The sequence below is a fragment of the Carcharodon carcharias genome, chromosome 23 (genome assembly GCF_017639515.1).
Source record: "Carcharodon carcharias isolate sCarCar2 chromosome 23, sCarCar2.pri, whole genome shotgun sequence".
Classification (NCBI taxonomy): domain Eukaryota; kingdom Metazoa; phylum Chordata; class Chondrichthyes; order Lamniformes; family Lamnidae; genus Carcharodon; species Carcharodon carcharias.
In genome coordinates this window covers 51,334,630-51,406,718 of record NC_054489.1, presented here as the reverse complement: position 1 = coordinate 51,406,718, position 72,089 = coordinate 51,334,630, and the positions used below count along the sequence as shown (strand labels likewise).

At 50.3% G+C, this 72,089-nt stretch overlaps 1 protein-coding gene and 1 non-coding gene across 3 annotated transcripts; both read left to right on the top strand.

The window, feature by feature from the left end:
- Window positions 1–12,902: 12,902 nt before the first annotated feature.
- LOC121269170 (1-phosphatidylinositol 4,5-bisphosphate phosphodiesterase delta-3-like) lies at window positions 12,903–69,836 on the top strand. Of its 2 annotated transcripts, none has more exons than XM_041173689.1 (3): window positions 12,903–13,291; window positions 64,822–64,971; window positions 66,960–69,836. In XM_041173689.1, exons 1-3 carry the CDS (start codon window positions 13,204–13,206, stop codon window positions 67,211–67,213), a joined length of 492 nt encoding a protein of 163 aa, XP_041029623.1. In that variant the 5' UTR covers window positions 12,903–13,203; the 3' UTR covers window positions 67,214–69,836. The 2 variants fall into 2 exon arrangements, with proteins under 2 accessions (XP_041029623.1, XP_041029622.1); XM_041173688.1 differs by lacking the exon at window positions 12,903–13,291 and adding an exon at window positions 28,535–28,697.
- LOC121269279 lies at window positions 52,295–52,424 on the top strand. The gene has a single exon (XR_005941333.1). It is a non-coding gene; the product is annotated as a U8 small nucleolar RNA (small nucleolar RNA).
- Window positions 69,837–72,089: the final 2,253 nt, after the last annotated feature.

Here is a 72,089-nt window from a genome sequence, read left to right as displayed (position 1 = left end):
TGGAGTTGACCCTCCCCTCGGAGCTGCTGGGTCCTGGGATAGAGCTGACCCTCCCCTCGGAGCTGCTGGGTCCTGGGATGGAGCTGACCCTCCCCTCGGAGCTGCTGGGTCCTGGGATGGAGCTGACCCTCCCCTCGGAGCTGCTGGCCCTGGGATGGAGCTGACCCTCCCCTCGGAGCTGCTGGGTCCTGGGATGGAGCTGACCCTCCCCTCGGAGCTGCTGGCCCTGGGATGGAGCTGACCCTCCCCTCGGAGCTGCTGGGTCCTGGGATGGAGCTGACCCTCCCCTCGGAGCTGCTGGGTCCTGGGATGGAGCTGACCCTCCCCTCGGAGCTGCTGGCCCTGGGATGGAGCTGACCCTCCCCTCGGAGCTGCTGGATTCTGGGATGGAGCTGGCCCTCCCCTCGGAGCTGCTGGGTCCTGGGATGGAGCTGACCCTCCCCTCGGAGCTGCTGGGTCCTGGGATGGAGTTGACCCTCCCCTCGGAGCTGCTGGGTCCTGGGATGGAGCTGACCCTCCCCTCGGAGCTGCTGGCCCTGGGATGGAGCTGACCCTCTCCTCGGAGCTGCTGGATTCTGGGATGGAGTTGACCCTCCCCTCGGAGCTGCTGGCCCTGGGATGGAGCTGACCCTCTCCTCGGAGCTGCTGGGTCCTGGGATGGAGCTGACCCTCCCCTCGGAGCTGCTGGCCCTGGGATGGAGCTGACCCTCCCCTCGGAGCTGCTGGATTCTGGGATGGAGTTGACCCTCCCCTCGGAGCTGCTGGCCCTGGGATGGAGCTGACCCTCCCCTCGGAGCTGCTGGCCCTGGGATGGAGCTGACCCTCCCCTCGGAGCTGCTGGGTCCTGGGATGGAGCTGACCATCTCCTCGGAGCTGCTGGCCCTGGGATGGAGCTGACCCTCTCCTCGGAGCTGCTGGGTCCTGGGATGGAGTTGACCCTCCCCTCGGAGCTGCTGGGTCCTGGGATGGAGCTGACCCTCCCCTCGGAGCTGCTGGGTCCTGGGATGGAGCTGACCCTCCCCTCGGAGCTGCTGGGCCCTGGGATAGAGCTGACCCTCCCCTCGGAGCTGCTGGCCCTGGGATGGAGCTGACCCTCCCCTCGGAGCTGCTGGATTCTGGGATGGAGCTGGCCCTCCCCTCGGAGCTGCTGGGTCCTGGGATGGAGCTGACCCTCCCCTCGGAGCTGCTGGCCCTGGGATGGAGCTGACCCTCCCCTCGGAGCTGCTGGGTCCTGGGATGGAGCTGACCCTCCCCTCAGAGCTGCTGGCCCTGGGATGGAGCTGACCCTCCCCTCGGAGCTGCTGGGTCCTGGGATGGAGCTGACCCTCCCCTCGGAGCTGCTGGGTCCTGGGATGGAGCTGACCCTCCCCTCGGAGCTGCTGGCCCTGGGATGGAGCTGACCCTCCCCTCGGAGCTGCTGGGTCCTGGGATGGAGCTGACCCTCCCCTCGGAGCTGCTGGCCCTGGGATGGAGCTGACCCTCCCCTCGGAGCTGCTGGGTCCTGGGATGGAGCTGACCCTCCCCTCGGAGCTGCTGGGTCCTGGGATGGAGCTGACCCTCCCCTCGGAGCTGCTGGCCCTGGGATGGAGCTGACCCTCCCCTCGGAGCTGCTGGCCCTGGGATGGAGCTGACCCTCCCCTCGGAGCTGCTGGCCCTGGGATGGAGCTGACCCTCCCCTCGGAGCTGCTGGATTCTGGGATGGAGCTGACCCTCTCCTCGGAGCTGCTGGCCCTGGGATGGAGCTGACCCTCCCCTCGGAGCTGCTGGCCCTGGGATGGAGCTGACCCTCTCCTCGGAGCTGCTGGCCCTGGGATGGAGCTGACCCTCCCCTCGGAGCTGTTGGGTTCTGGGATGGAGCTGACCCTCCCCTCGGAGCTGCTGGCCCTGGGATGGAGCTGACCCTCCCCTCGGAGCTGCTGGCCCTGGGATAGAGCTGACCCTCCCCTCGGAGCTGCTGGGTCCTGGGATGGAGCTGACCCTCCCCTCGGAGCTGCTGGGTCCTGGGATAGAGCTGACCCTCCCCTCGGAGCTGCTGGGTCCTGGGATGGAGCTGACCCTCTCCTCGGAGCTGCTGGCCCTGGGATGGAGCTGACCCTCTCCTCGGAGCTGCTGGCCCTGGGATGGAGCTGACCCTCCCCTCGGAGCTGCTGGCCCTGGGATGGAGCTGACCCTCCCCTCGGAGCTGCTGGCCCTGGGATAGAGCTGACCCTCCCCTCGGAGCTGCTGGGTCCTGGGATGGAGCTGACCCTCCCCTCGGAGCTGCTGGGTCCTGGGATGGAGCTGACCCTCCCCTCGGAGCTGCTGGCCCTGGGATGGAGCTGACCCTCCCCTCGGAGCTGCTGGCCCTGGGATAGAGCTGACCCTCCCCTCGGAGCTGCTGGCCCTGGGATGGAGCTGACCCTCCACTCGGAGCTGCTGGCCCTGGGATGGAGCTGACCCTCCCCTCGGAGCTGCTGGCCCTGGGATGGAGCTGACCCTCCCCTCGGAGCTGCTGGGTCCTGGGATGGAGCTGACCCTCCCCTCGGAACTGCTGGCCCTGGGATAGAGCTGACCCTCCCCTCGGAGCTGCTGGGTCCTGGGATGGAGCTGACCCTCCCCTCGGAGCTGCTGGCCCTGGGATAGAGCTGACCCTCCCCTCGGAGCTGCTGGCCCTGGGATGGAGCTGACCCTCCCCTCGGAGCTGCTGGCCCTGGGATGGAGCTGACCCTCCCCTCGGAGCTGCTGGCCCTGGGATGGAGCTGACCCTCCCCTCGGAGCTGCTGGCCCTGGGATAGAGCTGACCCTCCCCTCGGAGCTGCTGGCCCTGGGATAGAGCTGACCCTCCCCTCGGAGCTGCTGGCCCTGGGATGGAGCTGACCCTCCCCTCGGAGCTGCTGGGTCCTGGGATGGAGCTGACCCTCCCCTCGGAGCTGCTGGCCCTGGGATGGAGCTGACCCTCCCCTCGGAGCTGCTGGGTCCTGGGATGGAGCTGACCATCTCCTCGGAGCTGCTGGCCCTGGGATGGAGCTGACCCTCTCCTCGGAGCTGCTGGGTCCTGGGATGGAGCTGACCCTCCCCTCGGAGCTGCTGGCCCTGGGATAGAGCTGACCCTCTCCTCGGAGCTGCTGGCCCTGGGATGGAGCTGACCATCTCCTCAGAGCTGCTGGGTCCTGGGATGGAGCTGACCCTCCCCTCGGAGCTGCTGGGTCCTGGGATAGAGCTGACCCTCCCCTCGGAGCTGCTGGCCCTGGGATAGAGCTGACCCTCCCCTCGGAGCTGCTGGCCCTGGGATGGAGCTGACCCTCCCCTCGGAGCTGCTGGGTCCTGGGATGGAGCTGACCCTCCCCTCGGAGCTGCTGGCCCTGGGATGGAGCTGACCCTCCCCTCGGAGCTGCTGGGTCCTGGGATGGAGCTGACCCTCTCCTCGGAGCTGCTGGGTCCTGGGATGGAGCTGACCCTCCCCTCGGAGCTGCTGGCCCTGGGATAGAGCTGACCCTCTCCTCGGAGCTGCTGGCCCTGGGATGGAGCTGACCATCTCCTCAGAGCTGCTGGGTCCTGGGATGGAGCTGACCCTCCCCTCGGAGCTGCTGGCCCTGGGATGGAGCTGACCATCTCCTCAGAGCTGCTGGCCCTGGGATGGAGCTGACCCTCCCCTCGGAGCTGCTGGGTCCTGGGATGGAGCTGACCCTCTCCTCGGAGCTGCTGGGTCCTGGGATGGAGCTGACCCTCCCCTCGGAGCTGCTGGGTCCTGGGATGGAGCTGACCCTCCCCTCGGAGCTGCTGGGTCCTGGGATAGAGCTGACCCTCCCCTCGGAGCTGCTGGCCCTGGGATGGAGCTGACCCTCCCCTCGGAGCTGCTGGCCCTGGGATAGAGCTGACCCTCCCCTCGGAGCTGCTGGGTCCTGGGATAGAGCTGACCCTCCCCTCGGAGCTGCTGGCCCTGGGATAGAGCTGACCCTCCCCTCGGGGCTGCTGGGTCCTGGGATAGAGCTGACCCTCCCCTCGGAGCTGCTGGCCCTGGGATAGAGCTGACCCTCCCCTCGGAGCTGCTGGGTCCTGGGATGGAGCTGACCCTCCCCTCGGAGCTGCTGGGTCCTGGGATGGAGCTGGCCCTCTCCTCGGAGCTGCTGGCCCTGGGATGGAGCTGACCCTCCCCTCGGAGCTGCTGGCCCTGGGATGGAGCTGACCCTCCCCTCGGAGCTGCTGGGTCCTGGGATGGAGCTGACCCTCCCCTCGGAGCTGCTGGGTCCTGGGATGGAGCTGACCCTCACCTCGGAGCTGCTGGCCCTGGGATGGAGCTGACCCTCCCCTCGGAGCTGCTGGGTCCTGGGATGGAGCTGACCCTCCCCTCGGAGCTGCTGGGTCCTGGGATAGAGCTGACCCTCCCCTCGGAGCTGCTGGCCCTGGGATGGAGCTGACCCTCCCCTCGGAGCTGCTGGCCCTGGGATGGAGCTGACCCTCCCCTCGGAGCTGCTGGCCCTGGGATAGAGCTGACCCTCCCCTCGGAGCTGCTGGGTCCTGGGATGGAGCTGACCCTCTCCTCGGAGCTGCTGGGTCCTGGGATGGAGCTGACCCTCCCCTCGGAGCTGCTGGCCCTGGGATGGAGCTGACCCTCCCCTCGGAGCTGCTGGGTCCTGGGATGGAGCTGACCCTCCCCTCGGAGCTGCTGGGTCCTGGGATGGAGCTGACCCTCCCCTCGGAGCTGCTGGCCCTGGGATGGAGCTGACCCTCCCCTCGGATCTGCTGGCCCTGGGATGGAGCTGACCCTCCCCTCGGAGCTGCTGGGTCCTGGGATGGAGCTGACCCTCCCCTCGGAGCTGCTGGCCCTGGGATGGAGCTGACCCTCCCCTCGGAGCTGCTGGCCCTGGGATGGAGCTGACCCTCCCCTCGGAGCTGCTGGCCCTGGGATAGAGCTGACCCTCCCCTCGGAGCTGCTGGGTCCTGGGATGGAGCTGACCCTCCCCTCGGAGCTGCTGGCCCTGGGATGGAGCTGACCCTCCCCTCGGAGCTGCTGGCCCTGGGATAGAGCTGACCCTCCCCTCGGAGCTGCTGGATTCTGGGATGGAGCTGACCCTCCCCTCAGAGCTGCTGGCCCTGGGATAGAGCTGACCCTCCCCTCGGAGCTGCTGGCCCTGGGATGGAGCTGACCCTCCCCTCGGAGCTGCTGGGTCCTGGGATGGAGCTGACCCTCCCCTCGGAGCTGCTGGGTCCTGGGATAGAGCTGACCCTCCCCTCGGAGCTGCTGGCCCTGGGATAGAGCTGACCCTCCCCTCGGAGCTGCTGGGTCCTGGGATAGAGCTGACCCTCCCCTCGGAGCTGCTGGGCCCTGGGATGGAGCTGACCCTCCCCTCGGAGCTGCTGGCCCTGGGATGGAGCTGACCCTCCCCTCGGAGCTGCTGGCCCTGGGATGGAGCTGACCCTCCCCTCGGAGCTGCTGGCCCTGGGATGGAGCTGACCCTCCCCTCGGAGCTGCTGGCCCTGGGATGGAGCTGGCCCTCCCCTCGGAGCTGCTGGGTCCTGGGATAGAGCTGACCCTCCCCTCGGAGCTGCTGGGTCCTGGGATAGAGCTGACCCTCCCCTCGGAGCTGCTGGGCCCTGGGATGGAGCTGACCCTCCCCTCGGAGCTGCTGGGCCCTGGGATAGAGCTGACCCTCTCCTCAGAGCTGCTGGCCCTGGGATGGAGCTGACCCTCCCCTCGGAGCTGCTGGGTCCTGGGATGGAGCTGACCCTCCCCTCGGAGCTGCTGGGTCCTGGGATGGAGCTGACCCTCCCCTCGGAGCTGCTGGGTCCTGGGATGGAGCTGACCCTCCCCTCGGAGCTGCTGGGTCCTGGGATGGAGCTGACCCTCCCCTCGGAGCTGCTGGCCCTGGGATGGAGCTGACCCTCCCCTCGGAGCTGCTGGGTCCTGGGATGGAGCTGACCCTCCCCTCGGAGCTGCTGGGTCCTGGGATGGAGCTGACCCTCCCCTCGGAGCTGCTGGGTCCTGGGATGGAGCTGACCCTCCCCTCGGAGCTGCTGGCCCTGGGATGGAGCTGGCCCTCTCCTCGGAGCTGCTGGCCCTGGGATGGAGCTGACCCTCCCCTCGGAGCTGCTGGATTCTGGGATGGAGCTGACCCTCCCCTCGGAGCTGCTGGCCCTGGGATGGAGCTGACCCTCCCCTCGGAGCTGCTGGGCCCTGGGATAGAGCTGACCCTCCCCTCGGAGCTGCTGGCCCTGGGATGGAGCTGGCCCTCTCCTCGGAACTGCTGGCCCTGGGATGGAGCTGGCCCTCTCCTCGGAACTGCTGGGTCCTGGGATGGAGCTGACCCTCCCCTCGGAGCTGCTGGGTCCTGGGATGGAGCTGACCCTCTCCTCGGAACTGCTGGGTCCTGGGATGGAGCTGACCCTCCCCTCGGAGCTGCTGGATTCTGGGATGGAGCTGACCCTCCCCTCGGAGCTGCTGGGTCCTGGGATGGAGCTGACCCTCCCCTCGGAGCTGCTGGATTCTGGGATGGAGCTGACCCTCCCCTCGGAGCTGCTGGATCCTGGGATGGAGTTGACCCTCCCCTCGGAGCTGCTGGATTCTGGGATGCGCTCTGCCCAAAACATTAACTTTCTGCACTATGTGCATTGCTTGAATGAAAGGCTGTTAAGCAACCATGCTCATGCAGTTTGAGCTTTTTTTTAAATGAGGATTTTATTAAATTTCTCAGGAGTGATATCAGGATGATGAGCTGAAGATGACTGAGTTTCTGTGTTCGAGTCTTGATTGAAATGTGAAGCTTAATTCAAACAGCTCCATGCACTGTGCAATGGTGACTTTGTGAAGAGTAAGAGAGCAGAGCACTTGGCCATGATCGGGAGGGATGAGCGTGTGAAAAAAGTTACTGGTTACCTGCCTGAATCTGGAGGTGTTGAAACCTGGCTCCAGGTTAGGGACATGGCAATTTTAACAAAAAACACGGTATGATAGGCTGCTGGGACATGGCATTGAGAAATAAAAAATAGCAATGAGGAATGAGCAGAACGTTGGGGGTAAGGATGGAGACTTTTTATTTGTTGCACACACCTTATAGGTCGACAGCCTCTCACATCTCACTCGCTGGTGTAACTCTCCACTCCTCCGCTCTCTTCTTGCTGGGAAACAATCCAGCTCAATTCTTGCTCTCATTGCAAATTGGATTTCTATTCTAAAATGCCTTTGTTAAGTGCCGTGTATTTACATTTTCCCCAAACCATGCTTATTTTTTTCATAATTACAGCTTTATGAAGATTTTGTCTATAGGAGCCTTAATGCCACAGTGCAGATGGTTCAGAGGTGGCTCCATCACTGTGAAAGACATCACCAATGTCACCCAAAAGCACAGGACAAACAGTCCCAGATCTGATTTGCAGACCCTGTTCTCTTAAGTGACATCAGCCAGAGGCTCCTCACCTTGAAATTAGAGACAGCAAAAATTGCCCAGCATTCGAATTCTTGGTTATTATTCAGTGAACTCGAATGGAAAATGTACATGTAGACAATAGGTGAGAACTAAATTAGGCCAGCTGTGATGCACACCACAGTCAAACAGCTTGCTAATATTCACTTTTAGGTATCACTGAGCTTCTGGTGCCTGAGAAACTGTATTCAGCAAGGGGTCATTGACATCAATTCACCTGTAACACTGAGCGAGTAACACTGAAAGCTGTCAGAGCCAGTGATGTTCTGATCCAATCGCAAGAGACAAACATTGTTCAACCTGTTAATGTCTAACTACAATTGTGTCCAGAAATTAAGATAAACACAGAAAATCACACAAAGATGGATTCTCATTACAATTTGTTTTAAGGATGCAGAGTGAAAATGTGAAAAGTAACTGGACGCAGCATAGATCCTCCCCACGTCACAGTCACAGAGATACATCATGTCCAGTCAGTGAAAATCCGCTGACCATCTTCCTTTAATGATCAGTTCAAAGCTGAAACAGTGAGGCTTTATTTAATCTGTCTGTGTTTTTCTGACTCACTCTAATCTTTCTGCTAAATCCAGTTGCAACATGACAGGGACATTTAATAACTCATTTCTCTGCAGCAAATGCCTTTCTCTTTAATTACATCATCTGATCTGTGCAGTAATGTCCACATGGGCAAAAAGACAAACTAATGATGTGAGCCACACTACACCCCACTGTGTATCACACTGTACCCCACTGTGTATCACACTGTACCCCACTGTGTATCACACTGTACCTCACTGTGTATCACACTGTACCTCACTATGAGTCACACTGTACCTCACTGTGTATCACACTGTACCTCACTATGAGTCACACTGTACCTCACTGTGTATCACACTGTACCTCACTATGAGTCACACTGTACCTCACTGTGTATCACACTGTACCTCACTGTGTATCACACTGTACTCCACTGTGTATCACACTGTACCCCACTGTGTATCACACTGTATCTCACTGTGAGTCACACTGTACCTCACTGTAAGTCACACTGTACCTCACTGTGAGTCACACTGTACCTCACTGATAGTCACACTGTACCTCACTGTGAGTCACACTGTACTTCAGTGAGTCACACTGTACCCTACTGTGTATCACACTGTACCTCACTGTGTATCACACTGTACCTCACTGTAAGTCACACTGTACCTCATTGTGAGTCACACTGTACCTCACTATAAGTCACACTGTACCCCACTGTGAGTTACACAGTACCTCATTGTGAATCATACTGTATCTCACTATCAGTCACACTGCACTCCACTGTGAGTCATACTGTACCTCGCTGTGAGTCACACTGGACCTAACAGTGAGTTTCACTGTACTTCACTGTGAGCCACACTGTACACCAGTGTCCCTAACAGTGAGTTACACTGTATCCCACTGTAAGTTACACTATACCCCACTGTGAGTCATACTGTACCTCACTGAATGTCGCATTGTACCTTGCTGTGAGTCATTCTGTGCCCCATTGTGAGTCACACTGGACCTCACTGTGAGTCATATTCTACCCGACTGTGAGTCACACTGTACTCCCCTGTGGGTCACACTGTACCTCACTATGGGTCACACTGGACCTCACTGTGAGTCACACTGTAACCCTCTGTGGGTCACACTGTACCTCACTGTGGGTCACACTGGACCTCACTGTGGGTCACACTGTACCCCTCTGTGGGTCACACTGTACTCCACTGTGTATCACACTGTATCTCACTGTGTATCACACTGTATCTCACTGTGAGACACACTGGACCTAACAGTGAGTTTCACTGTACTTCACTGTGAGCCACACTGTACACCAGTGTCCCTAACAGTGAGTTACACTGTATCCCACTGTAAGTTACACTATACCCCACTGTGAGTCATACTGTACCTCACTGAATGTCGCATTGTACCTTGCTGTGAGTCATTCTGTGCCCCATTGTGAGTCACACTGGACCTCACTATGACTCATATTCTACCCGACTGTGAGCCACACTGTACTCCCCTGTGGGTCACACTGTACGTCATGGCACTGGATCCAATTTTTGATTAGGATCAGACAGAGGAATCGAAGTGTAATTACATTGAAGGCAGTATTAAAACACCAATCAGCCTGGGTACTCAAAAGTTGAGCACAACAACAATGCCTTGTATTTATATAACCTCTTTCTCATATTGTAAGATGTTTCAAGGTTCTTCAGTAGTAAGGTACAAGTTGACAGAGTTATTAGACCAGGTGACCGAATGTTTAGTGTTAGAAGTTTCAAGGAGCATAATAAAGGGAGAGGCAGAGAGCCAAGGAGGTTTGGGGAGGGAATTCCAGAGCTAAGTGCCCACATTAGACAGCTGGCTGTATCATCATGAATGATGGAGTTGGGCAAAGGCACCGGGGAGTCAAGGAACACAGAATTCTCATGGTAAGGCTGGAGGAGGTTACAGAGAGAGGGTGAGGCAAGGCCATTGATTGATTTAAACATGGCAATGAGAATGTTAAACTTGAAGTGTTGGTGGACTAGGAGTCAGTGTAGATCAGTGCATACAGGAGTGCTGGGTGAATGGGACTTGGTGGGGGTTACGATGGTGGCAATGGGAACTTACATGATCTCAGGTTTATGGAGGCTGGGATGTTGAAGGCTGAGCAGAGGGGTATTGGAATTGTCATTTTACTATCATCACCCAATCTCTAATTTTCTAGTTTTTCTGGTTTGTTACTATTCCTCGTATTTGTATAAACCTTGGGTTTTGCTCTGCAACCAGGTTTCTCCACTTTTAAAAGGCTACATACACACCAGAATTTGGATGTAACCTGTTGTTTGATGACTCCTCCACCCAGCAATCTCAGGCTAATTTTAGTCAACTCAATGTTCTCAGGCTCACGCTCCATTGTGAGATTCTTTCAGGGCCAATCAGAAACTCATGGGAGTGGTCTTAACATTTCTGGAATATGTAACTAAGAATTGAACGATTTGCCATCTAGTGAGATTGTAACAAATTGGGTCAAAGATCCTTTATCGGTTCATTCATTGATTCAATGTGAACTTGGTCAACACTCAATATCAATGTCACACCAAATCAACTCGGTTTCTCCATTTGCTGGTGCATCTAAATGGCTCATGGGCTGGGACCAGGAAAGACTGGACTTGTCCTTTATGGGATTCTCACAGTGACATCTGTTCATTCAGTATCACATTATCACAGAATCTTTAAAGTGCAGAAGGAGGCCATTTGGCCCATCGAGTCTGTACTGGCTCTCTGAAAGAACATTCCACCTAGTCCCACTCCCCTGTCTTTTCCCCTTAACCTTGCACATTCTCTCTTTTCAGGTAGCAATGCGGTTCCCTTTTGAATACCTCGATCAAACCTGCCTCCACCATCCTCTCAGATTTACCACCCTCTGAGTGAAGATATTCCTCCTCATCTCAGTCCTAAATTGCCTTCCCCTTATTCTGAGATTGTATCCCCTGGTTCTAGAACCCCAGAGCCAGGGGAAATATCCTTTCTACATTTACCCTCTATAGCTTACACTGTAGGATTTTCACCATACATTTATATCCAAGAACATAATTAATAGATACTTCTGTACTGTCTAAACTACCAGACAGGTTTATTCACAGATAGTCATTTACAGATCAAACACTAACATGAAAGTTACATTGAATTTACAGTACAGAAACTGACCATTTGCTTCAACAGATCTTTGCCAGTATTTATGTTTCACATGCGCTTCCTACCATTTTGTTTCGTCTCATCCTATCAGCATAACTGTCTGTTTGTTTGTCCCTCATGTTCTCCTCTATAAATTGGAAAGATAAAGGAAGATTGCAACAAATTGGGTCACAGCCCCCTTATTGGTTCACTCATTGATTCAATGTGGACTTGGCAAAAGGAGTAAATGTGATGTGGAGAATTGTCCCACCCAGAGGCTGTTTGGAGTCTGGAACAAACTTCCTGAGAGGGTGGTGGAGGCAGGTTCAATCAAGGTATTCAGAAGGGAATCGGATTGCTACCTGAAAGAGAGAATGTGCAAGGTTACAGGGATAAGGCAGGCTAGTGGGACTAGGTGGAATGCTCTTTCAGGGAGCCAGTGCAGACTCGATGGGCCTCCTTCTGCCTCCTCCTTCCAATATCCTTTCAGGCTCTTCACCTCAACTGAGTACCACATTCTTACCCCTCTCTGAGTAAAGTAATTTTTCCTGAATACACTGCTAAAATTATTAGTAACTTTCTTATATCTTATGTGCCTTGAATTGTTGAAGGAAGCCTGAACAACAGCTTTGAATTAGGTCATGTAAGCGTTAATTAAACAAACTTGTGCATTGATTTCCGTGGTTTGGCCTGGTAGCAAATGCTTTTTGGAAAAGAAGCAGACATTCTATAACTGTCTATTGTCTTCTGGTTGCTCCACAGTTCCACAACAACATACCTTAGCCTCAGCCTCAGACAAGCACTATGGCCCCAATGTAACATTTATCCACCTCTCCCACCTGCTGTCCTCTGACCTCTCCGAGACTGCCAGTTCAGGACAGTGTTGAGCTGAGGGCCGATGTCCACTAGGAACTAATTGAGCCTGGCCAAACTCATTTCACCTCAGATTCTTGCAGATAGAGGAACCTCCCATATCATTAGCCTGGCCCGGTACAGAACCCAGTACAGTTTCTTGGTAGAGGTGTGGGTGACAGTCAACATTACCCCTCATATCTGCATCATTATGGATTGGGGGGAGGTAGGGTTATTGTTCCTGCTCCTGTACAGAAGGGCCAGGGATACTGATAAAGGAGGTGGCTGCTGGGTTAATGTCCTGTCACTGAAAACCATGGAGTGGATCCATCACACCTGCTAGAATATCTTCAAATAGGTGCAGCACAGGTTTTGTTTAACTATAAAATATATCTAATTTGCCTTTGAAAGTGATTATTGAATCTGCTTCCACTGCCCCTTTCAGACAGTGAATTCCTGATCATAACTTTCAGAGTAGAAAAAATTTTCACGTGGCTGGTGATATTTTGCCAATTATATTAATCTTTGTCCTTTGCTCATTGGCCATGCTGCTATTGAAAGCAGTTCCTCACTCAAAACCCACCCTTCCATTAAAAAAATCACCTTCAACTGCTTTGCTGTAAGGGAAATACTTTATGCAAAAAAAAACTTTTTACAAAGTTGAATGTGGTAATTTGTACTGGCCACAGTTAGAGAGCCGTGAGCAGGGCCCACCTGTGGGAGAGGGTCTGGTCTCAACTGATTCTGGGCACTAGGAACTTTACACGAACTGAAAATATTGACATGGCATCAAGCCAATGGTCTGCCCTTTATATTCTGGAGTGAATGAGAGCATTGAGGACTTACAACGGCTACAAAGAAAGCGATTAAATTTTCTTTCCAATTTCACCTCGACTGAGGACGACCCTTTCCTTATATAGAAACTGAAAATCACATGAGCTAAATTCCTGGATTATAAACGAAGGGTTTGTGACAAGGAGCTGCTCAGGAGCAGGAACCCAGCGGCAGCTTGAAGAACATGAGCAGGGGAGGAGACTGTGTGTGAAGGGACGGGGCAGCTGAGAAGAGGTGGATGGTGCGCAGAGTCTCGGGCTGAGGGGGGCAGACCTGCAGCTCCGGGCACCCAGACAAAGGGGGCAGGAAGGAGCAGTGAAGGGAGAGAGGCTGAAGCCAGTGCAGCCCAGCAGGCAAGGCAGAGGCCGGCTCTGTGTCCGAGGCTCGGAGCTCAGCAACCTGAGCAGAAGAGAAGGCAGGGACCAGGCACACCATGATCGGCACCAGGTCCAGGGGTTCGGAGCTCCCAGAGCCGGAGCCAAACCACGAGAAACTCGCTCTGAAAGCCTTCAAGAAAGTTGGTAAGGATCAGTGGGCAGAGTGGGCATTGTTGAAGGAAGGGCAGGAGTTACTGGCAGGAGGGGAAGGGGTTAATGGGCAACACACTGGTTGTGGCTACAAACGCTCGTGTTTCGTTCAAGGAGGATCCAGGAATTTTTCAGCAGCATCAACCATTGCTTTAAAGTTTTTAACTTCCTTGTCAACCGGGCAGCAAACTATCCCCGGCGTCAGCAGATTCCTGAGACTGTTTTGTTTTGTTCTGGCTGTTTTATTTACTGCCCCTTAAAGGCCATTCCCTTGATAATACAACCCCCTGGGGCATCCTGAGGATGTGAGCAGGTGCTACATCATCGCACGGTCTTCACTGTTTCGAGAATATCCAGCCTGAATCCCTCGCTTGTTTGTGGAGTGATATATGTGGAGTAACTTGTGTCAAAACCCTAATTGTCTCTGTTGCAGACAGCTCTGAAACCAACTATAAAGGGAGGTCTTTTCCGGGAGGCTAATCTTTAATGTAGAGAAGAAGGAGGAATGGCCTGTCTCCCCTAACATTGGGAACACGAGCTGAAACCACTTATTGTTCCAACAAGCAGCCTGGGACTGTAGTCATGTTGTATTTAATGTGAGCTCAGACAGCAGTAAAATGCTGAAGGGAGGGGAATGTGCCGTCACTCAGATTGACTACTGTTAGGGTTCAGGTCAACTAATGTCCCTCCTGTTTTAGTCACTGTTGTGTATTCAGATGCACTCTCACCTCTGCAGAGGAGTCAAGGCTGTAGAGATGACAGTGAACCAGCGGGGTGAGGTTGGGGGTTAGGGGGTGGGGTGGGGAGGATTCAGATGGAAATACAAATAAGAGTGAAAATAACCAAAGATAAGATAAAATTGACAAAAATAAAGTCTGTAGCATCAATAAAATTAGTGTAAATGCTTAAGGTTCAGAGAAGAAGAGGAAATAGTGCCAAACTAACTGATTAAAATACAACCGGAGGAATAAAAAGCCCCAATGGGGCAATGAGTTATATTGTGAATCAGCATCAGGGCAAAGGGCAGGTTAGCACCTGTTGCCCAGTTTTGCTGTGAGCAGGTCTGAGCTTCCACAACACAAAAAAGATATAGAGGTGCTGGGAAAGGTGCAAAAGAAAAATTACAGCAGTTATGCTAGAAATGAGAAGTTATAACTACCAGGAAAGATTGAACAAGCTGGGGCTCTTTTCTCCAGAAAAGAGAGAAACTGCAGGGTGACCAAATGGAGGGTGTAGGGAAGGAGTTTCCACCAGAGCACAAACATAAGATATTCACTAATAAATCCAATATGGAATTCTTCAGAAGCTTCATCAGAGAGGGTCCAGAGGAGATTGACGAGGATGTTGCCAGGACTGGAAAGTTGCAGCTATGAGGAAAGATTGGATAGACTGGGGTTGTTCTCCTTGGAACACAGGAGGCTGAAGGGGGATTTAATTGAGATGTGCAAAATTATGAGGGGCCTGGATAGAATGGATGGGAAGGGCTTATTTGCTTTAGCAGAAGGGTCAGTGACTAAGGAGCATAGATTTAAAAGGATTGGTAGAAAGGTTAGAGGGGAGATGAGGAAAGTTTTTTTCACCCAGAGCGTTGTGGGGGTCTGGAACTCACTGTTTGAAAAGGGGAGTAGAGGCAGAAACACTCAACTCAGCGTTATAACCTCAGTCGGTGTTAATTACTGTGCAAACCAAATCCCAGAGGGAAACTTGGCCTTTTTTTTGTATCCTAATAACGAGAAGAAGATCTCAGCAGGATGAGTCCAGTAGCACTTTAGGGATTTTAAAGATTAAAAGTGAAAGTTTTATTAACAAGGATAAAATTACAACTTAAAGCACATAAGATTACACTTATACAATTAAGGTTTGTCTTACAAAACATTCCCCAAAAGAAACTCTCTGCTTGATAAAACCCACAAGCAAACACCTTCCAGGCAACACTCCCTTAGAGATGTTAACTAGAAAAGAAACCCAGTAATATTACACAAGGCAAACTGCTGTAGCTTCAATAAAGGCATACCACATAACCTCCACTCTACCTTGGAAATCACTTCAGAATAAAACTGCTTGTTGCAGCCCGAGACTTAAACAGCATCCTCTCCCAGCCCAGAACTCCAGCATAAACTCAACAGCTCAAACAGCTCCAGCTATCTCTATCATAAGCTATCCACAGTAACTCTAAAATAACTTTTTTCCCCTTTCACCTCCGGTTTCATTGTTCTCACAACTCTTTGAAGCTCAAATCCTTCCAAATATAAAATCTTTTATGTCTCGATTTTGTCTTTGCTTTCGGGTCAATAAAATAGAATACCCCATTACTATTTACCTGTGGAACTCCTGCAAGATGTAAACATGTTTCTTGTTACCTCTGACTCCCCTTTGATATTCAAACAAACTCTCCACTTATTTAAAAATAAAAATGTTAGATCTAACAAATGGGCCAAGTGGCCTCTTTCTGTGCCAAAACTTCCTATGATTCTTTACCCAGAAAGTGGTGAGAATGTGGAGCTTGGCTAACATCTGGAATAGTGTTGATGAATTGCATAGATCATTTAAGGGTAAATTAGATAAATAAATGATGGCGAAAGGAATAGAAGGATAAACTGATAAAAGTTAGATGTATTAGGGTGAGGTGTGGTACATAAACACTGCATGGACCAGTTGGCTGAGTGGCCTGTTTCAGGGCTGTAAATTCTATGTAATATACACTAATGTATTGAGTGTAAGGGATGAAGCAACTGAATTTTAACTGAAAGAGTATGTGAAAGCTGGCTACAACCTGAGCATTATTGGAAGAAAAATATACAAATTTATAGCGTCTTTAGAAAGGAGAGGAGTAATGGAAAAGGAGGAGGACCAATACAGAGAAAGGATGTCATTCGAGCATTAGAAAGATGGGCTATCAGCAAAGGGCAAACAAACAGTAGGAACTCTCCATGGAGGTAGAGTAAAACTAAAAGAAAGATGCAAAGAGCAGCAAGGATCCTGTGGGCTGGGGGATCTATAAAAAAACTACAAAGTGATACTAAAAAAGTAGTTAGAGCTGTAAAAAGGGAGTGAGAGAGAATACGGGAATTCTCAACGACAACAGGAAAGATTTTTGTGAGGATAGAAACATAGAAACTAGGAGCAGGAGTAGGCCATTCAGCCCATCGAGCCTGCTCCACCATTCATTATGATCATGGCTGATCATCCAACTCAATAGCCTGCTCCCGCTTTCTCCCCATATCCTTTGATCCCTTTTGCCCCAAGAGCTATATCTAACTCCTTCTTGAAAACATACAATGTTTTGGCATCAACTACTTTCTGTGGTGGCGAATTCCACAGTCTCACCACTCTCTGGGTGAAGAAATTTCTCCTTATCTCAGTCCTAAATGGCCTACCCCATATCCTCAGATTGTGACCTCTGGTTCTGCACTCCCCACCATCAGGAACATCCTTCCTGCATCTACCCTGTCTAGTGCTGTTAGAACTTTATAGGTTTCTATGAGATCCCCCCTCATTCTTCTGAACTCCAGCAAATACAATCCTAACCAATTCAATCTCTCCTCATATGTCAGTCCCGCCATCCCAGGAATCAGTTGGGTAAACCTTCGCTGCACTCCCTCTATAGCAAGAACATCCTTCCCCAGATAAGGAGACCAAAACTGCACACAATATTCCAGGTGTGGTCTCACCAAGGCCCTGTACAATTGCAGCAAGACATCTCTGCTCCTGTACTCGAATCCTCTGGCTATGAAGGCCAACATACCATTTGCCTTCTCTACCGCCTGCTGCACCTGCATGCTTACCTTCAGCGACTGGTGTCCAAGGACACCCAGGTCTCATTGGACATTCACCTCTCTCAATTTATGGCCATCAGATAATAATCTGCCTTCCTGTTTTTGCTACTAAAGTGGATAACCTCACATTTATCCACATTATACTGCATCTGCCATGCATTTGCCCACTCACTCAGCTTGTCCAAATCACACTGAAGCATCTCTGCATCCTCCTCACAGCTCACCCTCCCACCCAGCTTTGTGTCATCTGCAAATTTGGAGATATTACATTTAATTCCCTCATCTAAATCATTAATATACATTGTGAATAACTGGGTCCCAGCACCGATCCCTGCGGTACCCCACTAGTCACTGCCTGCCATTCGGAAAAAGACCCGTTTATTCCTACTTTTTGTTTCCTGTCTGCCAACCAGTTTTCTGTCCATCTCAATACACTACCCCCAATCTCATGTGCTTTAATTTTACATGCCAATCTCTTATGTGGGACTTTGTCAAAAGCCTTCTGAAAGTCAAATAAACCATATCCACTGGCTCCCCCTCATCAACTCTACTAGTTACATCCTTGAAAAATTCCAGTAGATTTGTTAAGCATGATTTCCCTTTCATAAATCCGTGCTGACTTTGTCCGATTCTGCCACTGTTTTCCAAGTGCTCAGCTATTAAATCTTTTATAATGGACTCTAGAAATTTCCCCACTACCGATGTCAGGCTGACTGGTCTATAATTCCCTGTTTCTCTCTACCTCCCTTTTTAAATAGCGGGGTTACATTAACTACCCTCCAATTTGTAGGAACTGTTCCGGAGTCTATAGAATCTCCGAAGATGACCACCAATGCATCCATTATTTCTAGGGCCACTTCCTTAAGTACTCTGGGATGCAGATTATCAGGCCCCGGGGATTTATCGGCCTTCAATCCCATCAATTTCTCCAACACCATTTCCCTACTAATACTGATTTCTTTCAGTTCCTCCCTCTCACTAAACCCTGTGTTCCCCAACATTTCTGGTATGTTATTTGTGTCCTCATTTGTGAAGACAGGACCAAAGAGGATTTTAAGAGAAAGTAGGTGACCAAGAGTAATGTCGACCTCTTAAAGCCAGGTGAAGGTTATTTGAAAACCAGGAAATTGAAGACCTTGCTAAATATTGACTTTGCATTTTTACTTTGTTGAATACTTACTCTCTTCACAGTACAGGGTGAGAATAAAGTACCAGAGATATGAGGAAAGTGAAAAATAAACCACGGGGGGAAATTTACTAGATTAAATGCAAGTAAACAATGGCGATGGAGAAATTAGGGAGATGAAATGTTGGTAAATCTCTTGGAGATAGAGTAGGGATAATGGTCAATGTACTCAAACTGGCACTGCAGATTTTCATGATATTCATGACTTCAATACAGGATTAGAGGGCTATTTATGTAAGTTTGCTGAAAACACCAATTTAGGTGGCAGAGTAAATAGATGAGGACAGACATTTGCAAAGTGACATTGACTTTCATTTATATAGCTCCTTTCGTGGCCTCACAACATCCAAATACACCCTGCGGCCAAAGAAATGTTTTTGAAGTGTAACCCCTGTTGTAATGTGGGAAAATAGATTGTGAGTGGGCAAAAACTGGCGGCTGAAGGTCAATGTGGAAAACTGGGAGATTATCCATTTTGGACCTCAGACCAAAGTATTTTCTAAATGGTGAAAAGGAGGAACTGTGGAGGAGAGATTTAGGTTTCCATGTCTCAAGATCTACTAAAATTAGTTACAAAACAAATGAAATGTTGACCTTTATCTCAAAGGGGGTTGGAAACACAAAGGGATGGACACTCCGTTCCAGTTCACCAAGCTCTGGTTAGATTCCATTTAGAACATTGCGTTCTGTTCTGGTTGCTGGTCCTCAGGAAGGAGATATTGATCTTCGAGAGGGTGCAGTACACATTTACTAGAGTGATATTAGGGCTAAAATAGTTACATTATGAGGATCGGTTACATAGACTAGGCTTGTGTTCGCTTGAGTATAGAAGATCAAAGACTGATCTAATTGAAGTGTTTCAAGATGATTAAAGGATTTGATAAAAAAAGAAACTATTTGCTCCTAGTCAAGAACAAAGGAGCATAGCCTTAAAATTAGAACCAGGCCATTCAGGAGTGATGTCAGGAAGCACTTATTCACAGAAAGGGTGGTAGAAATCTGGAATTTCCTCCCTAAAAAGCTGTTGAGCCTGGAGTCAATTAAACATTTTCAAAGCTGGGATTGATAGGTTTTAGCTAGGCAAGAATGATAGATAGTTCAGCCATCATCTAATTAAATTGCAGAAAAGGCTAGAGGGGATGATTGGTCACCTCCTCTTCCTATGAAAGGTCTTTTAAGATGCTAAAAGACATGTTATCATCCTTTGACATCATTTCACAGAGCCAAAATGGCCCCCAGACAGCATGACAGGGGTCATAGGTTAAATCCAGACCTCAGTTTCAAAGTCTGAGGAATATAGCAAGTTACTGCTTCCTGTATTAGTTTGGATTTAGGGCACTGTTGAAGATGTTGCTGATGGAGTAATGGGACAGACAACATAGAGATTTTGAGATTGGTTCCCAATGAAAGTTTCCTTGCTTATGATGCTGTGAGGAGCCAAGTGGCTGGGTCCTAAAGCGAAGGCACAGTTAGTGGAGTCTCTGCTCCAGGTCACGGGTCATACTGGAGTAGAACTCCAACATTCTAGCCCTAATTCTCCAACTTTCATTCCCAGCTGATGAGGTGCGGCATGTGCTCAGTCCTTTTGCCCTCCTGTGACTTTTTCTCTTTGGCACAATCAATATTGAAAGTTTAAACTATTTGGAGGGTCAAGGCACTGTATGGTGATGATCCTGCACTGCAGAAATTGAAACAGATATTAAAGTGGCTGTAATCTAATGTCCTGGCTTCCTCCAGGTCAGTTGCAACAGGGCGTACTATACTATAACAGGATGATCTGTACTACAGAAGGACATACCATTCTACAGCAGGACATACTATACGACAATAGGATGTACTATTCCACAGCAGGACATACTATTCTACAACAAACAGGGTGCGCTATACTCCAATGTACTATACTTCAATAGGGCATACGATACTCTAATAGGGAATACTACAGTCCAAGGGCATTCTACACTCCAAAAGGACATACTAAATACAACAGGACATACTAAACTGCAACAGGGTGTTTTATTTTATTCATTCATGGGATGTGGGCTCCACTGGCTAGGCCAGCATTTATTGCCCATCCCTAGTTGCCCTAGGGAAGGTGGTGGTGAGCTGCCTTCTTGAACCGCTGGAGTCCAGGTGGTGTGGGTACACCCACAGCGCTGTTAAGGAGTGAGCTCCAGGATTTTGACTCAGCGACAGTGAAGGAACGGCGATATATTTCCAAGTCAGGATGGTGAGTGACTTGAAGGGGAACTTCCATGTGTTGGTGTTCCCATCTATCTGCTGCCCTTGTCCTTCTAGATGGTAGTGGTCATGGGTTTGGAAGGTGCTGTGTAAGGGGCCTTGGTGAATTCCTGCAGTGCATTTGTAGATGGTACACATTGCTGCTAATGTGCGTCAGTGGTGGAGGGAGCGAATGTTTGTGGATGTGGTGTCAATCAAGCAGGCTGCTTTGTCCTGGATGGTGTTGAGCTTGAGTGTTATTGGAGCTGCACTCATCCAGGCAAGTGGGGAGTATTCAATCACACTCCTGTCTTGTGCTTTGTAAATGGCGGACAGGCTTTGGGGAGCCAGGATGTGAGTTGCTCATCGCACAATTCCTAGCCTCTGACCTGCTCTTGTAGCCACAGTATTTATATGGCAAGTCCAGTTCAGTTTCTGGTCAATGGTAACCCACAGGATGTTGATAGTAGGGGATCTAGTGATGGTAATGCTGTTGAATGTCATGCACGATGGTTAGATTATCTCTTGTTGGAGATGGTCATTGCCTGGCACAAATGTTACTTGCCACTTGTCAGTCAAAGCCTGGATATTGTCCAGATCTTGCTGCATTTGGACATGGACTGCTTCGGTACCTAAGGAGTCACTAATGGTGTTGAACATTGTGCAATTATCAGTGAACATCCCCTTGCCTGACCTTATGATGGAAGGAAGGTCATTGGTGAAGCAGCTAAAGATGGTTGGGCCGAGGACACTACCCTATCATGCACTCCTGTACTCTTCATTGAACCAGGGTTGATCCTCTGGCTTGATGGTAAATGGTAGAGTAGGAGATATGCCAGGCCATGAGGTTACAGATTGTGTTCGAGTATAATTCTGCTGTTGCTGATGGCCCACAGTGCCTCATGGATGCCCAGTCTTGAGCTGCTAGATTTGTTTGAAAACTTTCCCATTTAGCACAGTGGTAGTGCCACACAACACGATGGAAGGTATCCTCAATGTGAAGGTGGGACTTCAACTGTGCGGTGGTCACTCCTACCGATACTGTCATGGACAGATGCAGCAGGCAGTGATATCCTGCAGCTGAGATGACTGACCCCTAACAACCACAACCATCTTCCTTTGTGCTAGGTGTGACTCCAACCAGTGAAGAGTTTTCCCCTGATTCCCATTGACTCCAGTTTTGCTAGGGCTCCTTGATGCCACACTCGGTCAAATGCTGCCTTGATGTCAAGGGCAGTCACTCTCACCTCACCTTGGGAATTCAGCTCTTCCATGTTTGAACCAAGGCTGTAATGAGGTCAGAGCTGAGTGGCCCTGGCAGAACCCAAACTGGGCATCAGTGAGCAGGTTATTGCTAAGCAAGTGCCGCTTGATAGCACTGTCGATGACCCCTTCTGTTACTTTCCTGATGCTCAAGAGTAGACTGATGGGGCTGTAACTGGCTGGGTTGGATTTGTCCTGCTTTTTGTGTACAGGACATACCTGGGCAATTTTCCACATAGCTGGGTAGATGCCAGTGTTGTAGTTGTATTGGAACAGCTTGGCTAGGGGCGCGGCAAGTTCTGGAGCACAAGTATTCAGTACTATTGCTGGAATATTGTCAGTATCCAGTGCCTTCAGCCATTTCTTGATATCACTTGGAGTGAATTGAATTGGTATCTGTGATGCTGGGGACCTCTGGAGGAGGCTGAGATGGGGCATCCACTCAGCACTTCTGGCTGAAAATTGTATAGAATGCTTCAGCCTTATCTTTTGTACTGATGTGCTGGGCTCCCCCATCATTGAGGATATGGATATTTGTGGAGCCTCCTCCTCCAGTGAGTGTTTAATTGTCCACCACCATTCATGACTGGATGTGGCAGGACTGCAGAGCCTAAAGCTGATCCGTTGGTTGTGGAATCAATTAGCTCTGTCTATCACTTGCTGCTTATGCTGTTTGGAATGCAAGGAGTCCTGTATCGTAGCTTCACCAGGATAACACCTCATTTTTAGGTATGCCTGGTGCTGCTCCTGACATGCCCTTCTGCACTCTTCATTGAACCAGGGTTGATCCCCTGGCTTGATGGTAATGGTAGAGTGGGGGATATTCCAGGCCATGAGATTACAGATTGTGATGGAGTACAGTTCTGCTGCTGCTGATGGACCACAGCACCTCATGAATCTTGAGTTGCTAGATCTGTTCAAAATCTATCCCATTTAGCAGGGTGGTAGTGCCATATAACATGAGGGAGGGTATCCTCAATGTGAAGGCGGTACTTCGTCTCCACAGTGACTGTGAGGTGGTCACTCCTACCGATACCGTCATGGACAGATGCATCTGCAGCAGGCAGGCTGGTGAGGATGAGGTCAAATATTTTTTTTCCTCTTGTTGGTTCCCTTATCACCTACTGCAGATCCAGTCTAGCAGGTTTGTCCTTTAGGACTCGGCCAGCTCGGTCAGTAGTGGTGCTACTGAGCCACTCTTGGTGATGGACATTGAAGACCCCCGACCCATAGTACATTCTGCGCCCTTGGCACCCTCAGTGCTTTCTCCAAGTGGTGTTCAACATGGAGGAGCACTGATTCATCAGCTGAGGGAGGACGGTATGTGGTAATCAGCAGGAGGTTTCCTTGCCCATGTCTGAATTGATGCCATGAGTCTTCATGGGGTCCAAAGTCGATGTTGAGGACTCCCAGGGCAATTCCCTCCTGACTGTATAATCACTGTGCTGCCATCTCTACTGGGTCCATCCTGCCAGTGGGACAGGACATACCCAGGGACGGTGATGGTGGTGTCTGGGACATTACCTGTAAGGTATGATTCCGTGAGGATGACAATGTCAGGCTTTTGCTTGACTAGTCTGTGAGACAGCTCTCCCAATTTTGGCACAAGCCCCCAGATGTTAGTAAGGAGAACTTTGCAGGGTTGACAGGGCTGAGTTTGCCATTGTCGTTTCCGGTGCCTAGGTCGATGCTGGGTGGTCTGTCAGATTTCATTCCTTTTTTGAGACTTTGCACTGGTTTCATACAACTGAGTGGCTTGCTAAGCCACTTAAGAGGGCAAGTATGAGTAAACAACATTGCTCTGGGTCTGGAGTCACATGTAAGCCAGACCAGGTAAGGATGGCGGTTTTCCTTTCCTAAAGGACATTAGTACAACAGGGCATACTAAACTATGACAGGGCGTACTATATTACGCCCTATAATAAAACAGGCGTACTATACCACAATAGGGCGTACTATACTACGACAGGGCGTATGATACTACGACAGGGCGTATGATACTACGACAGGGCGTACGATACTATGACAGGGCGTACTATAACTATGACAAGGTGTACTATACCAAAGCAGGGCATAGTATACCACAACAGGGTATACTATACCACAACTGGGCATGCCATACTACAACAGGATGTACATCACTACAACAGGGCACACTATACTACAACAGAGCCTAATATAATACAACAGGGCATACTGTACTCCAACAGGCCATACCAAACTCTAGCAGGGCACACTGTAGTCTAACAGGGCGCACTATACTACAACAGGGCATACCACAACAACATGTGCTATACTAGAACATGATGTGCTATACCATAATGGGCGTACTATACTACAACAGGGTGTGCTATGTTACAACAGGACCTACTATACTACAATAGGACATAATATATTTGTTGGATCCTGTACCCTGCTGTGTTAGGTGTTAAGTATCCGGGTTGCAAGCTTGTTTCGAGATGACCGAGTTGGTACAGAGACAGAGAAGATCAGTAGATCATTCTTAGAAGAAGCACATTCTGTTTATTTACTAAAGGAGCTCAGCAGCTACACTTGCGTGCTTACAAATTAAAACTCTGTCTTTTCACTTCAGACTCTAACTCAAGACTACTGACTACAGAGGTAGCCCACGCTACTCTGCTATTGGATACCAAGATCATGTGATCTTCCATTACAACATTCGTCTTAAAGGTATATTGCACATCAGATTACTACATTCCTCCCCCTTTGCTAAAATACATTTTACAATTTTTCTCAAAATATCAAATTTTTCACATAATTAATTAACAAAGGCAGTCTTACTGGTTTTCCTTATGCATGTAGAACGTTTCAGCTCTACTGCTTCTGATGGTTTATCTGAAACCTCCTTTATTGGAATTGTCTGAGCAGCAGGCTCTTCATTAGGTACCTGCAAATCTAATTCCTCGATTCTTACAGGTACAGTCGGCCCTTCAGACACATCTGTATTTAATTGAGTTCTTTCAACAGGAAACATTGACTCGGTCACAAACACTGGTGGAATCATTTCTGAGTATTTTGTTTCTTCTCTTATATGATCCACATGTCTCCATGTGGCTCAATGTTCCATTTTCACGTGGTAGGGAAGAGGTCTCATTACTGCACTTATTTCACCAAACAACCTTGTTGGCTCTTCTCTAAAACTCTTCACATAAACCTTCTCTCCTACATTAAATGTCCTGCCATAACTCTGCCAGTCGTGTCCAATTTTCTGACTTCCCTGACTCCTTTCCCACCTTTCCCCTCCAAGTGTGGCATAATTAGGCTCAATCTCGTTTGGAGATAGCACTTACTCATCAACAATTCCGCAGGTGTGACACCTGTTGTCGTATGAGGGGTGGCCCTATAATGGAAAAGAAACCGTGTGTCGTAATAGAATCTCCAGACAATTTCTTCATACCAGGCTTGAATGTCTGAACCACTTTCTTGGCAGTCCATTTGAAGAAGGATGGTATGATGAAGTTTTTACATGAGTAAAACCGTTGAGGCTGATAAATCGGTGAAACTCAGCACTTGTGAATACCGTTCCATTATCTGAAACAACCACTTCAGGCAGTCGTTGATTGTGAAACTTTGATGTAGCTTGTCAATTGTAGCAGAAGATGTCGACGACTTCACTTCATATATGTCTATCCATTTTGTGCATCGACGATAAGTAGAAATATTTTTCCCATAAAAGGTCCCACATAGTCGATGTTTACTCACACCCACAGCCTTCCAGGCCACTCCCAGGGGTATAACAGAGCTGTTGCAGATAATTTTTGTACTTGCTGATACTTCATACAACTTCTCACTAAGTTCCCTATTTCTCCATCCATCCCAGGCCACCATAGATAGCTGCATGCCATTGCCTTCATTTTGGAAGTTCCAGGATGTGCACCGTGAAGTTCAGATAATCATGATTTTCACCCTTTTGGAGAAACAGTTGTGCTCCCCACAATAAGATACCTTCTGGGCTGATTATTTCGTATCCTCTCTGAAGATATGGTTTCATTTCGTCTGATTCCTGTTGTTGTGACCAACTGTGAAGAACTTGTTCTTGTACTTTGGATAAGACTGGGTCTCGACTTGTCCAATCTCTAATCTGTTTGGCATGTACCGGTGATGAACCTAGAAAGTTCAATAACAAAATGAAATCTTGAGGAATTGGAACATCCTCATCTTTTACTTGCATGGGCAAACGACTGAGTGCATCTGCATTTGCAATTTGACTTCCGGGTCTATGAACAAAAGTATACTCATCCGCTGCCAAGATCAATGCCCATCTTTGTACTCTTACTGAGGCTATAGATGGTATAGCCTTGTCTTCGCTGAATACCCCCAGCAAGAGCTTGTGGTCTGAAACGATAGTAAAATGATGACTGTGAACACATTGGGGAAATTTCTCAACACCAAAGATGATTGACAGGCCTTTTTCTAACTGTGAGTATCCTTTTTCCGCTGTATTGAGCATTCTTGATACTTATCCAATAGGTCATTCTGATCCACCATCCATTTGATGGGAGAGCACTGCTCCTGCTCCATAGGAAGATATGTCACATGTCAACACCAAATCTTTCTTTGGGTCAAAATGCACTGGTAGGGTAGATCACTACAACAACTGTTTCACTTTTGTGAAAGCTTTTTCCTGTGGTGTTTGCCAAGTCATCGCTGGTTTTTCTTGAGTAAGTAATACAGGAGTGCCAGTTCTGTCGACAAATTAGGTAAGAAATGTCCATAGTAATTGATCATCCCCAAGAATGATTTGAGTTTGGAGATATTCTTTGGTGCTGATGTCTCTCTAATGGCTTTCGCTTTTTCTTCAACTGGATGTAGGCCTTGTGAGTCTACCTTGTGACCCAGGTAGGTTACCTCTTTCACTTGGAATATGCACTTTTTTTTTCAACCTCACTCCAACCTGCGAAAAACATTTTTAAACTTCTTCCAAGTTTACCAACTGTTCCTTTTCAGTGAGGTCTGTCACCAGAATGTCAGCTAAACAAACTATAACCTGGGGCAGTGCCTGTAGTAAACTTTCCATAGTTCTTTGGAATATGGTGCAAGCTGAAGATATGCTAAAAGATAATCAGATGTATTGGTACAACCCTTTGTGTGTATTAATGGTGTCAAACTTCTGGGAGGCCTTCTTTAATTCTAATTGTTGATAAGCATGAGTAATATCAAACTTCAAATAGGCAGTTCCACCTGCCAGTGTAGCATACAAAGTCTTCAATTTTTGCTATGGGATGTCTGTCCAACTTAGCCACTTTATTGACTGTTAATTTGTAGACCCCACAAATTCAAACACTTCGGTGAGGTCTGAGAACAGGTACAATTGGTGTTGTGAAAACTGCTCTGGTTGTATCACTTCCAGTTTTTCTAACCTGTCCAGTTTGGCACATCCCTTTTACCACAGTGCATAAGGTACTGGTCTTGCCTTCATGAATCTGGGTTTTTGCTTGTAGCCCCTCAATCCTTCCAAGTTCATCCTTGAAGTCTGAGGCATGTTTTTGTAGAAGCTCTGATAGCTCATTAGTTCTCAGTTGGAAGATTTCCGCCCATTCCAATTTAATTTCTTTCAGCCAGTTTCGTCCAAGGAGGCTAGGTCCCTCACCTACTACCACCATCAGGGGTAATATCATTGTTTGACTTCTGTAGTGTACTGTGACTTTACTTATGCCCTTGACTTATGTGTCTTCTCCCATGTAAGTTTTCAACTCGGCATCTGTTTCTCCCAAATTCAGTTTATGTTTCCCATGATCCAGGTTTAAAATTATGCTCACCTATCACCATAGTGGCTGTTCCAGTATCCACCTCCATTCTGATAGGCCTCTCATTCACTCTCATGATTACATGGATAGGTTCTGTTCTTCCTACCTTTAAATTATACAACAAATAAACATCTGAATCTACTACTTCAGGTTTTTCAATGCTGTAGACCTCATTGGGGTTTTGCTTTTGTTTGAAAATCTGCCTGATTCTATCTTTACAATGTCTCATAAGGTGTCCATTCCGATGACAAAAAACATTTTTTTTAAACTGTGGTTCATTACAAGGTTGTCTGCTTCCACCTCTGTTACCATGATGCTATGTTTTTGCTGCTAAGTTATCACTTTTTTTATTTGTCTGCTATCGGTGGCTGCTTCCCACTTCTGAGCAAAGCCTTGTATTTTCAAATTCCTTTTGGTTGAGGCTCCCCGCCCAATGTGGAGGACGGTGCCATTTTTCACTCTCTGTATGGCGTTTGAGTCCCGCGCTGCACTTTCCATTGGCAGAGCAGTTTCCAATGCTTCTGAAAATTCACATTTTTTTTGGTGAAAATTCAGATTTGTTTCAGACAGTAATCTCTTCTGAATGGCATCTTCACTTCTACCGCACACCAAACAATCTCTAAGCATATCATTTATAGATGTACCAAACTCGCACTATCCTGTTAATTGCTTCAGACTTGCCACATAACAAGCAGATGTCTCCCCCTGGCTCTATTTTTTGAGTTAAATTTGAACCATTGCATCATCACCGAGGGATTTGGCTGGTAATGATTCTTTACAAGTCTCATTAAGTCATCAAATTTCAAATCTGGGGAACTGGGTGTCAACAAAATTTGAATTAACCCATTGGCCTTACTCCCACACGAGGGTAAGAGGATCACACATTTCTTCCCCCTTGCTACATAATGAGATCAATCGTCTGAGTCTGGATCTAAAGATTCAACTCTTCCAAATTATGGCATGCTTCAAGGAGATTGCTTCAACGATGGGGACGGGAATTTTTCTTTATTTACAATTACCGTGCTATTGGATACCAAGATTATGTGATCTTCCATTAAAACATTTGTCTTAAAGGTATATTACCCATCAGATTACTACAATGCTGCACTACAACAGGAGGTTCGATACTACAACAGAAGGAACACAACACATTATACTACAGCAGCAAGCACTACATATACTCCAACAGGGTGTGTTATACTGTAACATCTGGGGCAAAAGGTACCATTAATTGAGCAGGTGGAACGAATTTGTAGTCCAGGTGCTGGGACCCATAGATCCATTGACTGCAATGGCTCTCTAGGTTGTTATAAGGCAAGAAGAAGCACAGGTTATGTAGGGCCTATGAGTTACATTCCCGCATAGGCTTGCAAAATATGTAGGGCCTTAAGTTGTGTTAGGTTCAAAGGGCTTGACAACTGTATTGAACCCATTGACCTCAGAAGTTTTGTAAAGTCTGCAAGCTGTATCAGACCTGCAGACTATATTATGTGGGAGTTTAATTGCAAGAATATCAGAACAAAGGAATTTCCTGCACTTTATTGAAAGTGGTTCCACCATAAATGGATACTGCTGCCTCTGGACATTGCTGTGATCACAAGTGAGGCTGAGTGTTTACACAGCACATTGTGAAATGGGGGCCAGGTTCTTTATGTTGTTATAGGGTTGATGACCCAGATCATTTAAAGGCTGGTCACAAAATACATTTAGAAAGAGTACTAATCACTTCATTTTAAATTTGGGAATAGCTCCTCCAATAGTTTGGGATTAAAATTGCTGATCAAGACAGAATGGAACTATGTTTGAATGTGGGTCAGTGTTGAACTGACTGATCTAACTGATAACAGTAGAAGTGGTTTAGTTAGCTTCAGTATCTTGAGCTAGAGAAGAGAGTCCTATCAATAGCTTATATTGGAATGTATGTGCATTATGAAGATTGAGAGGACATGGATAGTTTTGGGCCTGACTGAAATGCTTCACGTGACCAAAAGTCACTTTCAAACTCACCATGAACATCAGCCATGGGACAGGAAAGTAACTTTCATGAGTTGAAGTTCCTTCAGGGCAGTTTTGAAAATTTTAAATTAAGACCAATTGATTTTTGTTAGGCAGAGATATTAAGGGTTATTGAACCAAGTTGCATAGATGAATTTAAGACACAGATCAGACATGATGTAATTGAATGGTGAATCAGGCACAAGGGGCTGAATAGCCCATAAGACATAGGAGCAGAAATTAAGCCATTCGGCCCATCGAGTCTGCTCTGCCATTCAATCATGGCTGATAAGTTTCTCAACCCCATTCTCCCACCTTCTCCCCGTAACCTTTGATCCCCTTACCAATCAAGAACCTATCTATCTCGGTCTTAAATACACTCAATGACCTGGCCTCCACAGCCTTCTGTGGCAATGAATTCCATAGATTCACCACTCTCTGGCTAAAGAAGTTTCTCCTCATCTCTGTTCTAAAAGGTCTTCCCTTTACTCTGAGGCTGTGCCCTCGGGTCCTAGTCTCTCCTACTAATGGAAACATCTTCCCCACATCCACTGTATCCAGGCCTTTCAGTATTCTGTAAGTTTCAATCAGATCCCCCCTCATCCTTCTAAACTCCATTGAGTATAGACCCAGAGTCCTTAAACGTGCCCCATATGTTAAGCTTTTCATTCCAGGGATCGTTTTCATGAACCTCCTCTGGACCCTCTCCAGGGCCAGAACATCATTCCTGAGATACGGGGCCCAAAATTGCTCACAATATTCTAAATGTGGTCTGACCACAGCCTTATAAAGCCTCAGCAGCACATCCCTGCTTTTATATTCTAGTCCTCTTGAAATAAATGCCAACGTTGCATTTGCCTTCCTAACTACTGACTCAACCTGCAAGTTTACCTGTGAAGGAGCCGGTTCTCACCCAGACTTAGCGATTGGTAGGTAGTGGGTAAGTTGTTTTTTTTTCCACTTTAAAGCCACATTACAGAAGGTAAGAGTCTCAGCATTTGTTTTTTTTTAAACTAGATAGTTTTATACTTGGCTTAAATTTAAGGAAATAGTCTTTTAATTAAAAATAAACAACAAGTATGGTAAGGGAGCTCAGTCCCGTGTGTTGTACGGCCTGCAGCATGTGGGAATTCTTAGACATTCCTTGTATTCTGGATGACCACACGTATAGGAAGTGCCAGCGGCTTGACCAGCTCGAGCAACGGGTTTCGGAGCTTGAGCCTCAGCTGGAGACGCAGCGGTGCATCCGCGAGGCTCAGGGTTACATGGAGAGCACGTTCTTAGATGCAGTCACTCCACAGCTTAAGGAAATGCAGTCAGGGAGGGAATGGGTGACCACCAGTCAGAAGAAGGGGGGCAGGCAGGTGTTCAAGAAAGCCCCAGAGTGCATCTCAATCAAGAACCGTTTTTCTATGTTGGAAAATGGTGATGGTGAAGGTTCTTCTGGAGAGTGCAGTCAGAGCCAAGTTCAGGCACTGAGTGGCTCAGCTGCACAAGGTGGGAGAAGTAAGAGTGCAAGAGCAATAGTGGTAGGGAGGAGGCTTAATAGTGAGGGGTGCAGAAAGGCTTCTGCGGCTGTAGACGTGACTCCAGGATGGTCTCAGGGTCAAGGATGTCACAGAATGGCTGCGGGCCATTCTAAAGGGGGAGGGCAAACAGTCGGAGGTTGTGGTTCACATTGGTACCAACGACATAAGTAGGAGGATGGATGAGGTCCTGCAAGAAGAATTTAGGGAGCTAGGTGGCAGATTAAAAAGAAGGACCTCAAAGGCTGTAATTTCTGGATTATTCCCTGTGCCATGTGCTAGTGACCAAAGGAATAGGAGGATAGAAAGGATGACTGTGGCTGAAGAGATGGTGCAGGAGGGCGGGCTTTAGTTTCCTGGATGTCTGGGTCTGTTTCTGGTGAAGGTGGGGCCTATACAAGTCAGACGGGTTGCACCTGAACCAGAACTGGACCAACATCCTTGCAGGTAGGTTTGGTGGTGCTGTTGGGAGGGGGGATTTAAAACAATCTGTCAGGAAGATGGAATACAGAATGGAGGTACTATAGGGGGTGATGCACAGCTAAATATCGAAGAGAAACTAAGTCAGCCTGGAAGGCAGAGCAAATATAGACCAGTTAAGACACAAGGGAATAATGGAAGGCTGGATTGTATCTATTTTAATGCAGGGGGTCTTACAAGTAAAGCAGATGACTTGAGGGCATGATATTATTATCATATGATATTGTTGCTACATAGAGACATGGTTGAGGGAAGGCCAGGACTGGAAGCTCAATGTTCTTGGGTATAGAATTTTCAAGCATGACAGGGATGGGTGTGGTGTGGGTGTAAAAGAGGAGGTGGCATTGCACTATTGATCAAGGAGTCAATTACTGCATTAAGGAGGAATGGTATCTCAGAAGGTTCCTCAAATGAGGCCATATTGGTTGAACTTAAAAACAAAAAGGGGGCAATCACTTTGCTGGGAGTGTACTATGGGCCTCCAAACAGTCAGGGGGAGAGAGTGGAGCAGATATGTCAGCAAATCTCGAAGTGTAAGAATGATAAGGTAATAATAGTAGGAGATTTCAGCTTCCCCAATATTACTTGGGATAGTCTTAGTGTGAAAGGCTTAGAGGGGGCAGAATTCTTAAAGTGCATCCAGGAGAGCTTTTTGAGCATGTAGAAAGCCTTACAAGAGAAGGGGCATTACTGGACTTAATCTTAGGGAATGAAACCTGACAAGAGGTAGAAATCTCAGTGGGGGAGCATTTTGGGGATAGTGACCATAACACTAAGATTTAAGGTAGTTATGTAAAAAGATAAAGATGGACTGGAAATAAAGGTCCTCAATTGGGGAAGGCTAATTTCAATATGATAAGACAGGATCTGGCCAAAGTGGACTTGGAGCAGCTACTTGTAGGAAAGTCTATATCAGACCAGTGGGAGTCATTCAAGAGGAAATAGTGAGAGTGCAGGGCTAACATGTTCCCAAAAAAGTGAAGAGTAGATCCAACAAGTCCAGGGAACCCTGGATGTTGAGGGATATAGAGGATTGGATAAGGAAAAGGAGGCTGATGGCAGATACAGAGGGCTGAAAACAGCGGAAGCCCTAGAGGAGTGTAGAAAGTGTAGGGGGTTACTTAAAAATAGTAATTAGGAGAGTGAAGAGGGGGCTTGAGAAAACACCTGGCGGGTAAGATAAAGGAAAATCCCAGGGTATTTTATAAATCTATTATGAGCAAGAGGATAAGAAAGGAAAGAGTAGGGCCCATTAGGGACCAAAGTGTCAATCTGTGAGAGCAGCCAGTAGATGTAGGTGAGGTTTTAAATGAATACTTTTCGTCTGTGTTCACTATGGAGAAAGATGATATAGGTGCAGAAATCAGGGAGGGGAACTGTGATATACTTGAACAAATCAGCATTGAAAGGGAGGAGGTATTAATGGTTTTAGCAGGTTTAAAAGTGGATAAATCCCCAGGCCCAGGTGAGATGTATCCCAGGCTGCTATGTAAGGCAAGGGAGGAGATCGCAGGGGCTCTGACACTAATTTTCAAATCTTCTCTGGCCACAGGAGAGGTGCCGGAGGACTGGAGGACAAAGAATGTGGTACCATTATTCAAGAAGGGTGGTAGGGATAAACCAGGTAATTACAGGCCAGTGAGTCTAACAGTAGGGAAGCTATTGGAAAAAATTGAGGGACAGGATTAATCTCCGCTTGGAGAGGCAGGGATTAATTAGCAATAGTCAGCATAGCTTTGTCAGGGGGAGATCATGTCTAACAAAATTGGTTGAATTTTTCGAGGAGGTGTCTAGGGGTGTAGATGAGGGTAGTGCAGTTGGTGTAGTCTACCTAGACTTCATTAAGGCTTTTGACAAGGTCTCACATTGGAGAATGGTCAAGAAGGTAAGAGCCCATGGGATCCAGGACAATTTGGCAAATTGGATCCAAAACTAAGGCAGATGAATCAAGACTATTGATTAACACATGGGAAAATGATATATTGTTGCAGGAGGAAGAAGGTGAGGGTCAAAGGTTGTTTTTGCATTTGGAAGCCTGTGACCAGTGGTCTACCACAGGGACTAGTGCTGGAACCCTTGCTGTTTGTAGTGTACATTAATGATTTAAACGTGAATATAGGAGGCATGATCAGTAAGTTCACAGATGACACGAAAATTGGTGATGTCGTAAATTGTAGCAGTGGCAAATGGAATTTAATCCTGAGAAGTGTGAGTTGATGCACTTTGGAAGGACTAACACAGCAAGGGAATACACAATGAATAATAGGACCCTAGGAAGTACAGAGGATCAGAGGGACCTTGGTGTACATGTCCATAAATCCCCGAAGGCAGCAGCACAGGTAGATAAGGTGGTTAAGAAGGCATATGGGATACTTGCCTTTATTAGTTGAGACATAGAATATAAGGGGGTTATGTTGGAGCTGTATAAAATGCTAGCTAGGCTACAGCTGGAGTAATGTGTGCAGTTCTGGTCGCTACTCTATAGGAAGGATGTGACTGCACTGGAGAGGGTGCAGAGGAGATTCACCAGAATGTTGCCTGGGCTGGAGCGTTTCAGCTATGAAGAGAGACTGGATAGGCTAGGGTTGTTTTCCTTTAAAGCAGAGAAGGCTGAGGGGAGACCTGATGGAGTTATACAAAATTGAGGGGCATAGATAGGGTAGATAAGAAGAAACTTTCCCCCTAAGCAAAGGTGTCAATAACCAGGATTTAAAATAAGGGGCAGGAAGTTTAGAAGGGATTTGAGGAAAATTTTTCATCCAGAGGGTGGTTGGAATCTGGAACGCACACTGCCCGAGGGGGTGGTAGAGATGGGAACCCTCACAACATTTAAGAAGTATTTAGATGAGCATTTGAAATGCCATAGCATACAGGGCTATGGGCTAAGTGCTGGAAAATGGGATTCGAATAGATAGGTGCTTGATGGCTGGCACGGACACGTTGGGCTGAAGGGCCTGTTTCTGTTGTATAACTCTATGACTCTATTAGTAAGTCTCTTCAAAACATGGAGCTTAATTAAATCGTCGCTGCCAAATTAGGTAACATGCGAAGGTCATTGTTGGAGCAAGTTTGAGCTTACAATGACCACTTAATGGAATATTGTCTCCATGAGAGAAAGAGAGTTAGGTAGATTACACTTCAAGCACCCGGGGCAACAGAAGAGAGGGGTTATCCTGATTGCACTCTCCTAGTGCCAGCCTTAACTGTGGAACTACACACTGGGAAATCATGTGCCTGAATTCCTGGAACTCTGTCTATGGATGAGAGCCCACACCTGGAGCATTCAGTCAGATATTGGGTGTCAGTACAGAGACAGGGTGATTTTCCTGACAGCAGTTTGCTTGTAGTTTCTGTTATTTCTGAAACATTTTGTCCAATTATGATACATTCTCTTTTTCTCTTCATTTACCTGGTCTATGCTCACCACAACATTTCTATAGCTATTGATTTGTTCAGCTGCACCATTACCTCCACCTTAGATGTCCTAGTTCCCAATAAAATCAATACTCCCCCTCTCTCTCACCTTGGCTGTTACCCATAGTACAGTCTCATTTTCACTCCCTTAAGTCCAATGGACGCAGACTTGAAGGGGTATGCTTTACAAGTAATGTGGCTATTCATACCAGATCTGGCTGGACCACATAAAGCACTGTAGGGACCTGCTCTCATCTGCTAAAACTGCTGCCTTTTCCAGGATTTTCCTGGAATGCAAAGATAACCCTGGCTTTTCCTATTTCCTCTTCTCAACCCCTCTTCCTTTCCTCCTCCCTTCTCCCCTTCAACAATAAATGGGCTTCTTTGGCATTGAGAATAAAACAATCCTTTCAGCTGCCTCTGTCTCTTCCCTCTATTCCACTAGCCCACCGGGCCAAACCTCTTCTAAAGTTCCCTGCTGCCCAAACTCTGAACTCACATCTTTCTCTAGTTTCTCCTATCTCCCTTCATACCCTCTTTGAGCTCATCTTGCCCATGAGACCCACCTACCTCCTGTTCTCTCAAACTTATTCCCAATAAAAGGTAGCCAACCTACTTCCCCTCCTGGTCCCCATGTTAGCTGATATTATAAACGGTTTTCTCTTCAGGTGTTGTCCCTCTCTCCTTTAAATCTGTCACCATCACCACTTTCCTCAAAGGCCAAGCCTTGACCCCAGTGTCCTTGCAAACTACCATCCCATCACCAACCTCCCTTTCCTCTTAACTCCTTAATTCTTGCTCATCTTTCCCAGAATTCCATGTTTGAATTCCTCCAGTCAGGTTTTTACCTCTGACACAGTACTCAAACAGCTCTTATTTAAGTCTCATATGACATCCTATGTGTCTGTGACAAAGATGAACTTCCCCTCCCCATCCTTCTCGGCCTGTCTGCACCATTCAACATGGTTGACCACACAAGCTGGGCCCATTGCCTCTCCAGCACCATGCAACTGGGTGGGACTGCTCTCACCTGGCTCCATTCTTATCTATCTAATCATAGCCAGAGAATCACTTCCACTGGCTTCTCTTCCTGCTGCTGCAGCATCACTTCCTGTGTCCCACACGAATCTATCCTCGGCTGCTTCCTATTTCTCTTCTTCATGCTGCCCCTTGACAGCATCATCTGAAAGCACAGTGTTAGTTTTCACATGTACACTGACACCCAGCTCAACCTCACCATCATTACTGACTCCTCCACTGTTGCTAAATTATCAGACTGCTTATCTGACATCCAGCACTAGATGAGCAGATATTTCCTCCAATTAAATATGGGAAAACTAAAGCCATTGTTTTTGGTCCCCACCCCAAAATCTGTTCCCTAACGATTGACTCCATCTCTCTCCTTGGCAACATTCTAAGATTAAACCAGACTGTTTGCACCTTGGTGTTATAATTAACCCTGAGATGAACTTCCGAGCACATATTGGTATCATCACTAAGGCTGTCTATTTCCACCTCAGTAACATCACCCAAATTTGCCCCTGTCTCAGTTCATCTCTGCTGAGACCCTCATTCAGGCCTTTGTTATCTCTAGACTCAACTATTCCAATGCACCCTTGGCTGGTCTCCCATATCCTATCCTCTGTAAACTAATCGCAAACCCTGCTGACCACATGTCTTAACTCATACCAAGTCCCATTTACCTATCACTCCTGTGTTCACTGACCTGCACTGGCTCCTGGTCAAGCAACATTTTAATTTTAAAATTCTCACCATTTTTTCCAAATCCCTCCATTGCTTCACCCCTCCCTATCTTTGTAATCTGCTCCAGCAGCACAACCCTCCAAGATTCTAATTCTGGCCTCTTGAATCTCCTCAATTTTAATCATTCCATCATTTGGTGGCCATGCCTTCTGTTGCCTTGGCCCCAAACTCTGAAATTTCTTCCCTACATCCCTCCACATCTCTTTTTCACTTTCATCCTCTCAGGCACTCCTTAAAACCTTGACCAAGCATTTGTCATCTGATCTAACATCTCCTGTTTTCAAACTTTTAAAAATTCATTTATGGGGTGTGGGCCTCACTGGCTAGGCCAGCATTTATTGCCCATCCCTAATTGCTCTTGAGTAGCTAGCAGTGAGCTGCCTTCTTGATCACTGCAGTCCATGTGGTGTAGGTACACCCACAGTGCTGTTAGGAAGGGAGTTCCAGGATTTTGACCCAGTGACACTGAAGGAATGGTGATGTATTTCCAAGTCAGGATGGCGAATGGTTTGGAGGGGAACTTCCAGGTGGTGGTGTCCCCATCTATCTGCTGCCCTTGTCCTTCTAGATGGTAGTGGTTGTGGGTTTAGAAGATGCTGCCTAAGGAGCCTTGGTGAATTCCTGCAGTGCATCTTGTAGATGGTGCTGTGTATCGGTGGTGGAGGGAGTGAATGTTTGTGGATGTGGTGCCAATCAAGCGGGCTGCTTTGTCCTGGATGGTGTTGAGCTTCTTGGGTGTTCTTGGAGCTGCACTCATCCAGGCAAGTCGTATTTTTGATTATAATGCTCCTATGTTGGGATGTTTTATTACACTAAAAGTGTTACATAAATGTAGGTTCTTATTGCAGAGGTTGGGCTCAAAGGTCAATTACAAAGTGAAATAAAACACTTGCTGCTAGTCTGAAATCAAAAGTCAAACTGCTGATCTGGAGTGCGAAACAGGGTTAATGTTTAATGTTAATGAGCTTTCAAAGGCTGGGAACAGAGAGGAGAGGCTGTGAAAGCTACCTCTGTCCTACCCGGGGGTGCTGAATGTTTGTACCCCAGTGCTGAGTCCTGCTGTACACAACCCTGTCATACACATCACACTGCAAACAACTGGCACCTGAACATGTGCCAGGTGTCTCTCTCTGGGCACTGTGGAATGTTTTGTCTCAAAGCACTCAGCCATTTACTCACAGGATTCTCTCAGTTTATTCAGCAAACGAATCTACGATGATGATATGAGTTAAGACATGTGGGCAGAGCTTGCGATAAGCTTTAGTTTACAGAGGGTAGAATGTGTGAGACCAGCCAGGGGTGCATTGGAATAGTCGAGTCTAGAGATAACAAAGGCCTGATAATTTAGCAACAGTGGAGGAGTCAGTAATGATGGTGATGTTGAGCTGGGTGTCAGTGTACATGTGAAAACTAACACTGTGCTTTCAGATGATGCTGTCAAGGGGCAGCATGAAGAAGAGAAATAGGAGGCAGCCGAGGATAGATTCTTGTGGGACACAGGAAGCGATGCTGCAGCAGGGAGAGAAGTCATCGGAAGTGATTCTCTGGCTATGATTAGATAGATAAGAATGGATCCCTATAGGAGCATTAAATAGCCAAAGGCACTCAGGGAATGTGCAAAGGTAATTAGCTCAGTCTTCTTTTGCATTATTGGGAGTATTGTGGGATAAAGCTGTTATGCAATGATATTATTTTTCAGTTTCAGTTTCAGGACACTGCAATATTCTGTAACAGAGATAGAAGGAGCGTGAATTGTGGAACATGGTGAGTAGGGATGTTTCTAGAGGAACTGCAGTCTGACAAGCCAGTCATAGACAGCCTGTCCAGAGAAATAGTGTCCCAGATGCCACCTCCTTCCCTCCTCCTCCTGAGGCCCTCGCTGAAGGCTGGTGACAAAGGTTGTATCCTCAAGTGCTGGATTGTATAGGACACAGCAGACCACCATGAAGTTGGTTCACACTCTGCCAAGTATGATAGGGATTCCCCCCACCCCCCTCCCCCAGTGACCCGTTCCAGACAGCAGATCAGTTATCTGAGAATGCCGATGGTTTGCTCCACATCACATCTGGTGGCAACATGGCTCTCATGGCGTAGTGGAATAGTAATCCAGACACCCAGGGTAATTCTCTGGGGACCTGGGTTTGAATCTCACCGTGGAAGATGGTGGAATTGCAATTCAATAAAAATCTGGAATTAAAAGTCTAATGATGACCATGAAACCATTGTCAATTGTAGTTAAAAAAAAAACCCACCCACCTAGTTCACTAAGGAAGTCTATCGTCCTTACCTGGTCTGGCCTACATGTGACTCCAGACCCTCAGCAATTAGTTGACTCTTAAATGTCCTCAAGCCTCTCAGTTGTATCAAGCCCCTGCAAAATCACAAAGCTTGAAACCGGATGGACCACCCGGCATCGACCTAGACACCGGAAACAATGGCAAACTCAGCCCTGTCGACCCTGCAAAGTCCTCTTTACTAATATCGGGGGGCTAGTGCCAAAACTGGGAGAGCTGTCTCACAGACTAGTTAAGTAATAGCCTGACATAGTCATCCTCACGGAATCATACCTTACAGATAATGTCCCAGACACCACCATCATCATCCTTGGGTATGTCCTGTCCCACCAGCAGGACAGACCCAGCAGAGGTGGAGGCACAGTGGTATGCAGTCTGGAGGGAGTTGCCCTGGGAGTCCTCAACATCGACTTTGGTCCCCATGAAGTCTCGTGGCATCAGGTCAAACATGGGTAAGGAAATTGCTGATTACCATGTACTGCCCTCCCTCAGCTGATGAATCAGTGCTCCTCCATGTTGAACACCACTTGGAGGAAGCACTGAGGGTGGGAAGGTCATAGAACGTACTGTGGGTGTGGGGACTTCAATGTTCATCACCAAGAGTGGCTCAGTAGCACCACTACTGACCGAGCTGGCCGAGTCCTAAAGGACATAGCTGCTAGACTGAATCTGTGGCAGGTGGTGAGGGAACCAACAAGAGGGAAAAACATACTTTACCTCATCCTCACCAACCTGCCTGCTGCAGATGCAGCTGTCCATGACAGTATTGGTAGGAGTGACCACCACACAGTCATTGTGGAAACGAAGTCCCACCTTCGCATTGAGGATACCCTCCATTGTGCTGTGTGGCACTATGACCCTGCTAAATGGGATAGATTTCGAACAGCAACTCAAGACTGGGCATCCATGAGGCACTGTGGACCATCGGCAGCAGCAGAATTGTACTCAAACACAATCTTCATGGCCTGTCATTACTACCATTATCATCAAGCCAGCGGATCAACCCTAGTTCAATGAAGAGTGCAGGAGTACATACCAGGAGCAGCACCAGGCATACCTAAAAGTGAGGTGTTATCCTGGTGAAGCTATAACACAGGATTACTTGCATTCCAAACAGCATAAGCAGCAAGTGATAGACAGAACTAAGCGATCCCACAACCAAAGGATCAAACCTAAGCTCTGCAGTCCTGCCACATCCAGTCGTGAATGGTGGTGGACGATTAAACAACTCACTGGATGAGGAGGCTCCACAAATAACCCCATCCTTAATGATGGGGGAGCCCAGCACTCAGTGCAAAAGATAAGGCTGAAGCATTTGCTAGAATCTTCAACAAGAAGGGCTGGGTGGATGATCCATCTCTGCCTCCCCCAGAGGTCCCCAGTCTCACAGATGCCAGTCTTCAGCCACTTCGATTCATTCTATGTGATATTAAGAAATGGCTGAAAGCACTGGGTACTGAAAAGGCTAAGGGCCCTGACTATATACCAGCAATAGTACTGAAGACTTGTGCTCCAGAACTTGCCACACCCCTAGCCAGGCTGTTCCAGCACAGCTACAACACTGGCATCTACCCAGCTATGTGGAAAATTGCCCAGTGATGTCCTGTACACAAAAAGCAGGACAAATCCAACCCAGCCAATTACCGCCTCATCAGTCTACTCTCCATCATCAGGAAAGTGATGGAAGGGGTCATCAACAGCACTGTCAAGAGGCACTTGCTTAGCAATAACCTGCTCACTGATGCCTAGTTTGGATTCTGCCAGGGCCACTCAGCTCCTAATCTTATTACAGCCTTGATTCAAACATGGACAAAAGAGCTGAACTCCCAAGATGAGGTGAGAGTGACTGCCCTTGACATCAAGGCCGCATTTGACCAAGTGTGGCATCAAGGAGCTCGAGAAAAACTGGAGTCAATGGGAATCAGGAGGAAAACTCTCCGCTGATTCGACAATGACCTTCCTTCCATCATAAGGTTTGAAGTGGGGATGTTCGCTGATGATTGCACAATGTTCAGCACCATTCACATCTCCTCAGATACTGAAGCAATCCATGTCCAAATACAGCAAGACCTGGACAATATCCAGGCTTGGTCTGACAAGTGGCAAGTCACATTCACGCCACACAATTGTCAGGCAATGACCATCTCCAACAGGAGGGAATCCAATGGACACCCGGAAAGGGTTGAATCAGTCAGAAACTGATGAGGTGGCCAGTCCTCGGGCACTGGTGTCATCCCTCGACTCCTTGGCCCCTCTGACTCAGGACCCATTCCTGCAGAAAGGCCCTGTGACAGATGCTGCTTTTACAATGGAGATGGAAGCCAACGGCATCAGCCAGATGCAGATAGATTTGAGCAGGCTGCCTCTACCTCATCCTCAATCATAGGGGGAGCAGCTCGTAGGAGCAGCCGTGAATGCAAGAGAGTGCATTGTTGAATGCACTATGTGGACTGCTTGGGTGAAGGATTTTGAGTTTGTTTGGTCATTGACTTTTCATTTATTATATTAATTATACCTATGGTCGGACTTTTGTGTTATTGTTGTTTGATGTCATAGGAGACATGAATTAAGGGATAAAAACAGAAAATGCTGGTAAAACTCAGCAGGCCTGGCAACATCTGTGGAGAGAGAGAAATTTCCAAAAGGTGTTCAATAGGGTACCACACATAAGGCTACTTAGGATGAGAGCCCATGGTGTTGAGGGTAGTATATTAGCATGGACAGAGGATTGGCTAACTAATAGAAAACAGAGAGTTGGGATAAGAGGGGCATTTTCGGGATGGCAACCTGTAACTAGTGGAGTGTCACAGGGATCAGTGCTGGGGCCTGAATTATTTACAATATATATTAATGACTTGGATGAGGGAAGTGGATGTACTATCGCTAAGTTTGCGGATGACACAAAAATAGGTGGGAAGGCAAGTGGTGAGGATGTCACAAAGAGTCTACAGAGGGATATAGACAGGTTAAGTGAGTGGGGCAAAAACTTGGCAGATGAAATATAATGTGGGAAAATGTGAGGATATGCACTTTGGCAGAAAGAATAGAGGAGCTGAATATTATTTAAATGGAGAAGGACTGCAGAAAGCTACAGCACAGAGGGATTTGGGGAGTCCTTGATGAATCTCAAAAAGCTAATATACAAGTTCAACAGGTAATAGGGAAGGCAAATGTTGGCCTTTATTTCAAAGGGAATGGAGTATAAAAATAGGGAAATCTTGCTAAAACTATACAAGGCACTAGTTAGACCACACCTAGAATACTGTGAACAATTTTGGTCCCCTTACCTAAGGAAAGACATACTGGCTTTGGAGGCAATCCAGAGAAAGTTCACTTGGTTGATCCTGGGTATGGAGGGATTTTCTTATGAGGAGAGGTTGAGTAGGTTGGGCCTGTACTCATTGGAGTTTAGAAGAATGAGAGGTGACCTTACGGAAACATATAAGATTCTTAGGAGGCTTGAACAGGGTAGATGCTGAAAGGTTGTTTCCCCTTATGGGAGAGTCTAGGACCAGAGGGCATAATCTCAGAGTAGGAGGTCACCCATTTAAGACAGAGATGAGGAATTTCTTCTCTGAGGGTAGTCAATCTGTGGAATTCTTTACCGCAGAGGGCTATAGAGGCTGGGCCATTAAAGGCTGAGATAGACAGATTTTTAATCAGTAAGGAAATCAAGGGTTTATGGGGAAAAGGCAGAAAAGTGGAGTTGAGGATTATCAGATCAGTCATGATTCATTGAATGGCGAAGCAGACTCGATGGGCTGAATGGCCTTCTTCTGCACCTACATCTTATGGTCTTAAATAGAGTTAATGTTTTGAGTCTGTATGACTCTTCTTCAGAGCTAAAGAGAAGTAGAAACGAGATGGGATGGATTTTAAAATCCTCTCTCCACAGATGCTGCCAGACCTGCTGAGTTTTACCAGTATTTTCCGTTTTTATTTCAGATTTCCAGCATCTGCAGTATTTTGCTTTTATCTATGGATTAAGGGATGTTGGGCAGTGGGGAGCCAAGTGAGGCTGGGGTTTCCTGTGGTACCATGGCCTGTGCAGGGGGAGACTGTTGGTGTTGGAGACCCCAGTTTCAATCTATCTGGCAGGAAATGCTTTATTCTATGTGTGTTTTTGCTGGATAATTTCTCCCTGTATTTGGAAGGTAAGTTACAGAGTCACCTGTCATAGGACTGTCTTCCACTCAATTGAAGCGTTGCTGAATCAGTTTGGTCCCCAGAAAGGAAAACAGTAAAACTTGGAAACGACTGGTACTGGTCTGAAATGGAGTTCCATTTTAAGTATGCAAGACCAGTGCAGGCCAGTACTGGTCATATCCCAAACTTTATTGTTTTTTTCTACTGGGAGCCATGAGGCTTGGAATGGCCTTGAAAGGTTCTCTCCAATGCCTTGCACCAGGCTCCACTTGAATGCCTCCTTCAGCCTCTTCTTCCTCCTCCTTCCTATCCTCCTTTGAGGAAGAGTGGTGGATCAGTCCCTCCTCATCCAGCTCCAGCCCCCTTTGTAAAGTCATGTAGTACAGCACACAGCAGATGTCAACAATATGAGACACCTTAGATGGCTGTTACTGGAAGGCAAGACAACAAAACTGTATTCTCTGGCCTGTTCAATAAGAGCTTGTGTTAGCTGATTGCTTTGCGTGGAGCACCTCTCTCTACCTCTGAGTACTGGATGCATATCAGGAGCCACCTCTTCAAGAGATAGCCCTGATCACCAGCAGCCTCCCATGGAATCTGGATGTCGGCCTGACATGTGCAGCCTGGGACTCTCCAGGATGAAGGAGCCATGACAGCTGCCCAGGAACTGAGTGCTAACCTGCAATATGTGCTTCCTGTGGTCACAAACCAGCTGAACATTCAGTGTGCTGAAGCCTTTTCTGTTCAGGAATCTGGCTGGCTGGTCTGTCCGTGCTTGACCGTTACATGGGTATCATCGATAAGGCTGTCTAATCCATCCTCAGTAAAATCACCCAATTTGCCCCTGTCTCAGTTCATCTCAGATGGAGACTCCCCATCTGGAATAGAGCCTTTGTGACCTGGCTGGTGGCTGATGACTGCCAACTGCAAATGCCACCCAGTCTGTGGCTGAGCTCTCCCAGAGCATATCCTCTGTAAACTAATCGCAAACCCTGCTGACCACATGTCTTAACTCATACCAAGTCCCATTTACCTATCACTCCTGTGTTCACTGACCTGCACTGGCTCCTGGTCAAGCAACATTTTAATTTTAAAATTCTCACCATTTTTTCCTAATCCCTCCATTGCTTCACCCCTCCCTATCTTTGTAATCTGCTCCAGCAGCACAACCCTCCAAGATTCTAATTCTGGCCTCTTGAATCTCCTCAATTTTAATCATTCCATCATTTGGTGGCCATGCCTTCTGTTGCCTTGGCCCCAAACTCTGAAATTTCTTCCCTACATCCCTCCACATCTCTTTTTCACTTTCATCCTCTCAGGCACTCCTTAAAACCTTGACCAAGCATTTGTCATCTGATCTAACATCTCCTGTTTTCAAACTTTTAAAAATTCATTTATGGGGTGTGGGCCTCACTGGCTAGGCCAGCATTTATTGCCCATCCCTAATTGCTCTTGAGTAGCTAGCAGTGAGCTGCCTTCTTGATCACTGCAGTCCATGTGGTGTAGGTACACCCACAGTGCTGTTAGGAAGGGAGTTCCAGGATTTTGACCCAGTGACACTGAAGGAATGGTGATGTATTTCCAAGTCAGGATGGCGAATGGTTTGGAGGGGAACTTCCAGGTGGTGGTGTCCCCATCTATCTGCTGCCCTTGTCCTTCTAGATGGTAGTGGTTGTGGGTTTAGAAGATGCTGCCTAAGGAGCCTTGGTGAATTCCTGCAGTGCATCTTGTAGATGGTGCTGTGTATCGGTGGTGGAGGGAGTGAATGTTTGTGGATGTGGTGCCAATCAAGCGGGCTGCTTTGTCCTGGATGGTGTTGAGCTTCTTGGGTGTTCTTGGAGCTGCACTCATCCAGGCAAGTCGTATTTTTGATTATAATGCTCCTATGTTGGGATGTTTTATTACACTAAAAGTGTTACATAAATGTAGGTTCTTATTGCAGAGGTTGGGCTCAAAGGTCAATTACAAAGTGAAATAAAACACTTGCTGCTAGTCTGAAATCAAAAGTCAAACTGCTGATCTGGAGTGCGAAACAGGGTTAATGTTTAATGTTAATGAGCTTTCAAAGGCTGGGAACAGAGAGGAGAGGCTGTGAAAGCTACCTCTGTCCTACCCGGGGTGCTGAATGTTTGTACCCCAGTGCTGAGTCCTGCTGTACACAACCCTGTCATACACATCACACTGCAAACAACTGGCACCTGAACATGTGCCAGGTGTCTCTCTCTGGGCACTGTGGAATGTTTTGTCTCAAAGCACTCAGCCATTTACTCACAGGATTCTCTCAGTTTATTCAGCAAACGAATCTACGATGATGATATGAGTTAAGACATGTGGGCAGAGCTTGCGATAAGCTTTAGTTTACAGAGGGTAGAATGTGTGAGACCAGCCAGGGGTGCATTGGAATAGTCGAGTCTAGAGATAACAAAGGCCTGATAATTTAGCAACAGTGGAGGAGTCAGTAATGATGGTGATGTTGAGCTGGGTGTCAGTGTACATGTGAAAACTAACACTGTGCTTTCAGATGATGCTGTCAAGGGGCAGCATGAAGAAGAGAAATAGGAGGCAGCCGAGGATAGATTCTTGTGGGACACAGGAAGCGATGCTGCAGCAGGGAGAGAAGTCATCGGAAGTGATTCTCTGGCTATGATTAGATAGATAAGAATGGATCCCTATAGGAGCATTAAATAGCCAAAGGCACTCAGGGAATGTGCAAAGGTAATTAGCTCAGTCTTCTTTTGCATTATTGGGAGTATTGTGGGATAAAGCTGTTATGCAATGATATTATTTTTCAGTTTCAGTTTCAGGACACTGCAATATTCTGTAACAGAGATAGAAGGAGCGTGAATTGTGGAACATGGTGAGTAGGGGATGTTTCTAGAGGAACTGCAGTCTGACAAGCCAGTCATAGACAGCCTGTCCAGAGAAATAGTGTCCCAGATGCCACCTCCTTCCCTCCTCCTCCTGAGGCCCTCGCTGAAGGCTGGTGACAAAGGTTGTATCCTCAAGTGCTGGATTGTATAGGACACAGCAGACCACCATGAAGTTGGTTCACACTCTGCCAAGTATGATAGGGATTCCCCCCACCCCCCTCCCCCAGTGACCCGTTCCAGACAGCAGATCAGTTATCTGAGAATGCCGATGGTTTGCTCCACATCACATCTGGTGGCAACATGGCTCTCATGGCGTAGTGGAATAGTAATCCAGACACCCAGGGTAATTCTCTGGGGACCTGGGTTTGAATCTCACCGTGGAAGATGGTGGAATTGCAATTCAATAAAAATCTGGAATTAAAAGTCTAATGATGACCATGAAACCATTGTCAATTGTAGTTAAAAAAAAAACCCACCCACCTAGTTCACTAAGGAAGTCTATCGTCCTTACCTGGTCTGGCCTACATGTGACTCCAGACCCTCAGCAATTAGTTGACTCTTAAATGTCCTCAAGCCTCTCAGTTGTATCAAGCCCCTGCAAAATCACAAAGCTTGAAACCGGATGGACCACCCGGCATCGACCTAGACACCGGAAACAATGGCAAACTCAGCCCTGTCGACCCTGCAAAGTCCTCTTTACTAATATCGGGGGGCTAGTGCCAAAACTGGGAGAGCTGTCTCACAGACTAGTTAAGTAATAGCCTGACATAGTCATCCTCACGGAATCATACCTTACAGATAATGTCCCAGACACCACCATCATCATCCTTGGGTATGTCCTGTCCCACCAGCAGGACAGACCCAGCAGAGGTGGAGGCACAGTGGTATGCAGTCTGGAGGGAGTTGCCCTGGGAGTCCTCAACATCGACTTTGGTCCCCATGAAGTCTCGTGGCATCAGGTCAAACATGGGTAAGGAAATTGCTGATTACCATGTACTGCCCTCCCTCAGCTGATGAATCAGTGCTCCTCCATGTTGAACACCACTTGGAGGAAGCACTGAGGGTGGGAAGGTCATAGAACGTACTGTGGGTGTGGGGACTTCAATGTTCATCACCAAGAGTGGCTCAGTAGCACCACTACTGACCGAGCTGGCCGAGTCCTAAAGGACATAGCTGCTAGACTGAATCTGTGGCAGGTGGTGAGGGAACCAACAAGAGGGAAAAACATACTTTACCTCATCCTCACCAACCTGCCTGCTGCAGATGCAGCTGTCCATGACAGTATTGGTAGGAGTGACCACCACACAGTCATTGTGGAAACGAAGTCCCACCTTCGCATTGAGGATACCCTCCATTGTGCTGTGTGGCACTATGACCCTGCTAAATGGGATAGATTTCGAACAGCAACTCAAGACTGGGCATCCATGAGGCACTGTGGACCATCGGCAGCAGCAGAATTGTACTCAAACACAATCTTCATGGCCTGTCATTACTACCATTATCATCAGCCAGCGGATCAACCCTAGTTCAATGAAGAGTGCAGGAGTACATACCAGGAGCAGCACCAGGCATACCTAAAAGTGAGGTGTTATCCTGGTGAAGCTATAACACAGGATTACTTGCATTCCAAACAGCATAAGCAGCAAGTGATAGACAGAACTAAGCGATCCCACAACCAAAGGATCAAACCTAAGCTCTGCAGTCCTGCCACATCCAGTCGTGAATGGTGGTGGACGATTAAACAACTCACTGGATGAGGAGGCTCCACAAATAACCCCATCCTTAATGATGGGGGAGCCCAGCACTCAGTGCAAAAGATAAGGCTGAAGCATTTGCTAGAATCTTCAACAAGAAGGGCTGGGTGGATGATCCATCTCTGCCTCCCCCAGAGGTCCCCAGTCTCACAGATGCCAGTCTTCAGCCACTTCGATTCATTCTATGTGATATTAAGAAATGGCTGAAAGCACTGGGTACTGAAAAGGCTAAGGGCCCTGACTATATACCAGCAATAGTACTGAAGACTTGTGCTCCAGAACTTGCCACACCCCTAGCCAGGCTGTTCCAGCACAGCTACAACACTGGCATCTACCCAGCTATGTGGAAAATTGCCCAGTGATGTCCTGTACACAAAAAGCAGGACAAATCCAACCCAGCCAATTACCGCCTCATCAGTCTACTCTCCATCATCAGGAAAGTGATGGAAGGGGTCATCAACAGCACTGTCAAGAGGCACTTGCTTAGCAATAACCTGCTCACTGATGCCTAGTTTGGATTCTGCCAGGGCCACTCAGCTCCTAATCTTATTACAGCCTTGATTCAAACATGGACAAAAGAGCTGAACTCCCAAGATGAGGTGAGAGTGACTGCCCTTGACATCAAGGCCGCATTTGACCAAGTGTGGCATCAAGGAGCTCGAGAAAAACTGGAGTCAATGGGAATCAGGAGGAAAACTCTCCGCTGATTCGACAATGACCTTCCTTCCATCATAAGGTTTGAAGTGGGGATGTTCGCTGATGATTGCACAATGTTCAGCACCATTCACATCTCCTCAGATACTGAAGCAATCCATGTCCAAATACAGCAAGACCTGGACAATATCCAGGCTTGGTCTGACAAGTGGCAAGTCACATTCACGCCACACAATTGTCAGGCAATGACCATCTCCAACAGGAGGGAATCCAATGGACACCCGGAAAGGGTTGAATCAGTCAGAAACTGATGAGGTGGCCAGTCCTCGGGCACTGGTGTCATCCCTCGACTCCTTGGCCCCTCTGACTCAGGACCCATTCCTGCAGAAAGGCCCTGTGACAGATGCTGCTTTTACAATGGAGATGGAAGCCAACGGCATCAGCCAGATGCAGATAGATTTGAGCAGGCTGCCTCTACCTCATCCTCAATCATAGGGGGAGCAGCTCGTAGGAGCAGCCGTGAATGCAAGAGAGTGCATTGTTGAATGCACTATGTGGACTGCTTGGGTGAAGGATTTTGAGTTTGTTTGGTCATTGACTTTTCATTTATTATATTAATTATACCTATGGTCGGACTTTTGTGTTATTGTTGTTTGATGTCATAGGAGACATGAATTAAGGGATAAAAACAGAAAATGCTGGTAAAACTCAGCAGGCCTGGCAACATCTGTGGAGAGAGAGAAATTTCCAAAAGGTGTTCAATAGGGTACCACACATAAGGCTACTTAGGATGAGAGCCCATGGTGTTGAGGGTAGTATATTAGCATGGACAGAGGATTGGCTAACTAATAGAAAACAGAGAGTTGGGATAAGAGGGGCATTTTCGGGATGGCAACCTGTAACTAGTGGAGTGTCACAGGGATCAGTGCTGGGGCCTGAATTATTTACAATATATATTAATGACTTGGATGAGGGAAGTGGATGTACTATCGCTAAGTTTGCGGATGACACAAAAATAGGTGGGAAGGCAAGTGGTGAGGATGTCACAAAGAGTCTACAGAGGGATATAGACAGGTTAAGTGAGTGGGCAAAAACTTGGCAGATGAAATATAATGTGGGAAAATGTGAGGATATGCACTTTGGCAGAAAGAATAGAGGAGCTGAATATTATTTAAATGGAGAAGGACTGCAGAAAGCTACAGCACAGAGGGATTTGGGAGTCCTTGATGAATCTCAAAAAGCTAATATACAAGTTCAACAGGTAATAGGGAAGGCAAATGTTGGCCTTTATTTCAAAGGGAATGGAGTATAAAAATAGGGAAATCTTGCTAAAACTATACAAGGCACTAGTTAGACCACACCTAGAATACTGTGAACAATTTTGGTCCCCTTACCTAAGGAAAGACATACTGGCTTTGGAGGCAATCCAGAGAAAGTTCACTTGGTTGATCCTGGGTATGGAGGGATTTTCTTATGAGGAGAGGTTGAGTAGGTTGGGCCTGTACTCATTGGAGTTTAGAAGAATGAGAGGTGACCTTACGGAAACATATAAGATTCTTAGGAGGCTTGAACAGGGTAGATGCTGAAAGGTTGTTTCCCCTTATGGGAGAGTCTAGGACCAGAGGGCATAATCTCAGAGTAGGAGGTCACCCATTTAAGACAGAGATGAGGAATTTCTTCTCTGAGGGTAGTCAATCTGTGGAATTCTTTACCGCAGAGGGCTATAGAGGCTGGGCCATTAAAGGCTGAGATAGACAGATTTTTAATCAGTAAGGAAATCAAGGGTTATGGGGAAAAGGCAGAAAAGTGGAGTTGAGGATTATCAGATCAGTCATGATTTCATTGAATGGCGAAGCAGACTCGATGGGCTGAATGGCCTTCTTCTGCACCTACATCTTATGGTCTTAAATAGAGTTAATGTTTTGAGTCTGTATGACTCTTCTTCAGAGCTAAAGAGAAGTAGAAACGAGATGGGATGGATTTTAAAATCCTCTCTCCACAGATGCTGCCAGACCTGCTGAGTTTTACCAGTATTTTCCGTTTTTATTTCAGATTTCCAGCATCTGCAGTATTTTGCTTTTATCTATGGATTAAGGGATGTTGGGCAGTGGGGAGCCAAGTGAGGCTGGGTTTCCTGTGGTACCATGGCCTGTGCAGGGGGAGACTGTTGGTGTTGGAGACCCCAGTTTCAATCTATCTGGCAGGAAATGCTTTATTCTATGTGTGTTTTTGCTGGATAATTTCTCCCTGTATTTGGAAGGTAAGTTACAGAGTCACCTGTCATAGGACTGTCTTCCACTCAATTGAAGCGTTGCTGAATCAGTTTGGTCCCCAGAAAGGAAAACAGTAAAACTTGGAAACGACTGGTACTGGTCTGAAATGGAGTTCCATTTTAAGTATGCAAGACCAGTGCAGGCCAGTACTGGTCATATCCCAAACTTTATTGTTTTTTTCTACTGGGAGCCATGAGGCTTGGAATGGCCTTGAAAGGTTCTCTCCAATGCCTTGCACCAGGCTCCACTTGAATGCCTCCTTCAGCCTCTTCTTCCTCCTCCTTCCTATCCTCCTTTGAGGAAGAGTGGTGGATCAGTCCCTCCTCATCCAGCTCCAGCCCCCTTTGTAAAGTCATGTAGTACAGCACACAGCAGATGTCAACAATATGAGACACCTTAGATGGCTGTTACTGGAAGGCAAGACAACAAAACTGTATTCTCTGGCCTGTTCAATAAGAGCTTGTGTTAGCTGATTGCTTTGCGTGGAGCACCTCTCTACCTCTGAGTACTGGATGCATATCAGGAGCCACCTCTTCAAGAGATAGCCCTGATCACCAGCAGCCTCCCATGGAATCTGGATGTCGGCCTGACATGTGCAGCCTGGGACTCTCCCAGGATGAAGGAGCCATGACAGCTGCCCAGGAACTGAGTGCTAACCTGCAATATGTGCTTCCTGTGGTCACAAACCAGCTGAACATTCAGTGTGCTGAAGCCTTTTCTGTTCAGGAATCTGGCTGGCTGGTCTGTCCGTGCTTGACCGTTACATGGGTACAATCGATGACCCCTGGACCTGTGGGAATCCATCAATGGTGGAAAATCCCAATGCCCTCTCTTCCTGCACGGGTCCATCTGGCTCAAAATGGATGGAGACTCCCCACCCTCTGGAATAGAGCATTTGTGACCTGGCTGGTGGCATGATGAGCTGCCAACTGCAAGATGCCACCCAGGTCTGTGGCTGAGCTCTGGAACAAGGCAGATGCATAAAAATTCAGGGTGATAGTGACCTTGATGGCTGCAGGTAGGGGACTGACATGGGGACCACAAGACATCAGGTCATTATGGACCATAGCGCAAATCTCCAAGGCCATCTTCCTGGAAAGGGTCAATCTCCTTCAGCAATGGCGCTCTGTCATTTGAAAGTAGCTGACACACATGCAAGTCACCCAATGTCTTGGGTAGCATCGTCTTCCCCTTGCAGACCCTCGCTGTGCTCCTCTGGCCTCCTAACCACGAGGATGAATCTGCTGAAGCTCCTCCTCTCTACTCTGTCCAATGTCAGAGTAACCTGCTCCCATTTCAACTCCCTCACCTGTCACTTGTTCGTTCACCAGGGATTCCTCTACCAGCCTCTGCTGCCCATGTGATATCCACAGCCTCACGTCCCATTCACTGGTCACAGACACCAGCTGATCAACACCAGCGATTACAAATCTATTCCAGCAACTTAGTTTAAATCTTCTATTTCACTCCACCGTTGAGCAATGCATCCATTAGTACTCATGACACTCGCTGTGCTCCTGATAGCTACACACTAACGTATCCCAGACCCTTGTTTTTTCCCCATGTCCCACAATTGACCAGCTGTTTGAGATTTTCAGTGACTGTTAATGAGCTCCACAATCAGGATGGTATATCCTTACCTGTTGCTCCTTCTGGAGTTACAGAACATGATGAATGGAGAATATGAGCCGGTGATTAACTAGCTCCCACCCTTGAGGAATTAACACTCCCTCAGGGCCATTCTGATTCAAAAAAAGCTTAACAATCTGTTAATTGGAAATGTGTGGCTCCACCTTCTCCACCCTCCCTTTGAAAATCTGGTCACATTCTGAAGGCACTCGGGTGTCAGTGACACCATCTGAGAACGCAGCTTCCAACATGCACCCACAGCCCAACTTCGCCCTCACAAGTCTTTGAAAATCCAGCCTCAAGTGTCAGAGAGAAAGGAGAAAAAAAGAGCTGGCGATGGTGAGGGGATGGTTATCAGGAGGAAGAAAGACAAAGAAGGAGGGAAGTGGTAGGGAAAGAACAATAGAACACGGAGTGACTGATAAATAGAGAGAAAATTGGGGGGGGGGGCAGTGCACAGAAAGAAAAATGGAATATTGGGGTTTGTGAGAGAGTAAACAGACTGATGGAGGGAGTGAGAAAATGCATTGATGGAAATCTCTGGATGTAGAATAAAATGACAGACAGATAGAAAGAGAAAGGGTCTGAGGAGAAACGGAGGGATACATGGCACATGCAAGTCCCAACATGTAGCCCTTGTAGGGGTGTGAGCTCAGGATGACTGAGCTGGAAGGATTATAGTTCATGAATTAGTGAAGATCCATAAGCAGCTGTGTGTTAGGATTGAGCACAATAAATAATATAAAATATAAAATTAGAAAAAGAGTCTTCATTTGATACAAAGCCTTCAGCTGAGCGGTGTGCACAAGGCTGTGCCCAGTTTTCATCCCTTCCAATGGTTTAGGGGAGCAGTATTTCATTCATCAAACTCTATACTTTTGTAACAATCCTCCCCCACTCCCCCCTCCAATCCTCCCCCACTCCCCCCCTCCAATCCTCCCCCACTCCCCCCTCCAATCCTCCCCCACTCCCCCCTCCAATCCTCCCCCCGCTCCCCCCTCCAATCCTCCCCCACTCCCCCCTCCAATCCTCCCTCCTCCAATCCTCCCCCACTCCCCCCAATCCTCCCCCACTCCCCCCTCCAATCCTCCCCCACTCCCCCCTCCAATCCTCCCCCGCTCCCCCCTCCAATCCTCCCCCGCTCCCCCCTCCAATCCTCCCCCACTCCCCCCTCCAATCCTCCCCCACTCCCCCCTCCAATCCTCCCCACTCCCCCTCCAATCCTCCCCCACTCCCCCCTCCAATCCTCCCCCACTCCCCCCAATCCTCCCCCACTCCCCCCTCCAATCCTCCCCCACTCCCCCCTCCAATCCTCCCCCACTCCCCCCTCCAATCCTCCCCCGCTCCCCCCTCCAATCCTCCCCCACTCCCCCCTCCAATCCTCCCCCACTCCCCCCTCCAATCCTCCCCCACTCCCCCCTCCAATCCTCCCCCACTCCCCCAATCCTCCCCCACTCCCCCCTCCAATCCTCCCCCCTCCAATCCTCCCCCACTCCCCCCTCCAATCCTCCCCCACTCCCCCCTCCAATCCTCCCCACTCCCCCCTCCAATCCTCCCCCACTCCCCCCTCCAATCCTCCCCCACTCCCCCCTCCAATCCTCCCCCACTCCCCCTCCAATCCTCCCCCACTCCCCCCTCCAATCCTCCCCCACTCCCCCCTCCAATCCTCCCCCACTCCCCCCTCCAAACCTCCCCACTCCCCCTCCAATCCTCCCCCACTCCCCCCTCCAATCCTCCCTCCTCCAATCCTCCCCCACTCCCCCCTCCAATCCTCCCCCACTCCCCCCTCCAATCCTCCCCACTCCCCCCTCCAATCCTCCCTCCTCCAATCCTCCCCCACTCCCCCCTCCAATCCTCCCCCGCTCCCCCCTCCAATCCTCCCCCACTCCCCCCTCCAATCCTCCCCCCTCCAATCCTCCCCCGCTCCCCCCTCCAATCCTCCCCCGCTCCCCCCTCCAATCCTCCCCCACTCCCCCCTCCAATACTCCCCCACTCCCCCCTCCAATCCTCCCCCACTCCCCCCTCCAATCCTCCCCCGCTCCCCCCTCCAAACCTCCCCCACTCCCCCCTCCAATCCTCCCCCGCTCCCCCCTCCAATCCTCCCCCTCCAATCCTCCCCCACTCCCCCCTCCAATCCTCCCCCACTCCCCCCTCCAATCCTCCCCCACTCCCCCCTCCAATCCTCCCCCACTCCTCCCTCCAATCCTCCCCCGCTCCCCCCTCCAATCCTCCCCCACTCCCCCCTCCAATCCTCCCCCACTCCCCCCTCCAATCCTCCCCCACTCCCCCCTCCAATCCTCCCCCACTCCCCCCTCCAATCCTCCCCCACTCCCCCTCCAATCCTCCCCCGCTCCCCCCTCCAATCCTCCCCCGCTCCCCCCCCAATCCTCCCCCACTCCCCCCTCCAATCCTCCCCCACTCCCCCCTCCAATCCTCCCCCGCTCCCCCCAATCCTCCCCCGCTCCCCCCTCCAATCCTCCCCCACTCCCCCCTCCAATCCTCCCCCACTCCCCCCTCCAATCCTCCCCCACTCCCCCCTCCAATCCTCCCCCCTCCAATCCTCCCCCACTCCCCCCTCCAATCCTCCCCCACTCCCCCCTCCAATCCTCCCCCACTCCCCCCTCCAATCCTCCCCCACTCCCCCCTCCATCCTCCCCCCTCCAATCCTCCCCCACTCCCCCCTCCAATCCTCCCCCACTCCCCCCAATCCTCCCCCACTCCCCCCTCCAATCCTCCCCCACTCCCCCCTCCAATCCTCCCCCACTCCCCCCTCCAATCCTCCCCCACTCCCCCCTCCAATCCTCCCCCACTCCCCCCTCCAATCCTCCCCCCTCCAATACTCCCCCACTCCCCCCTCCAATCCTCCCCCACTCCCCCCTCCAATCCTCCCCCACTCCCCCTCCAATCCATCCTCCTCCTCCAATCCTCCCCCACTCCCCCCTCCAATCCTCCCCCTCCGGCCAAATACTCCCCCACTCCCCCCTCCAATCCTCCCCCACTCCCCCCTCCAATCCTCCCCCACTTTCCCCCCTCCAATCCTCCCCCTCCAATACTCCCCCACTCCCCCCTCCAGATCCTCCCCCCTCCCCCTCCAATCCTCCCCCACTCCCCCCTCCAATCCTCCCCCGCTCCCCCCTCCAATCCTCGCCCCGCTCCCCCTCCAATCCTCCCCCACTCCCTCCTCCAATCCTCCCCCCTCCAATCCTCCCCCACTCCCCCCTCCAATCCTCCCCCCTCCAATCCTCCCCCACTCCCCCTCCAATCCGCCCCCACCACTCCCCCCTCCAATCCTCCCCCACTCTCCCCCCTCCAATCTTCCCCCACTCCCCCCTCCAATCCTCCCCCCGCTCCCCCCTCCAATCCTCCCCCACTCCCCCCTCCAATCCTCCCCCACTCCCCCCTCCAATCCTCCCCCACTCCCCCCTCCAATCCTCCCCCACTCCCCCCTCCAATCCTCCCCCCCTCCAATCCTCCCCCACTCCCCCCTCCAATCCTCCCCCACTCCCCCCAATCCTCCCCCACTCCCCCCTCCAATCCTCCCCCACTCCCCCCTCCAATCCTCCCCCACTCCCCCCTCCAATCCTCCCCCACTCCCCCCTCCAATCCTCCCCCACTCCCCCCTCCAATCCTCCCCCGCTCCCCCCAATCCTCCCCCACTCCCCCCTCCAATCCTCCCCCACTCCCCCCTCCAATCCTCCCCCACTCCCCCCTCCAATCCTCCCCCACTCCCCCCTCCAATCCTCCCCCGCTCCCCCCAATCCTCCCCCACTCCCCCCTCCAATCCTCCCCCACTCCCCCCTCCAATCCTCCCCCACTCCCCCTCCAATCCTCCCCCACTCCCCCCTCCAATCCTCCCCCACTCCCCCCTCCAATCCTCCCCCACTCCCCCCTCCAATCCTCCCCCACTCCCCCCTCCAATCCTCCCCCACTCCCCCCTCCAATCCTCCCCCACTCCCCCTCCAATCCTCCCCCACTCCCCCCTCCAATCCTCCCCCACTCCCCACAATCCTCCCCCACTCCCCCCAATCCTCCCCCACTCCCTCCAATCCTCCCCCACTCCCCCCTCCAATCCTTCCCCACTCCCCCCTCCAATCCTCCCCCACTCCCTCCAATCCTCCCCCACTCCCCCCTCCAATCCTCCCCCACTCCCCCCTCCAATCCTCCCCACTCCCCCCTCCAATCCTCCCCCACTCCCCCCATCCTCCCCCACTCCCCCCTCCAATCCTCCCCCACTCCCCCCTCCAATCCTCCCCCACTCCCCCCTCCAATCCTCCCCCACTCCCCCCTCCAATCCTCCCCCACTCCCCCCTCCAATCCTTCCCCACTCCCCCCTCCAATCCTCCCCCACTCACTCCAATCCTCCCCCACTCCCCCCTCCAATCCTCCCCCACTCCCCCCTCCAATCCTCCCCCACTCCCCCCTCCAATCCTCCCCCACTCCCCCCTCCAATCCTCCCCCACTCCCCCCAATCCTCCCCCACTCCCCCCTCCAATCCTCCCCCACTCCCCCTCCAATCCTCCCCCACTCCCCCCTCCAATCCTCCCCCACTCCCCCCTCCAATCCTCCCCCACTCCCCCCTCCAATCCTCCCCCACTCCCCCCTCCAATCCTCCCCCACTCCCCCCAATCCTCCCCCACTCCCCCCTCCAATCCTCCCCCACTCCCCCCTCCAATCCTCCCCCACTCCCCCCTCCAATCCTCCCCCACTCCCCCCTCCAATCCTCCCCACTCCCCCCTCCAATCCTCCCCCGCTCCCCCCTCCAATCCTCCCCCACTCCCCCCTCCAATCCTCCCCCACTCCCCCCTCCAATCCTCCCCCACTCCCCCCTCCAATCCTCCCCCACTCCCCCCTCCAATCCTCCCCCACTCCCCCCCCCAATCCTCCCCCACTCCCCCCTCCAATCCTCCCCCACTCCCCCCTCCAATCCTTCCCCACTCCCCCCTCCAATCCTCCCCCACTCCCTCCAATCCTCCCCCACTCCCCCCTCCAATCCTCCCCCACTCCCCCCTCCAATCCTCCCCCACTCCCCCCTCCAATCCTCCCCCACTCCCCCTCCAATCCTCCCCCACTCCCCCCAATCCTCCCCCACTCCCCCCTCCAATCCTCCCCCACTCCCCCTCCAATCCTCCCCCACTCCCCCCTCCAATCCTCCCCCACTCCCCCCTCCAATCCTCCCCCACTCCCCCCTCCAATCCTCCCCCACTCCCCCCTCCAATCCTCCCCCACTCCCCCCAATCCTCCCCCACTCCCCCCTCCAATCCTCCCCCACTCCCCCCTCCAATCCTCCCCACTCCCCCCTCCAATCCTCCCCCACTCCCCCCTCCAATCCTCCCCCACTCCCCCCTCCAATCCTCCCCCGCTCCCCCCTCCAATCCTCCCCCACTCCCCCCTCCAATCCTCCCCCACTCCCCCCTCCAATCCTCCCCCACTCCCCCCTCCAATCCTCCCCCACTCCCCCCTCCAATCCTCCCCCACTCCCCCCCCCAATCCTCCCCCACTCCCCCCTCCAATCCTCCCCCACTCCCCCCTCCAATCCTCCCCCACTCCCCCCTCCAATCCTCCCCCGCTCCCCCCTCCAATCCTCCCCTGACCCCCTCCAATCCTCCCCCACTCCCCCCTCCAATCCTCCCCCACTCCCCCCTCCAATCCTCCCCCACTCCCCCCTCCAATCCTCCCCCACTCCCCCCTCCAATCCTCCCCCACTCCCCCCTCCAATCCTCCCCCACCCCCCCTCCAATCCTCCCCTGACCCCCTCCAATCCTCCCCCACTCCCCCCTCCAATCCTCCCCCGCCCCCTCCAATCCTCCCCCACTCCCCCCTCCAATCCTCCCCCACTCCCCCCTCCAATCCTCCCCCGCCCCCTCCAATCCTCCCCCACTCCCCCCTCCAATTCTCCCCCGCTCCCCCTCCAATCCTCCCCCCTCCAATCCTCCCCCACTCCCCTCTCTAATTCTCCCCTGCCTCACTCAATCTTTTCCTGTACACCCCCAGATCTCCCCTTCACCCCTCTCCCCCCAGTCCTCCCCAACTCCCCCAGCCCACTCCTGCACTGAGACACTGAGTATGACTATCCACTCTGATAAGATATTAGAAAAATGACCTTTAAAAATTTGCTATCTCTCAGTGATGTCAATGAAAGCTTTGATGTGCCTAAAAGGATGGGAACATTTTCTCCAGAACATTGGCTCCCGGGTAAAAAGAAAGCTTTTGTCCCTGTCTCTGCATTCACGTTGTTCCATCAGTGGATCATTGTGTCCAGCCGAACAGCTTCCAGTTCTGGGGCTGGCTGCACTTTATTGCAATGTCTAACATTCATTTAATCAAATCACACTGACAAAGGTTACAGTCTGATTCCAAACATGGTTTCTGAGTCTCAGGACTCCCCAGGTTGCAGGACAGTCTCGTAGGTCCATGTGACTATGCAGTTTCTCAGCGATGCTCTGGCATCAAACTCTCACATGTTTTGCCTTTGATGCAAATGTTGTAAATTCTGGTGTGGTCAGAATATTCTGTAGCCTGCTTAAAATTCCCAAAATGCAATCTCAGTGACTGAAGCATCCTGTAGAACAGAGAGTCAGAAAATGACTCCCTTTACATTCATGTTAAGTGATGGACTGAGTTACTGGCCCAGTGAAGTCACGTCTTCTCCCCTCCTCTCCTGCCATGCCCAGGAACCTCTGTAACAACGCCCCTGCCCAGGAGCCTCTGTAACAACCCCCCTGCCCAGGAGCCTCTGTAACACCCCCCCTGCCCAGGAACCTCTGTAACACCCCCCCTGCCCAGGAACCTCTGTAACACCCACCCCCTGCCCAGGAACCTCTGTAACACCCACCCCACACCGCCCAGGAACCTCTGTAACACCCCCCCTGCCCAGGAACCTCTGTAACACCCCCCCTGCCCAGGAACCTCTGTAACACCCCCCCTGCCCAGGAACCTCTGTAACACCCCCCCTGCCCAGGAACCTCTGTAACACCCCCCCTGCCCAGGAACCTCTGTAACACCCCCCCTGCCCAGGAACCTCTGTAACACCCACCCCACACCGCCCAGGAACCTCTGTAACACCCCCCCTGCCCAGGAACCTCTGTAACACCCCCACTGCCCAGGAACCTCTGTAACACCCCCCCACCCCGCCCAGGGACCTCTGTAACACCCCCCCCACCCCACCCAGGAACCTCTGTAACACCCCCCCCAACTCCGCCCAGGAACCTCTGTAACACCCCCCACCACCCCACCCAGGAACCTCTGTAACACCCCCCCTGCCCAGGAACCTCCGTAACAGCCCCCCCAACTCCACCGAGGAACCTCTGTAACACCCCCCCTGCCCAGGAACCTCTGTAACACCCCCCCACCCCGCCCAGGAACGTCTGTAACACCCCCCCTGCTCAGGAACCTCCGTAACAGCCCCCCCACCCCGCCCAGGAACGTCTGTAACACCCCCCCTGCCCAGGAACCTCTGTAACATCCCCCCCTGCCCACCCAGGAACCTCTGTAACACCCCCCCCACCCCACCCAGGAACCTCTGTAACATCCCCCCCACCCCACCCAGGAACCTCTGTAACATCCCCCCCACCCCACCCAGGAACCTCTGTAACACCCCCCCCTGCTCAGGAACCTCTGTAACACCCCCCCCACCCCACCCAGGAACCTCTGTAACACCCCCCCCTGCTCAGGAACCTCTGTAACACCCCCCCCGCCCAGGAACCTCTGTAACACCCGCCCCACCCCGCCCAGGAACGTCTGTAACACCCTCCCCACCCCGCCCAGGAACCTCTGTAACACACCCCCACCCCGCCCAGGAACCTCTGTAACACCCCCCCCTGCCCAGGAACCTCTGTAACACCCCCCCCCTCCACCCAGGAACCTTTAACACCCCCCCCACCCCACCCAGGAACCTCTGTAACACCCCCCCACCCCACCCAGGAATGTCTGTAACATCCCCCCACCCAGGAACCTCTGTAACACCCCCCCACCCAGGAACCTCTGTAACACACCCCCACCCAGGAGCCTCTGTAACACCCCCCCACCCCACCCAGGAACCTCTGTAACACCCCCCCACCCCGCCCAGGAACCTCTGTAACACCCCCCCCTGCCCAGGAACCTCTGTAACACCCCCCCCGCCCAGGAACCTCTGTAACACCCCCCCCACCCCGCCCAGGAACCTCTGTAACACCCCCCCCACCCCACCCAGGAACCTTTAACACCCCCCCCACCTCGCCCAGGAACCTCTGTAACACCCCCCCTGCCCAGGAACCTCTGTAACACCCCCCCCACCCCGCCCAGGAACCTCTGTAACACCCCCACTGCCCAGGAACCTCTGTAACACCCCCCCCTGCCCAGGAACCTCTGTAACACCCCCCCCTGCCCAGGAACCTCTGTAACACCCCCCCCACCCAGGAACCTCTGTAACACCCCCCACACCTCGCCCAGGAACCTCTGTAACACGCCCACTGCCCAGGAACCTCTGTAACACCCCCCCCGCCCAGGAACCTCTGTAACACCCCCCCCACCCCACCCAGGAAACTCTGTAACACCCCCCCACCCCGCCCAGGAACCTCTGTAACACCCCCCCACCTCGCCCAGGAACCTCTGTAACACCCCCCCACCCTGTCCAGGAACTTCTGTAACACCCCCCCTCCACCCCGCCCAGGAACTTCTGTAACACCCCCCCCTGCCCAGGAACCTCTGTAACACCCCCCCCACCCCGCCCAGGAACCTCTGTAACACCCCCACTGCCCAGGAACCTCTGTAACACCCCCCCCACCCCACCCAGGAACCTCTGTAACACCCCCCCCACCCCGCCCAGGAACCTCTGTAACACCCCCACTGCCCAGGAACCTCTGTAACACCCCCCACCACCCCACCCAGGAACCTCTGTAACACCCCCCGCCACCCCACCCAGGAACCTCTGTAACACCCCCCCCTGCCCAGGAACCTCTGTAACACCCCCCCTGCCCAGGAACCTCTGTAACACCCCCCCCACCCTGCACAGGAACCTCTGTAACACCCCCCCCCACCCAGGAACGTCTGTAACACCCCCACCGCACCCAGGAACCTCTGTAACAGCCCCCCCCACCCCACCCAGCAACGTCTGTAACACCCCCCCACCCCGCCCAGGAACCTCTGTAACACCCCCCCCACCCCGCCCAGGAACCTCTGTAACACCCCCATCTGCTCAGGAACCTCTGTAACACCCCCCCACCCAGGAACCTCTGTAACACCCCCCCACCCAGGAACCTCTGTAACACCCCCCCCACCCCGCCCAGGAACCTCTGTAACACCCCCCCCCCTGCCCAGGAACCTCTGTAACACCCCCCCACCCCACCCAGGAACCTCTGTAACACCCCCCCCACCTCGCCCAGGAACCTCTGTAACACCCCCCCCACCTCGCCCAGGAACCTCTGTAACACCCCCCCCACCCTGTCCAGGAACTTCTGTAACACCCCCCCCTGCCCAGGAACCTCTGTAACACCCCCACTGCCCAGGAACCTCTGTAACACCCCCCCCACCCCACCCAGGAACCTCTGTAACACCCCCCCACCCCACCCAGGAACCTCTGTAACACCCCCCCCACCCCACCCAGGAACCTCTGTAACACCCCCCGCCACCCCACCCAGGAACCTCTGTAACACCCCCCCTGCCCAGGAACCTCTGTAACACCCCCCCCACCCCGCACAGGAACCTCTGTAACACCCCCACCGCACCCAGGAACCTCTGTAACACCCCCCCCACCCCGCCCAGGAACCTCTGTAACACCCCCATCTGCTCAGGAACCTCTGTAACACCCCCCCACCCAGGAACCTCTGTAACACCCCCCCCACCCAGGAACCTCTGTAACACCCCCCCACCCAGGAACCTCTGTAACACCCCCCCCACCCCGCCCAGGAACCTCTGTAACACCCCCCCCCCCTGCCCAGGAACCTCTGTAACACCCCCCCACCCCACCCAGGAACCTCTGTAACACCCCCCCCACCCAGGAACCTCTGTAACACACCCCCCACCCTGTCCAGGAACCTCTGTAACACCCCCCCCTGCCCAGGAACCTCTGTAACACCCCCCCCTGCCCAGGAACCTCTGTAACACCCCCCCCCGCCCAGGAACCTCTGTAACATCCCCCCCTGCCCAGTAACCTCTGTAACGCCCCCCCCCACCCCACCCAGGAACCTCTGTAACACCCCCCCTGCCCAGGAACCTCTGTAACACCCCCCCCGCCCAGGAACCTCTGTAACACCCCCCCCCTGCCCAGGAACCTCTGTAACACCCCCCCCCACCCAGGAACCTCTGTAACACCCCCCCACCCGGGAACCTCTGTAACGCCCCCCCCACCCCGCCCAGGAACCTCTGTAACACCCCCCCCACCCCACCCAGGAAACTCTGTAACAACCCCCCTGCCCAGGAACCTCTGTTACACCCCCCCCACCCCACCCAGTAACCTCTGTAACACCCCCCCCACCCCACCCAGTAACCTCTGTAACAACCCCCCACCAACCCAGGAACCTCTGTAACACCCCCCCCACCCCACCCAGTAACCTCTGTAACACCCCCCCCTGCCCAGGAACCTCTGTAACACCCCCCCCGCCCAGGAACCTCTGTAACACCCCCACTGCCCAGGAACCTCTGTAACACCCCCCCCACCTCGCCCAGGGATGTCTGTAACACCCCCCACCACCCCACCCAGGAACCTCTGTAACACGCCCACTGCCCAGGAACCTCTGTAACACCCCCCCCACCCCACCCAGGAAACTCTGTAACACCCCCCCACCCCGCCCAGGAACCTCTGTAACACCCCCACTGCCCAGGAACCTCTGTAACACCCCCCCCACCTCGCCCAGGGATGTCTGTAACACCCCCCACCACCCCACCCAGGAACCTCTGTAACACGCCCACTGCCCAGGAACCTCTGTAACACCCCCGCCCCCCACCCAGGACCCTCTGTAACACCCCCCCCACCCCGCCCAGTAACCTCTGTAACAACCCCCCCTGCCCAGGAACCTCTGTAACACCCCCCCCACCCAGGAACCTCTGTAACACCCACCCACCCACCCCACCCAGGAACGTCTGTAACACCCCCCGCCACCCCGCCCAGGAACCTCTGTAACACCCCCCCCTGCCCAGGAACCTCTGTAACACCCCCACTGCCCAGGAACCTCTGTAACACCCCCCCCACCCCGCCCAGGAACCTCTGTAACACCCCCACTGCCCAGGAACCTCTGTAACACCCCCCCCCTCCACCCAGGAACCTTTAACACCCCCCCCACCCCACCCAGGAACCTCTGTAACACCCCCCCACCCACCCAGGAACCTCTGTAACACCCACCACACCCCACCCAGGAACCTCTGTAACACCCCCCCTCCCACCCAGGAACCTCTGTAACACCCACCACACCCCACCCAGGAACCTCTGTAACACCCCCCCACCCCACCCAGGAACCTCTGTAACACCCCCCCACCCCGCCCAGGAACCTCTGTAACACCCCCCCCCTCCACCCAGGAACCTTTAACACCCCCCCCACCCCACCCAGGAACCTCTGTAACACCCGCCCCACCCCTGCCCAGGAACCTCTGTAACACCCGCCCCACCCCTGCCCAGGAACCTCTGTAACACCCCCCCTCCACCCAGGAACCTTTAACACCCCCCCCACCCCACCCAGGAACCTCTGTAACACCCGCCCCACCCCTGCCCAGGAACCTCTGTAACACCCGCCCCACCCCTGCCCAGGAACCTCTGTAACACCCCCACTGCCCAGGAACCTCTGTAACACCCCCCCCACCCCGCCCAGGAACCTCTGTAACACCCCCACTGCCCAGGAACCTCTGTAACACCCCCCCCCACTGCCCAGGAACCTCTGTAACACCCCCACTGCCCAGGAACCTCTGTAACACCCCCCCCTGCCCAGGAACCTCTGTAACACCCCCCCCACCCCACCCAGGAACCTCTGTAACACCCCCCCCACCCCGCCCAGGAACCTCTGTAACACCCCCCCCTGCCCAGGAACCTCTGTAACACCCCCCCACCCCGCCCAGGAACCTCTGTAACAACCCCCCCCTGCCCAGGAACCTCTGTAACACCCCCCACCCCGCCCAGGAACCTCTGTAACACCCCCCTTGCTCAGGAACCTCTGTAACACCCCCCACTGCCCAGGAACCTCTGTAACACCCCCCCCACCCCACCCAGGATCCTCTGTAACACCCCCCCCTGCCCAGGAACCTCTGTAACACCCCCCCACCCCACCCAGGATCCTCTGTAACACCCCCCCCCCACCCCGCCCAGGAACCTCTGTAACACCCCCCCCACCCCGCCCAGGAACCTCTGTAACACCCCCCCCACCCCGCCCAGGAACCTCTGTAACCCCCCCCCTGCCCAGGAACCTCTCTAACACCCCCCCTGCCCAGGTGCCCGTTGTGTCTCCTGCCCAGGAGCTCTTTAATACCCACCGCCCAGGCAGTTCTTTATTAACCCTGGTAACTACGGGGTTTTTTCCCAGAGGTCTTGACTTTTGCCCTCCTGTTTTTCTCAGGATTGCATGATGATGAAGATGTAAAATTCATGTTGAAAGGCAGCAAGTTAAAAAAAGTCAAATCGGGTACATGGAAGAAAAACCGATGGTTGAAACTGCAGGAGGATGGGCTTTCCATCTGGTGTGAGTCCAGGAATAAGGCACCCACCTGTAAGTATCTCAATGTGGACACTGCAGCAGGTATATCACTGCTTTAGTGATCATGGGTTATCCTGGTAAATCCAGGACAGACATGGATCGAGTGGAGAATAGGTCAGCTTCAACATCCGCTTCCTGTGAATCCCCGAGAAAGCACAGGTCTATTGTTAATAACATTTTTGGCATTTCTGGAATTCATCCACACATGAAGCTCTGAATTCCTCTTCCTCTGATATCACTGGGTTTGCTGTATATGCCTTCACCACTATTCTGCCTTCAAGCCTTCTATTCTGACCAGCAACTGGACTGTTTTGAAATCTGGTAACCATCCCATATCTAAGCTTAGGAGGAATATCTCATTTGCTGCAGGAAGGCTGAAAGGAATGACTGTTACTCCCAGAATTTTTTTTTTAAAGCAGCAGATATCTGATCCAATGAAATCTCCCTCTCCAAGAACTGCATGCTAGTTAGGACCAGCTGCCTTTCCAGATGAGACACCTTAGCACAAGCTCGGAATTTAAATGTTGGCACTGATCCAGAGATTCCCAACATGAAATCGCTGAATGCCTTGTTAAAGTCCATGATACGTTCTTTTATGAAATGACTGTTTACTTTTTGAAAGCTATCCAATTCTGACCATGTTCCCTTTCCATCCAGGAATTCTGTTAGAAAGCCCAAACCTTTATCACTAACCAACATTCATCTCAAAGAATACTTCGTTTCCAGTTTTGCTTCATGCAGCAAGTGACAATGCCAAAGCTACACCTTGTTTTCTCTTTGGTAACATAGTAATCCGTGAGCACATATCTCCTTCATATAGCTCATTTGGTGATAGTGGTTCAGACCTGAAAACATTGGACGATTTGAACCTGTTTTCTGTCATTTTCCTCAATGGCCACTAAGATTTTAATGTTATGTCTGAAAGAAAAAGAAACATTTGAGCTTCCACCTCCACATTTACAGAACTGCCCCCTGCTGCATGTCAAACTGAGATAGTTAGACAGTGTAGACAGGAGCCCAGTCTATTCATTTAGAAGCTTTTATTTACAGAGACACACAATGTAAATCTCCACCTCCAACAACCCCTCGTTCAGTCTGCTCCTTTACTCTTTTGAGTAAACCAGTGGAACAAAAATAAACTAATTAACAAATGAACAAATTACATTGACAGACCCTTAAAGAGTCACTGTAACAAAACTTTAAAGGAAACTCATCTAATCAAATTAAAATATCATTTTGGGGGCCAAAAGACACTCCAGCCCCCGTTGTGCCAGTGTTGTGCCCACTGGTCGCAGAAGGCCTCCAGCGGGCCAGTAGATACCATATACTCCCTCTCCAGGCACACTTGGCTGCAAAGGTAGCTGAGGAAGAGGGGCAGACAGTCGGGCTGGATGGCCCCCTTAACTGGCTGCTACCTGGACCTGTTAATGGCCACCTTGGCCAGGCCCAGGAGCAGGCAAATGAGGAGATCCTCCAACCTGACCACCCCCCTCCCTGCACCGGGTGGCCAAAGGTCAGGAGCGTGGGGCTGAAGTGCAGCCAAAATAAGAGGAACAGCCCCTTCAGATAGTCAAAAAGGGGCTGCAACCTCGCACAGTCTAGATACACATGGAACACAAACTCCTCAAGGCTGTGCCAAATACAGGCGGCCTGGGAGTCGGTGAACCAGGTTGCGCGAGTCTGCTGCATGCAACACCCAGTCTGCTCCGATATGAGCACAGGCGAGTCCCTGGTTCATACCAATCAGCTGAATATAATTAGCATCTAACTGATATACAGTTAAAGGCAAGAGTGGTAGTGTGAACTGGACAAGTGTTAGATTGGACTTGTGGCACACGAGAATAGTAAATGCTAAGGTTCTAGGGCATTGGGAAATCATTGCCTGGGCTGCAAGCTGACCATCTCAATTGGCTGCCTGTTGAGAAGCAGGCCTGCTTTGCTGTGTTGAGATTCCTGACCAGCCCATGAGTCCATTGCTAATCTCTTGTCTGATGTTTCAGTCTCGGTGATGGATATACGGGATGTCCAAGAGGGACATCAGTCAGAGGTGATGAAGAAACATGGTAACAGTTTCTCTGAGAAACAATGCTTCACCATCGTGTTTGTGGGCAGTCGGACCACCCTGGACTTGGTGGCAGCATCGGAGGAAGAAGGGAGGCGATGGGTTCAAGGGCTGAAAAAATTGATCAGAAGAGTCGAAAGCATGAGCCAGCGAGAAAAAATTGAACAATATCCTTTTATAAAAGTATTCTGACAAAACAAAATGGGGAAGGTCTAGGCCAAGCGGTAGATTGGGTTCCAACACTGTCATTATAGATCGAGAAGCTGATGTCACTGTAAATGTTTCTGGCTGTTGATGGCACTTAGCAGTCATTGTAAATCCAAAACAGCCTCCAACTTGGCAAAATTGGCCAAGGGAAAAACCAAGAACAAAAGACATTTGAGAAATAGAGGACCACACTGCAGAAATGACAGACAGAGCCTGATTCTGGGATTCCAGCTCCCATTCCTCCATCGGTAATTTCCATTGACACAGGATAAATGTGTGGATAGTGAGCCCGCACCCTGCACTCCTGACCTGGCCTGTTCCATGTAGGGGTAGACACCTCATATTCTCCCCCCACCAACCAACCTGCAATTTTTGTGAAGTCGAGCCAGCTTCTCAAGGACACATGGTTTGCAGCCCCTTAAAGGAGTTGTGAACCATAGTAGGGATTCAGGTACATTTTAAAAGGCCTTACCATGGCCCCATGTGAACTGTGTCAACAGAAACAGATAACCAAATATCTCTTTCTCTAATTGACCTTGTTATGAATGCTTGGCTGAGCTCCAAGTATCACTAATGCACTAACTCAGCAGGGGGTCTGTTTACACACACTGAAGTGGAGGGTTTGCTTTGATTGATTGGCATCTTTATGCTGTTATAATAACATGCAAGTTATTCTATCTTTGAACTTTTTGTTTCAATGTCCACATGTTTATTTGGACAAGATGAAGAGGTGTGAAGTAAGTTAAAGCTTCTGTTATTGATACTATAATGGCTCTGCCAAACAGACACTTTTATGGGGTTGTAAGAGCAGCAGTTTTTTTCAAAGATTTTTGAATGGGTGTTATGTTTAAGTGCATTTCAAGACTTACCATTATTATATAGCTCAGTGGTTCTATAGCGCATACAGGTGAGTGGGCATGGAGGATTCATGGGGGACAATGAAGGGACATGTAGGTGGCAGGGGGGGCATGAAGATTGGATGAAAAGTGAGGGAGTGTGAGGAGCAAGGACTAGACAATCTAATTGTCTTTAATGGAACAGGGACGATGTTCCAGAAATCCTAGATGGCACCTGAACTACTTCTGGGGTCTGTGGGATGGACTTGGTCCCACCCTGCCTCCCCGGAGTGAAAATCATGCGTGCGGGGGCCATTTGTAGGGAGACGGGTCTGCCGAGTCAGGAAGTTTCCCAACTTGAGCTTCCTGCCTTGATGGTGAAAATCCAGCCCCAAATATTCCTATTGCTACTGCAGAGGGTGTTTAGTATGGCCCAGGGTTATCTCTGTCTAATTTCACCTCTCCCTTCCTTGTTCTGTGATTAAGCAGCCAGCCATCTCATCCCAATAACCTGCTTTTTGCTGGATGCTCGGATCATGAAATCTTGTCTGATCCTTGTTCACAATTCGATTTGCCTGAAGTTTCTGTTTAAGTTTCCTTTGGTGGGGAGAATCCAGAGCAATGAGGAATCATCTTATAATTGGAGCCCAGCTGTTTGGGGTGATGTCAGGAAGCATTTCACACAAATGGCAGGGAAATCAGGAATTCTTTCCCCCAAAGAAGTGTTGAGACAGGGCGTGTCAATTATAAATTTCAAAAATGATATTTGCAGATTTTTGGCAAAGTCATTAAGAGACATTTGAATCAAGGTGAGAAAGATGGAGTTAAGAGTCAGATCAACCTCAATTGAATGGCAGAACAGACGCTAGAGGGGCTGAATGGCCTCATCTTGTTCCTATGTTGCTAAATTATGCTAAGTTAATGTTTTATGAGGGAACAGTTGGAGACCTGGTGACGCCAGATTCCAAATTGAGACACAAACAGTCTGATTGGGTTTTTTTTATGATACCAGCGGACCCATAAGTTAGAAATAATCACACTTTAGACTCAAAATGCTGGAGCTTCATCAAGTGTATTTCTTGCTGCTGTTCTCCATGTGGCTGGTGGGTTGTTAATTGGCACATGACTGCAGTGCAGCAGTAACGTATGATACCCTGGAAATGCAGTCCATGACATTTAGTTTCTAGCTCTTTACGAACACCTGGAAAATGGAAAATACATCTTGGAGAATGCAGGTTAAATCCCCCAATGAGTAATGGATAGTGTACAGGTGACACAGCCTCTTAAAGCAACTGGGTTCAGCAGCTGTTAATGAAAGAGGAATGATGTTAGAAGGAAGGAGAGGAAAGGCTTTTTTTTCCTCTTAAGCATTTCAGGCTGATTCCTATTAATTATTTTTCATTCATATGGCGTTTGTTCACAGCTCCACCAGTTGTAGCCTGGCCTAGTACAAACTTAACATGACCTTTTTTATATGCAATGCCCTGGTTATAAAATCTAGTTTCTCACTTGCTACCTACACTCACACCTTCAGACAGAATGCTTCCCATCTACCCTAGATGTCCCCACTTTTGTTTCATTTCAAGAATGTTCCAGGGATGAGAAACTTCAGTTTTGAAGATAGATTGTAGAAGTTGGGTCTCTTTGTTTTTCCCTTGGAGAATGGAAGGTTGAGAGGAGATTTGGTCAAGGTATTCAAAATTATGAGCGGCACTGATTTGATGTAATTGGTAAAATAAGCAAAAGCGATATGAATAAAAACTTTTGATGCAGCGAATGGTTTGGCTCTGGAATGCGTTGCCTGAGACTGTGACGGAGGCAAGTTCAATTGAGGCATTCAAGAGGGCATTATTGCCTGAAAAGAAACAATCTGCAGGATTATGGGAATAGGCAGGAGAGCGGCACTAGGTGAAATGCTCATTCAGAGAGCCAGTGCAGACATGATGGACTGAATGTACTCCTTCTGTGCTGTAACAATTCTGTGATTCTGATTCAGTGTCCCATGCCAATGGAACTGCCTGTGGGCAAATATATTTTAACCCAGAATAGTCTTGAACAGGCTATGGAAAGGAATGTTGGGGGAAAAAATCAATTGCTGTGCAGAGGCAGAGCTGTCAGTACCTGTTAGGGAAGAAATTTGACCTGTGCAGGGATGGAGAAGGAAGATAATAGTAGCTGCTCCAATGGAACTACAGATCAGACAGCTCGAATAACAGGTGCCAGATGCAAAATCACCCACTGTGAGACCTCTGGCCCATGTCAAGTTTCACCCCTGTGCAAGTAAAATGGCTTAAGAGAGCACATGAGCATGAATATTGGAGTTGATGTTGGCAGAAAGGTTCCTGACTCACTTGGTAAATTTATCCCGTGGTATCTAGCTCCAGAGCCTAAAACACCGAATCCACACAGGTATCCTCACGCTGAATCCACACAGGTATCCTCACACGAATCCACAAAGGTATCCTCACACTGAATCCACACAGGTATCCTCACTCTGAATCCACACAGGTATCCTCACACTGAATCCACAAAGGTATCCTCACTCTGAATCCACACTGGTATCCTCACTCTGAATCCACACAGGTATCCTCACACTGAATCCACACGGGTATCCTCACTCTGAATCCACACGGGTATCCTCACTCTGAATCCACACGGGTATCCTCACACTGAATCCACACGGATATCCTCACTCTGAATCCACACGGGTATCCTCACTCTGAATCCACACGGGTATCCTCACACTGAATCCACACAGGTATCCTCACTCTGAATCCACACAGGTATCCTCACTCTGAATCCACACAGGTATCCTCACTCTGAATCCACACGGGTATCCTCACTCTGAATCCACACGGTTATTCTCACTCTGAATCCACACAGGGTATCCTCACTCTGAATCCACACGGGTATCCTCACTCTGAATCCACACGGGTATCCTCACTCTGAATCCACACGGGTATCCTCACTCTGAATCCACACGGGTATCCTCACTCTGAATCCACACAGGTATCCTCACTCTGAATCCACACGGGTATCCTCACTCTGAATCCACACGGGTATCCTCACTCTGAATCCACACGGGTATCCTCACTCTGAATCCACACGGGTATCCTCACTCTGAATCCACACGGGTATCCTCACTCTGAATCCACACGGGTATCCTCACTCTGAATCCACACGGGTATCCTCACTCTGAATCCACACGGGTATCCTCACTCTGAATCCACACAGGTATCCTCACACTGAATCCACACGGGTATCCTCACTCTGAATCCACACGGGTATCCTCACTCTGAATCCACACGGGTATCCTCACTCTGAATCCACACAGGTATCCTCACACTGAATCCACACGGGTATCCTCACACTGAATCCACACGGGTATCCTCACTCTGAATCCACACGGGTATCCTCACTCTGAATCCACACGGGTATCCTCACTCTGAATCCACACGGGTATCCTCACACTGAATCCACACGGGTATCCTCACTCTGAATCCACACGGGTATCCTCACTCTGAATCCACACGGGTATCCTCACTCTGAATCCACAAGGGTATCCTCACTCTGAATCCACACGGGTATCCTCACTCTGAATCCACACGGGTATCCTCACTCTGAATCCACACAGGTATCCTCACTCTGAATCCACACAGGTATCCTCACTCTGAATCCACACAGGTATCCTCACTCTGAATCCACACAGGTATCCTCACACTGAATCCACACAGGGTATCCTCACTCTGAATCCACACAGGTATCCTCACTCTGAATCCACACAGGTATCCTCACACTGAATCCACACGGTATCCTCACTCTGAATCCACACAGGTATCCTCACTCTGAATCCACACGGGTATCCTCACTCTGAATCCACACGGGTATCCTCACACTGAATCCACACGGGTATCCTCACTCTGAATCCACACGGGTATCCTCACACTGAATCCACACAGGTATCCTCACTCTGAATCCACACAGGTATCCTCACTCTGAATCCACACAGGTATCCTCACTCTGAA

Excerpts from the sequence above, each read along its gene's own strand:
- LOC121269170 (XM_041173688.1), top strand. The coding sequence starts at position 28,607 with ATGCTGCACTACAACAGGAGGTTCGATACTACAACAGAAGGAACACAA. Across the intron at positions 28,698-64,821 it reads ACTACATATACTCCAACAGG|GATTGCATGATGATGAAGAT; the intron begins GTGTGTTATACT and ends TGTTTTTCTCAG. Across the intron at positions 64,972-66,959 it reads CAGGAATAAGGCACCCACCT|TCTCGGTGATGGATATACGG; the intron begins GTAAGTATCTCA and ends CTGATGTTTCAG.